The 71,850-nt window shown below is 48.3% G+C and overlaps 2 protein-coding genes across 2 annotated transcripts in view; both read right to left on the bottom strand.

Annotated features, from left to right (window-relative positions):
- Positions 1 to 19,573: 19,573 nt before the first annotated feature.
- On the bottom strand, positions 19,574 to 53,783 carry ple (tyrosine hydroxylase ple). Its single transcript, XM_077637951.1, has 13 exons — positions 53,584 to 53,783; positions 43,839 to 43,952; positions 39,358 to 39,462; positions 38,005 to 38,191; positions 36,667 to 36,755; positions 34,570 to 34,637; positions 34,430 to 34,480; positions 33,875 to 34,020; positions 32,721 to 32,856; positions 31,067 to 31,193; positions 29,788 to 29,883; positions 26,467 to 26,600; positions 19,574 to 24,270 (listed from the first exon to the last, which is right to left on the bottom strand). Exons 1-13 carry the CDS (start codon positions 53,647 to 53,649, stop codon positions 24,108 to 24,110), a joined length of 1,482 nt encoding a protein of 493 aa, XP_077494077.1. The 5' UTR covers positions 53,650 to 53,783; the 3' UTR covers positions 19,574 to 24,107.
- Positions 53,784 to 64,218: 10,435 nt separating this feature from the next.
- Positions 64,219 to 71,850, bottom strand: part of LOC144104772 (protein arginine N-methyltransferase 3-like) — a 28,823-nt gene continuing 21,191 nt past the window's right edge. Inside the window, exons 8-9 of the mRNA XM_077637952.1 lie at positions 69,466 to 69,553; positions 64,219 to 65,438 (exon numbers count right to left, since the gene is read on the bottom strand). Of these exons, the coding sequence (XP_077494078.1) occupies positions 65,332 to 65,438; positions 69,466 to 69,553 (195 nt within the window). The 3' untranslated portion in view covers positions 64,219 to 65,331. The remainder of the gene's footprint in view (positions 65,439 to 69,465; positions 69,554 to 71,850) is intronic.

The following is a 71,850-nucleotide window of genomic DNA, read 5'->3' on the forward strand; positions in this document are numbered from 1 at the left end:
TCTTCTTGGAATGCCCGAAAACCGGCATGAGGCTTAACGGGTCATTTCTTTAACGCCTAATTTCTGCTTACCTGTGGCTGCCTGCGTTGTAACTATGAGCTGAATTAAAGGAAGGCAAACAGACCAAGTTTCTGACAAGAAAGTTTGCTTTTATTCCATCGGCAAATGTGTGAAATTTGATGAAACGACGAAACTGCTGGCGATCGGCGACTCCTTTATCATGGAGTCTAATGGGAGCGCGCTGCGGTTAGGAAACTGCAAGCGTCTGTGACGCCACCTGCCGCCGAATGCTCACTGGCCTGAGTTAGTCACGCGTGCACAAGTGGCTCAACCAAGAACGGCTTTAGGAATTCTTCTTGGAATGCCCGAAAACCGGCATGAGGCTTAACGGGTCATTTCTTTAACGCCTAATTTCTGCTTACCTGAGGCTGCCTCCGTTGTAACTATGAGCTGAATTAAAGGAAGGCAAACAGACCAAGTTTCTGACAAGAAAGTTTGCTTTTATTCCATCGGCAAATGTGTGAAATTTGATGAAACGTCGAAACTGCTGGCGATCGGCGACTCCTTTATCATGGAGTCTAATGGGAGCGCGCTGCAGTTATGAAACTGCAAGCGTCTGTGACGCCACCTGCCGCCGAATGCTCACTGGCCTGAGTTGGTCACGCGTGCACAAGTGGCTCAACCAAGAACGGCTTTAGGAATTCTTCTTGGAATGCCCGAAAACCGGCATGAGGCTTAACGGGTCATTTCTTTAACGCCTAATTTCTGCTTACCTATGGCTGCCTGCGTTGTAACTATGAGCTGAATTAAAGGAAGGCAAACAGACCAAGTTTCTGACAAGAAAGTTTGCTTTTATTCCATCGGCAAATGTGTGAAATTTGATGAAACGTCGAAACTGCTGGCGATCGGCGACTCCTTTATCATGGAGTCTAATGGGAGCGCGCTGCGGTTAGGAAACTGCAAGCGTCTGTGACGCCACCTGCCGCCGAATGCTCACTGGCCTGAGTTAGTCACGCGTGCACAAGTGGCTCAACCAAGAACGGCTTTAGGAATTCTTCTTGGAATGCCCGAAAACCGGCATGAGGCTTAACGGGTCATTTCTTTAACGCCTAATTTCTGCTTACCTGAGGCTGCCTCCGTTGTAACTATGAGCTGAATTAAAGGAAGGCAAACAGACCAAGTTTCTGACAAGAAAGTTTGCTTTTATTCCATCGGCAAATGTGTGAAATTTGATGAAACGTCGAAACTGCTGGCGATCGGCGACTCCTTTATCATGGAGTCTAATGGGAGCGCGCTGCAGTTAGGAAACTGCAAGCGTCTGTGACGCCACCTGCCGCCGAATGCTCACTGGCCTGAGTTAGTCACGCGTGCACAAGTGGCTCAACCAAGAACGGCTTTAGGAATTCTTCTTGGAATACCCGAAAACCGGCATGAGGCTTAACGGGTCATTTCTTTAACGCCTAATTTCTGCTTACCTGAGGCTGCCTGCGTTGTAACTATGAGCTGAATAAAAGGAAGGCAAACTGATGAAATTTCTGACCGGAAAGTTTGCTTTTATTCCATCGGCAAATGTGTGAAATTTGATGAAACGTCGAAACTGCTGGCGATCGTCGACTCCTTTATCATGGAGTCTAATGGGAGCGCGCTGCAGTTAGGAAACTGCAAGCGTCTGTGACGCCACCTGCCGCCGAATGCTCACTGGCCTGAGTTGGTCACGCGTGCACAAGTGGCTCAACCAAGAACGGCTTTAGGAATTCTTCTTGGAATGCCCGAAAACCGGCATGAGGCTTAACGGGTCATTTCTTTAACGCCTAATTTCTGCTTACCTGAGGCTGCCTCCGTTGTAACTATGAGCTGAATTAAAGGAAGGCAAATAGACCAAGTTTCTGACAAGAAAGTTTGCTTTTATTCCATCGGCAAATGTGTGAAATTTGATGAAACGTCGAAACTGCTGGCGATCGGCGACTCATTTTTCATGGAGTCTAATGGGAGCGCGCTGCAGTTAGGAAACGGCAAGCGTCTGTGACGCCACCTGCCGCCGAATGCTCACTGGCCTGAGTTAGTCACATGTGCACAAGTGGCTCAACCAAGAACGGCTTTAGGAATCCTTCTTCGAATGTCCTAAAATCGGCATGAGGCTTAACGGGTCATTTCTTTAGCGCATAATTTCTGCTTACCTGAGGCTGCCTCCGTTGTAACTATGAGCTGAATAAAAGGAAGGCAAACAGACCAAGTTTCTGACAAGAAAGTTTGCTTTTATTCCATCGGCAAATGTGTGAAATTTGATTAAACGACGAAATTCCTGGCGATCGGCGACTCATTTTTCATGGAGTCTAATGGGAGCGCGCTGCAGTTAGGAAACGGCAAGCGTCTGTGACGCCACCTGCCGCCGAATGCTCACTGGCCTGAGTTGGTCACGCGTGCACAAGTGGCTCAACCAAGAACGGCTTTAGGAATTCTTCTTGGAATGCCCGAAAACCGGCATGAGGCTTAACGGGTCATTTTTTTAACGCCTAATTTCTGCTTAGCTGAGGCTTCCTCCGTTGTAACTATGAGCTGAATAAAAGGAAGGCAAACAGACCAAGTTTCTGACAAGAAAGTTTGCTTTTATTCCATCGGCAAATGTGTGAAATTTGATTAAACGACGAAACTCCTGGCGATCGGCGACTCATTTTTCATGGAGTCTAATGGGAGCGCGCTGCAGTTAGGAAACGGCAAGCGTCTGTGACGCCACCTGCCGCCGAATGCTCACTGGCCTGAGTTGGTCACGCGTGCACAAGTGGCTCAACCAAGAACGGCTTTAGGAATTCTTCTTGGAATGCCCGAAAACCGGCATGAGGCTTAACGGGTCATTTTTTTAACGCCTAATTTCTGCTTAGCTGAGGCTGCCTCCGTTGTAACTATGAGCTGAATAAAAGGAAGGCAAACAGACCAAGTTTCTGACAAGAAAGTTTGCTTTTATTCCATCGGCAAATGTGTGAAATTTGATGAAACGACGAAACTGCTGGCGATCGGCGACTCATTTATCATGGAGTCTAATGGGAGCGCGCTGCAGTTAGGAAACTGCAAGCGTCTGTGACGCCACCTGCCGCCGAATGCTCACTGGCCTGAGTTGGTCACGCGTGCACAAGTGGCTCAACCAAGAACGGCTTTAGGAATTCTTCTTGGAATGCCCGAAAACCGGCATGAGGCTTAACGGGTCATTTCTTTAACGCCTAATTTCTGCTTACCTGAGGCTGCCTCCGTTGTAACTATGAGCTGAATTAAAGGAAGGCAAACAGACCAAGTTTCTGACAAGAAAGTTTGCTTTTATTCCATCGGCAAATGTGTGAAATTTGATGAAACGTCGAAACTGCTGGCGATCGGCGACTCCTTTATCATGGAGTCTAATGGGAGCGCGCTGCAGTTATGAAACTGCAAGCGTCTGTGACGCCACCTGCCGCCGAATGCTCACTGGCCTGAGTTGGTCACGCGTGCACAAGTGGCTCAACCAAGAACGGCTTTAGGAATTCTTCTTGGAATGCCCGAAAACCGGCATGAGGCTTAACGGGTCATTTCTTTAACGCCTAATTTCTGCTTACCTGTGGCTGCCTGCGTTGTAACTATGAGCTGAATTAAAGGAAGGCAAACAGACCAAGTTTCTGACAAGAAAGTTTGCTTTTATTCCATCGGCAAATGTGTGAAATTTGATGAAACGACGAAACTGCTGGCGATCGGCGACTCCTTTATCATGGAGTCTAATGGGAGCGCGCTGCGGTTAGGAAACTGCAAGCGTCTGTGACGCCACCTGCCGCCGAATGCTCACTGGCCTGAGTTAGTCACGCGTGCACAAGTGGCTCAACCAAGAACGGCTTTAGGAATTCTTCTTGGAATGCCCGAAAACCGGCATGAGGCTTAACGGGTCATTTCTTTAACGCCTAATTTCTGCTTACCTGAGGCTGCCTCCGTTGTAACTATGAGCTGAATTAAAGGAAGGCAAACAGACCAAGTTTCTGACAAGAAAGTTTGCTTTTATTCCATCGGCAAATGTGTGAAATTTGATGAAACGTCGAAACTGCTGGCGATCGGCGACTCCATTATCATGGAGTCTAATGGGAGCGCGCTGCAGTTAGGAAACTGCAAGCGTCTGTGACGCCACCTGCCACCGAATGCTCACTGGCCTGAGTTGGTCACGCGTGCACAAGTGGCTCAACCAAGAACGGCTTTAGGAATTCTTCTTGGAATGCCCGAAAACCGGCATGAGGCTTAACGGGTCATTTCTTTAACGCCTAATTTCTGCTTACCTGTGGCTGCCTGCGTTGTAACTATGAGCTGAATTAAAGGAAGGCAAACAGACCAAGTTTCTGACAAGAAAGTTTGCTTTTATTCCATCGGCAAATGTGTGAAATTTGATGAAACGACGAAACTGCTGGCGATCGGCGACTCCTTTATCATGGAGTCTAATGGGAGCGCGCTGCGGTTAGGAAACTGCAAGCGTCTGTGACGCCACCTGCCGCCGAATGCTCACTGGCCTGAGTTAGTCACGCGTGCACAAGTGGCTCAACCAAGAACGGCTTTAGGAATTCTTCTTGGAATGCCCGAAAACCGGCATGAGGCTTAACGGGTCATTTCTTTAACGCCTAATTTCTGCTTACCTGAGGCTGCCTCCGTTGTAACTATGAGCTGAATTAAAGGAAGGCAAACAGACCAAGTTTCTGACAAGAAAGTTTGCTTTTATTCCATCGGCAAATGTGTGAAATTTGATGAAACGTCGAAACTGCTGGCGATCGGCGACTCCTTTATCATGGAGTCTAATGGGAGCGCGCTGCAGTTATGAAACTGCAAGCGTCTGTGACGCCACCTGCCGCCGAATGCTCACTGGCCTGAGTTGGTCACGCGTGCACAAGTGGCTCAACCAAGAACGGCTTTAGGAATTCTTCTTGTAATGCCCGAAAACCGGCATGAGGCTTAACGGGTCATTTCTTTAACGCCTAATTTCTGCTTACCTATGGCTGCCTGCGTAGTAACTATGAGCTGAATTAAAGGAAGGCAAACAGACCAAGTTTCTGACAAGAAAGTTTGCTTTTATTCCATCGGCAAATGTGTGAAATTTGATGAAACGTCGAAACTGCTGGCGATCGGCGACTCCTTTATCATGGAGTCTAATGGGAGCGCACTGCGGTTAGGAAACTGCAAGCGTCTGTGACGCCACCTGCCGCCGAATGCTCACTGGCCTGAGTTAGTCACGCGTGCACAAGTGGCTCAACCAAGAACGGCTTTAGGAATTCTTCTTGGAATGCCCGAAAACCGGCATGAGGCTTAACGGGTCATTTCTTTAACGCCTAATTTCTGCTTACCTGAGGCTGCCTCCGTTGTAACTATGAGCTGAATAAAGGAAGGCAAACAGACCAAGTTTCTGACAAGAAAGTTTGCTTTTATTCCATCGGCAAATGTGTGAAATTTGATGAAACGTCGAAACTGCTGGCGATCGGCGACTCCTTTATCATGGAGTCTAATGGGAGCGCGCTGCAGTTAGGAAACTGCAAGCGTCTGTGACGCCACCTGCCGCCGAATGCTCACTGGCCTGAGTTAGTCACGCGTGCACAAGTGGCTCAACCAAGAACGGCTTTAGGAATTCTTCTTGGAATACCCGAAAACCGGCATGAGGCTTAACGGGTCATTTCTTTAACGCCTAATTTCTGCTTACCTGAGGCTGCCTGCGTTGTAACTATGAGCTGAATAAAAGGAAGGCAAACTGATGAAATTTCTGACCGGAAAGTTTGCTTTTATTCCATCGGCAAATGTGTGAAATTTGATGAAACGTCGAAACTGCTGGCGATCGTCGACTCCTTTATCATGGAGTCTAATGGGAGCGCGCTGCAGTTAGGAAACTGCAAGCGTCTGTGACGCCACCTGCCGCCGAATGCTCACTGGCCTGAGTTGGTCACGCGTGCACAAGTGGCTCAACCAAGAACGGCTTTAGGAATTCTTCTTGGAATGCCCGAAAACCGGCATGAGGCTTAACGGGTCATTTCTTTAACGCCTAATTTCTGCTTACCTGAGGCTGCCTCCGTTGTAACTATGAGCTGAATTAAAGGAAGGCAAACAGACCAAGTTTCTGACAAGAAAGTTTGCTTTTATTCCATCGGCAAATGTGTGAAATTTGATGAAACGTCGAAACTGCTGGCGATCGGCGACTCATTTTTCATGGAGTCTAATGGGAGCGCGCTGCAGTTAGGAAACGGCAAGCGTCTGTGACGCCACCTGCCGCCGAATGCTCACTGGCCTGAGTTAGTCACATGTGCACAAGTGGCTCAACCAAGAACGGCTTTAGGAATCCTTCTTCGAATGTCCTAAAATCGGCATGAGGCTTAACGGGTCATTTCTTTAGCGCATAATTTCTGCTTACCTGAGGCTGCCTCCGTTGTAACTATGAGCTGAATAAAAGGAAGGCAAACAGACCAAGTTTCTGACAAGAAAGTTTGCTTTTATTCCATCGGCAAATGTGTGAAATTTGATTAAACGACGAAACTCCTGGCGATCGGCGACTCATTTTTCATGGAGTCTAATGGGAGCGCGCTGCAGTTAGGAAACGGCAAGCGTCTGTGACGCCACCTGCCGCCGAATGCTCACTGGCCTGAGGTTGTCACGCGTGCACAAGTGGCTCAACCAAGAACGGCTTTAGGAATTCTTGGAATGCCCGAAAACCGGCATGAGGCTTAACGGGTCATTTTTTTAACGCCTAATTTCTGCTTAGCTGAGGCTTCCTCCGTTGTAACTATGAGCTGAATAAAAGGAAGGCAAACAGACCAAGTTTCTGACAAGAAAGTTTGCTTTTATTCCATCGGCAAATGTGTGAAATTTGATGAAACGACGAAACTGCTGGCAATCGGCGACTCATTTATCATGGAGTCTAATGGGAGCGCGCTGCAGTTAGGAAACGGCAAGCGTCTGTGACGCCACCTGCCGCCGAATGCTCACTGGCCTGAGTTGGTCACGCGTGCACAAGTGGCTCAACCAAGAACGGCTTTAGGAATTCTTCTTGGAATGCCCGAAAACCGGCATGAGGCTTAACGGGTCATTTTTTTAACGCCTAATTTCTGCTTAGCTGAGGCTTCCTCCGTTGTAACTATGAGCTGAATAAAAGGAAGGCAAACAGACCAAGTTTCTGACAAGAAAGTTTGCTTTTATTCCATCGGCAAATGTGTGAAATTTGATTAAACGACGAAACTCCTGGCGATCGGCGACTCATTTTTCATGGAGTCTAATGGGAGCGCGCTGCAGTTAGGAAACGGCAAGCGTCTGTGACGCCACCTGCCGCCGAATGCTCACTGGCCTGAGTTAGTCACGCGTGCACAAGTGGCTCAACCAAGAACGGCTTTAGGAATTCTTCTTGGAATGCCCGAAAACCGGCATGAGGCTTAACGGGTCATTTTTTTAACGCCTAATTTCTGCTTAGCTGAGGCTGCCTCCGTTGTAACTATGAGCTGAATAAAAGGAAGGCAAACAGACCAAGTTTCTGACAAGAAAGTTTGCTTTTATTCCATCGGCAAATGTGTGAAATTTGATGAAACGACGAAACTGCTGGCGATCGGCGACTCATTTATCATGGAGTCTAATGGGAGCGCGCTGCAGTTAGGAAACTGCAAGCGTCTGTGACGCCACCTGCCGCCGAATGCTCACTGGCCTGAGTTGGTCACGCGTGCACAAGTGGCTCAACCAAGAACGGCTTTAGGAATTCTTCTTGGAATGCCCGAAAACCGGCATGAGGCTTAACGGGTCATTTCTTTAACGCCTAATTTCTGCTTACCTGTGGCTGCCTGCGTTGTAACTATGAGCTGAATTAAAGGAAGGCAAACAGACCAAGTTTCTGACAAGAAAGTTTGCTTTTATTCCATCGGCAAATGTGTGAAATTTGATGAAACGACGAAACTGCTGGCGATCGGCGACTCATTTATCATGGAGTCTAATGGGAGCGCGCTGCAGTTAGGAAACTGCAAGCGTCTGTGACGCCACCTGCCGCCGAATGCTCACTGGCCTGAGTTAGTCACGCGTGCACAAGTGGCTCAACCAAGAACGGCTTTAGGAATTCTTCTTGGAATGCCCGAAAATCGGCATGAGGCTTAACGGGTCATTTCTTTAACGCCTAATTTCTGCTTACCTGAGGCTGCCTGAGTTGTAACTATGAGCTGAATGAAATGAAGCCGAACAGACCAAATTTCTGACAGGAAAGTTTGCTTTTATTCCATCGGCAAATGTGTGAAATTTGATGAAACGAAAACTGCTGGCGATCGGCGACTCATTTCTCATGGAGTCTAATGGGAGCGCGCTGCAGTTAGGAAACGGCAAGCGTCTGTTACGCCACCTGCCGCCGAATGCGCACTGGCCTGAGTTGGTCACGCGTGCACAAGTGGCTCAACCAAGAACGCCTTTAGGAATCCTTCTTCGAATCTCCTAAAATCAGCATGAGGCTTAACGGGTCATTTTTTTAGCGCTTAATTTCTGCTTACCTGAGACTGCCTCCGTTGTAACTATGAGCTGAATAAAAGGAAGGCGGACAGAACAAATTTCTGACAGGAAAGTTTGCTTTTATTCCGTTGGCAAATGTGTGAAATTTGATGAAACGACGAAACTGCTCGCCGGGCAGTTACTACGAAACTGCTCGCCAGCAGTTTCGTCGTTTCACACATTCTATATCTGCCGGCGTGCTAACCTGGAGGCACCTGCAGGCTGGTATAGTCCGAAGTTTTGAATAGCGCAAACACGATCCGACCAGGCGTTCCTTCTTGCACTTCGGAGCGGGCGCGTGTTTTTCGGTGCAATGAAGGACGCACACTGTCCGGTAGCAGAGGATTGGTTGCAATGAGAGCTCGAGGTCTGGCAGTGTGACGATAATTTGTTCTTGGCCAAGAGGGTGATAACGTCTCCCACCACATGACCTATCGCGGGTAATTCAAACTATTGCACTGTAAAAAAAATAAGTGACCGGGCCGGGACTCGAACTGCTTTTCCTTGGGTCGTGTGCCGGGCGCGCTACTAAACGACCACAGTGGAGCTTGAGCTGAGTGCGATAAAAAGAGGCTCTGCTTGAGCTCTTCACACATCAAATTAGGGCATTGAGTAGGCAGCAATGTAATAAGTTAAGATGACCAATTAGATTAAGCAATTAATGTTGCCAATTAACAGGCTGCGCGTGCGAGCTGCGCGGATAGGGAGTAATAGATAGGGAAATGATGGGTGTAGCTGTAAGAGACAGGAAGAGGGCAGAGTGAGTGACCGTTTATTGAAGATGATGGAGGGTGGGCGCATGTGGATAGGCCCTCAGCCCATGGATTCGGAGGCTTACAAACACGGGCTATTGGCATGCCAATCGAAATCAAGAAGATATGGTCTTGGGCAGGCATGTAATGCGAGGCTAAAAAACAGCTGGTAGTTAAACGTAATGGAGAGGATTACAAGAGCAAGGTAGCGTGGTAGTAAGCTGCAGAAAGCGACGCGGGTGGATGAAATCAAGAAGTTTCCGGAGATAAGGTGGCCGCAGCTGGCACAGAACTGGGCTACTTGGAGAGAGATGGCAGAGGCATTTGTCTTCCTGGGGGCCCTAGGGTTTACAGATAACAATGGCCATGCAAATAAATCTGCGGTGGAAATCAACAAAAAGCGATTGGAAGATTGGTGGCTCAAAAGCAGAGAGGTGACATTAGATTAGAAGTGTAGGAAGACGTATTTTAAGAAAATGGCGAGTTTTAATAACTTACAACACAGCAAAACAAAAATAAAGAAGGTGGCAACTGCCATCACCCCGTTTCAAAGAGGACGCTTCTACCTTCCTTCCATCCATCCATCCATCCATCCATCCTTGACGATTATGATATATGCGAGCTACCGAAAGCCGTCTGACGTTAAAGTCACTGGAACCACAGTGGCGTTGCCTTGTGGCGGCGGCAGGATCTACTGCGCGGCTGAGCACGCTACAATTCACCGCAGCGCTGAGATGGCGCGCGAGATGGGGCCTGCGCCACCTATTGGAAGCGGGCACATGCTACCGGTTTACACCTTTAAGGTTATTAAGAGTGCCCAGAATTTTGGCTATCCTGAGGGAGGGAGGCACCTGCGGTCAAGTAAGCGAAATATTATTCCCGATGTCCCAAGACCATTTCGCTGGATTTTCAGCCCCCAAGAACCCCCAAAGAAAGGACCCCTAGAATGGACCCCTAAACTTTTGCGTAATAGGTCCTCGCCTACAGATATTAAGCTGTTCTTTCTTTCATCGCCGCAAAGCTAGCCGCCTCTGCGAGCATACTGTGGCTTTATATCTATTTATGTGACGTTCGTAGGAAAACAACTCTTTGGCATGAGAGGATGAGGAGCGCTAGGCTCAGCAAACGAGAATAGGAAAATCATGGGAAACCCCGCCCCCCCCCCTTTTTTTTTTGGACGAAAGAAAACCAAGGCGCATATCAAACGGAACCATCCCACCCTCTCCTCCTCAAAGCATGACTGATAAATCTACCCCCGAGCTCAGACCATGTTACCCTACGTCTCCGTTACCAGTTTCTGCCTCAGCTGATGACAACTCTTACCTGCGTAGGTTCATTCAAAGGTTCACCTAGTGCTAGCAGATAGTTGTTTTGCACTGTTTACTCACGCAACCTTTCTCGTTCAGCTTCGCATTAAGGATTGTGCGCTGTGTAGAATCAACGAAAGGCGTGCTCAAGCTAACTGCTGGTCAGCAAGGAACATTTAAAATAGGACCAATATTCACCATCCGTATGAAGTTAGGCGCGGAGAAGAAAGTTTTATTGGAAACACGTATTACGGGTCAGTGACATCCTAATCAAAATCAAGAGGAAGAAATGGGCAGGGCATGTAATGCGAAGGCAAGATAACCGCTGGTCCTTATGGGTAACGGAGTGGATTCCATGAAAAGCCAAGCGTTGTAGGGGGCGGCAGAAGGTTAGGTGCGCGGATGAGATTAAGAAGTTTGCGGGGATAGGGTGGATGACGCTGGCAAAAGAGAGGGTTAATTCGAGAGACATGGGAGAGGGCTTTGCCCTGCAGCGGCCGTAGTCAGAATGATGACGATGATGATGATGATGATTACGGGCGATGTGAAAAGCGCCCCAGAGGGAGACTTTATTCAGGATGGAAGTTAGATTGAAACGGCGCATGTCATTTTAGCTTTGATGGTGTCCTCGGTAGTGGAAGCGCCTCTAGACTTGCGGGACCTGTGGTGCGCGCAACAAACAGTCACAAGTGTCTCTCGCGACGCCTCGCACAGATAGCGAGGTCAAAATTCGCCACACGTTCGTGGGGAGTGCGGTGTCATTCGCTCAGGCTCCATACTTGTTCGGTTTCCAGCAGGGCTTGTGGCCCGTCCAGCTCCGGCATGATACGGTCTTGCGTAGCACGGAGAGCCGTTGGCGGCCACGGGCACTGGGGAAGAGAAACAGTAAGAGCTATGTGCCCGAGCACGCAGGTCGCGGCGAAAGACGCGAATAAAAGCATATATACGCAATGCTGTCAGCCACGAGAATCATGACGAAATAAACATAGGTTATTTGACAGCTTTCAAAAATGGTTATGCGCAGAGATGACTCATGAATCGAGGCGCTCGCACCCAGCCTTGCGCGTCTGATCTCCTTCCTTCGATTCATTTTGCGCCCTCGTTCTGAAAATGAAAATTGGTTGCTGGGGGAAGGAAATAGCGCAGTAACTGTCTCTCACATCTCGGCGGACGCTCGAACCGCGCCGTAAGGGAAGGGATAGAGGGAGTGAAAGCAGAAAGGAAGAAAGAGATGCCGTAGTGGAGGGCTCCGGAAAATTTTCGACCACCTGGGGATCTTTAACGTGCACTGACGCCGCACAGCACACGGGCGCCTTCTCGTTTCGCCTCCATCGAAACCCGGCCGCCGCGCTCGGGTTCCAACCCGGGTCCTCATCCTGAGAAGACGATTCCTGGCGATGAGAGCGGTCGGACTGGGGGGCCGCAGCCATTTCTTTCCTGGTGGCGCATTCTAGAAACGTTTTACACTGTCCGTTAACCTACTGTTTTCGCCGAGCGAGAGGCTTGCTTTCAATGCGAAAGCATTATATGGTTAATAGCCAACGTAACCCGGCGTCGGCGTTGCCCATTAATAGTGGTCCCAAAAATTGCAGATGACGCCAGCGTGGTATCAAAGAAAAACATAATTTCTTCGGAGGTGAGGGGAACTGAACCAAGAACTTTCAGACTGCGAGGCGAGCACTCAGCCCATAGACCACAAAACCGCCCTGCTTCTCGGCGAACACAGGTGAACCTAGTACGTGCGTTGCCTGCATGCTAATAAGTGTGTCAATAGAAATGAAACAAAACAATGTGAAGAAAAAAGGGGAATAAGAACCAATTCTTTCACATTAAATGCACGTTACTAGTCTTACGTGTCATCCGCAATTTCATTGCGCGACTGTAATGCACAATTCCGCTCCATTTCTGGTAATAGTTGTCTGTGACTCTACGATAACCAGTGGCGTAGCCAGAAATTTTGTTTGGGGGGGGGGGGGGGGGTGGGGGGGGGGGGGCTCATGTTACAGCGCGGCCTCTTCACAGAATTTGTGGAATGATCAAACGCAACAATAATAACTGCATTGTCACTGCCATTGACAATGCCACTGTGTATTAGATAACGCTACGCACTGCTGTCTGGACAAGTGAAATATGTACTTTTTTAAATAAACGAATGCATTGGTATGTCTTAAAAATCGTGGCAGACATGATTGCAAAACATAAATCTGAGCACGGGACAAGACACATGAGAGAAGGAAACAGGAGGAGCTCGTCCTGTTTGCTTCTCTCATGTGTCTTGTCCCCTGCTCAGTTTTATGTCTTGTATAATCATGTCATACCAACTATCCCCTTATCGTTCACTCGTAGCAGACATAACTGATATCAATGCTTCCATGTTTTTGCGTATTAAGTAAAGAATATATCACACGAAGTCTCCAACTGTATCGGTCTGGAAGCAGCAAAGCAGTGCATGCCGCTGGTATGCAAAACGTAAAGGCCAAGAAATTAGCAAGTAGAGGATAAATATTTGAATGAATGTTTGTCGTTCAAGAACATTTACATTTTTGCACATATGCAACGGGCACTCCAGGTGCATGGCAGGTGCTACGAAATCCAACTAGAGTTAGCAATGTTTGCGCCGAAATGTTTTTTCTAGTCTGAAAAAAAACACTGTAGGTGTCCAGAATGACTTCCGGCGCCGGTGGTTGTTTTGGTCAGCGGTGCGTGACAGTTCGAAAAAATTTCGGGGGGGGGGGGGGGGCTGAAGCCCCATAAGCCCTTCCCCTCCCCCCTCCCCTGGCTACGCCCCTGACGAGAACACTTCACTTTAGACATCTTACGGTCTATGTTAAAGGCCGCGGAATATTCTTTTATTTTTCCTCACATGTCTTGATACTCCTTTGTTGCGCAATGACTTACACAAGGATCATCGAAATTTAAGAATGGCATGCATTGATTTCATTCCTACAGCTGAGCGAGGCCACGTTTCGGTGGGAGTCTTAGCTTCTGAAGTGACACTCTGCTGTCACTCCGTTCGTACTTAGGTACTAGTGGGCTCACTGGAGGGCAGCACAGTCACACGCACTCGGTTGTCGTCAGATTTTGCTGTCATGAGATTTCCGGCCGCCATCTTGAAATCTCAGACGGACAGGGAACGCTCGAATGCGAGTTGTAAAAGGCGGACGATGTGCTGCTCAATTCTCTAATTCTCTCAATCAGCTTGCACGTCATCCAGCCACCTCATCCAGCCATCTAGATAGTTCATCTGCGATGCAGACCCATACCTATGTTGGAACAAAGGCGGCATATATTGAGTCGGTCTGCAATAAAAGAACTAGTTGAAGTCAGTGGTCGTCCTATCTTTCTCAGTCAACTTGGCACTCGTGTGCCAAAAACCCAAGCAATTTTCCCAATTTAGAGGACTTTCAAATCCCCATAAAAAAATCACATTACCCTGAAACCTCTCACTTGTTCATCGCGTGCCCAGGGCAGAAAGAGTGCAGGAAGATGTAAATCTTCACAGCACAAACTTTAACGGGCGGCGGAAAAGACAGCCTCAGTTCGCTGACCAACGTTTGTCTTCGTTTGGCCCCGACCGAAAATAGGTCCCCTTCTTGAAACATCGGTCAGCTCACTGTTCTCTCTTCTCCCCTTGTTCAAGTTCGCGTTCTTTGCTGCAGGTTACAATCAAACAAAACGGCTTAAAGAACAGCGCAAAGGAGACAAGTGGCTTATCCCCCTGCACCTCCCTTACGCAAGTAGGAAGAAGTTATCTGACATGCGAGGAAACGGCCCCACTGTATCACACACTACATGGGCCTCTCAAAGAAATATGGAGATACCCGACATACATAAGCCCAATCTGGAGTAGTGGGAGGCGATCTTGTCCAGCTCTGAGCACAGGAACCAGCTGAGACTGGCGGATCGGACCAAGATGGCAGCAGCCGCTGCAGGGGTCAGCTGGTCCGAGGGCTCTACCCGTCAGTCTGCTGGAAGTTAATTAACTTGAATCAATCCAAAATCGTTCTGAAAGATTTATACTCACGTCATGCCAGTGTTTCACAAGTTAAAAGAACACTTAATGTTCCAGATCTTTCCATACGACGTCGAATTTCTCGCCTGTGCACTTTATTCCCGTCAGTCTCCTGGAAGTTAATTCATGAGCAAATAAAAGTTTTTCACTCGCCCGCTCTCAACGACCGATGACATTACCTGAAAGCATTCTAAGGTTCGCGATAACCCTACAGTAAAACGCTCAGCATACGACACCTCATGTACTCGCTCCATGCAACACACAAAAACAGGTTCTGACATGTCAAATAATTTACCACGTTCACGCTTGTTTGCACTAACTAGTTACCTGACGGAGCCTGTGGCCTTATGCAAAAAAAAATTCAGGCTGTTTCGTATTCATCTCTCCGTGTTGTAAAAAAGTGTCCTACGCAAACCACTGGTCTATTTCTGCTCAAGCACAGACCACAGGGTAGCTTATGGTAGTCTACGTTTGTCGATAACTAATTTAACACCAGAACTTGTCTGGAGTGCCCGGAAATCGGAGAAAAATTGGAGTCGTCTGCGCGCAGAATTTCCGTCGAGGCGAGAGGGATAGCCGATTTGAGAGGCTGTGCCATGTGGCGAACCGCGAGGAAACCAATGTCCCTGCTAGCGGCTGAGGTATGTCTCGCAGTACCCCAGATGGCGCAGCCTGTCAAATCTGCTGCTCCGCTCGCCTACATGAAAATTCTCCGCGCAGACGACGCACCTTTTCGCCGATTCCGGACAACTCAGGCAATTTCTTGAAAAACGCAGACTATCATAAGCTACCCTATGGCTTCTGCTTGAGTTTGAGCAGGATAATATTTTACAACCGAGACAGATAAAGACAGCATACCATGTACATAGAATTCTTGGTCAGATCCCTTGCCCACTTTCCACTTATGGCCCAGTTGGTAAATGGTTAACACGGTACAGAAACCTCTCGAATCAAACCGTTGGATCAAGAGGTACTACAGTCATCGTGCCTCGTGCGCTCTTCGCTTTGTGAAGCGCAACTGTCATCATCCCTGAGAAAGATTCAATACGCGTTCGGCGACAGCTCATGCGCGCGCTACTGTTCCCATGTGTTTTTCGTTGGCGATGACTTCTATCTTTCTTTTCAGACGATTGAAATTTCCGCCGTGTACTTCTCTGCCTTCGTGTTTTCTAGCTGAAACCAAAACTGAAAACACGCTGCATTTTTTTTACATTTTTTCTTTTGTTGAGTAGCGGGACGTACGTTTTTCAATGGCGCTCAGTTTTACCTTTCGTGGCACTATTCCCCCATTTTAACTGATTTCTTTTTCTGGCAGGAACTCGGCAGTTTCGGAATTTTCTTTGACTTCTATCATACAAATATCCTCCTCTTGAATTACCTGGCGCCATCTCTCGTCATGAATTCCATCTGAAAATCAACTTCATGTACTCTAAGCCAACTTCGAGAACCGTCCTGAGGACTCTAATCGAAACACAAGGGCTTACCTTGCAAAGCGGAGCCACAATACGAGACACGACGAAGAGTACAGTTCTCCAATTTTTAATTATATTACAGGAGCGTCGATCCAACCAGAACCAGACGGTCGTCCAGCGCCCCGCGCAGGACCGTTGTGGAGAACGCTCACACACAGCTTGCCAGTTGCAACGTCGTCTGCTCAGCTGTTCTGGTGAAGTAATACAACCCCACTGCTCGTCTGCTCACGTCTGCGACTGGTAAGCTGTCTGTGCGCATGCGCGTACTCCACAACGGTCCTGCATGGGGCGCTGAACACCGCACTGGTTCTGGGCCTGGCCAACGCTGTCGTGATAGTATTTAAAAATGGAGAGCTGTACATTTGATAGAATGAAAGCTTTGAGCTTGTATTAGTCTCCTTCCGCCTTACGGCACTGTTTGCGAAGTATTAATTCGCACTAGCACGCTCAACTTGCAGTTGTTACTCGTGCAACTGTTACTCAAGAAACCCGCCCCAAGGACGAGTGGAAACTTACCTGCAGGTCCCAGCTGGTACGGTATGTCACCAATTCTGGCGCCGGTTTTGATTTTGAGGGTCACGGTCCACCTTGTGGAACTTCATCCGGACCTTCCAAAGTCCACCACCGCTCACTCGTGACGTCGGTCACACTGGCGTCCGTCCTCACAGCCACTCGCACATCTTCGACGGTGGCGAACCCACTGCAGCCGTTGCACCTTGAGCCGCAGGTCCTTCTCGTTGGAGGTCCGTGAGGCTACACGGACAGTTCTAAACTTTCACTTCAGTGGCAACCAGGAGCTTCATACTCGCACCAGCACTCTTAAATTTGACCGTCCCCAAGCGATGAACCTGGCATGACTCCCAAAGCGACAACTTCCGAGAGCACACCGAGATGAACCCGAGTATCGGAGAATCCGCTGAAGCATTCTGCCTTTCAGCTCAGCATGCGCAGAGATTGCGTTAAAAGCAACTAATCGCGCTGATCAAGCTATGGCGTGCTGACAGTCTTTGTCAAAAGTAACCAGGCTGCATGGTTTGCTTCTCATTCGAATAGTGGAACCCTTGCGGCTTCCTTAAGATCAAAAAGTTCTCACAAGGTGGTGACAACGGTTCTTCTTACGATACAGAGGTTTAGAGCATGAGGGCTGGCATAATAGCTTCAATATACGACTGAGAAGCAAACCGTGCAGCCTGGTTACTTTTGGCAAAGACTGTATGTCGTAACCTTTCCTTAGGCCCCCGTTCCATAAGACTTCTTGCTTACAAAGCATTTACACGTTCAAAACTTGAGCTTGCATGTGCCGCGTATGATCCCTGCTATGCTAAGCTAATCACCACGCTCAAATCTGTTAGTAACCGCGCTGCCAGATTCATTTTCTCCGATAGTTCTTATCAAAGTGGCGTTTCGAGACTAAAATCTCATCTCCATCTTCCTACAATGGCCTGTTTTCGCGCAATCGCCGTCTTTCCTTGTGTCGTACATTTAATCGCACTATGAACCACAGAGCTCCGCTGTCGCACGTGCTCATCGGACTTCCCGCAATAGTCACCCTAATGTCGTCTACCCCGAGCAAACTCGCACCGAAACGTATCGCTTTTTTTTTCTCAGAACAGCCAGTGATAAGGATGACCTTGCTTCCGAAGTGACAACCACACCATCAATCCCGTTTACTACAAATCCACCTTCGAAAACCATTTGTATTCATGCTAATATTCTTTTAGTCAGCCCACCCCTTACGTAACGTCTCTTGAAGATCTGTGAGGGAAAAAAAATAGCTGGGGTTTAACTACTGCTGAACCTGGTTAGAGAGCGAAAGCTGTGTTGTACCGGGCAAGTAGACGCGGCTTGGCGTCTGTAACGTTGAGTGCGTTCCGCACACTGGATAGGCAGCACGCCCACCCTGGCAGGTGGCAGTTAATTTAATGGTTCATCGAGAGGTTGCTCACCCAATGAACGCTGCAGCCTATTTTACAGCCCTCTACCGGCGAATCAAAACGTCAAGTGGTGCGACACCATGGTGGACCACATATGGTAAGGCCTGTAGCCACATTTGACCTCTGGCTCATTTGAAGGTCAACTGGCAAAGCATGGCGAAATGGGCTTTGCCCAGCGTAATGAAGCTTTCGCGTCAAAAACAAATTAATCCTTCCTGCCGGCAGATGGGCAGACTGCTTATGATAAGCTCGTTTACTCTATCAATAGCGACGAGTAAAGGGGCATGATTAAAAAGTCTGCGCTCTACGGTTCTGCAATCTAATCTGAAGAACCCTAACGACCGGTCTTACTTTTTTTCTGCTATTTGTGGAAAACCGCTTAAAACACGTGTTGCCGACGGCAAATAAATAAAAAATCATTACCTCGATTCGACTTCAAACCGCACTAACACGCCGCCTCTAGCTTTCCTTAGCGAACGAAATACTTGCGTACCTAATTACGGAATCGTTTTTTTTTCTTCTGTACTGACTTAGCTACGGACACCCAGCGACTCGACCGCTTTGAGAAAATACCTTAAAAACGTACGACGACGCGGCAAAGGTGAAAGAAAAAAAATCTCAGCTGGGAAACGCCTCTTCAGCCAATTCGACCACGAGCATTATTCTTTTCTCGTTACTGCATGTAAATGCAATGCCTGTCAAACGCCTTAAATACGCGAGTATAATTCCGCGATGCCACGCCAGCATTGGCCACAAGCCTATGCTGGCCACATAGGACGCGATACTTGTTCCAGTGCTCGTTGCTGGAACGGGCGTATGCTCCTCCCCCAAAGTGAGCCTTTCTGTAATTTAAACAAATAAATAAATTTACAGGTAAGTGCATACTCATCGCGCATTTAGTGGCCCATTTCCTCCCTTAAAAGGATTCTGAAATTAAAATTAAAGTTGGCCTGTGTCGACATAGCATCAGGTTCTAATGACAAAGAGCTTGGCTGCATACTTTAACCAAAAACGTTGCTTTTATGAGCTAGAAAAGCTCAAAAAACGGAATGCAGGTGCCGCCATCATCAACCTATTTGCAATCAGATTGTGGTGACGTCAAGATAAATCAGCTCGAATCCCTGAGGCTAAGATACGCTACCATTCATTTTAAACGGTGATCACTGCGCCCATTTCGGTCATTGCGTCACACGTTTAAATTTAGTGGTGCAAGTAAAAAAACTACGTTTAAGCGCAATTTCCTAAGTAATAACTGCGCCCTCTACCGCTGAACAAACAACATACTCCTTAAGATGCATATGATCAATTTAAGCTAAAAACGAAAGTTAAGTGGAGTTGTCCTCCCACTTTGAGGCTCGTCTACGCAGCTCCCCTCCCAAATGTGAGCGAACATGTGGCAGACTTGTGCGTTCGTGACAGGAACTTGTTCAGCATTCCTTTCTTTTCCATTTCTGCCTAATGTTGCCAAGCAGCAGAGTCATAACTGGTGCTCCCATAGCGGTTATAGCGGTTATAGAGTCACACTCCGTTCATGCGCTTGTCTTCCGCCCTCTCTGCGACTGTGGCGCCCCAGCTGGGCGCCGACATTGATACAGTGAGCTGCTAAATGATGATAAAGAACAAACTTTATTGCGCATACTGAGGGTTGAATATCTAGCATACATACACGTTGCTCAAAGGCATCGGGGCAACAAATAGAACAAGCCGGCAGAGATGAGATCAGCTGAGCATAACCACCCGTCCTCCACATTTAGGAATACAATTCTGAGGTGACTTACAGCACTGCATTAAAAGTGACGAATGTTACGATATTCAGACACAAACACGAGAGCCGTTCTGTACACTCAGGTGCTATGGCGTAGCTTGCGCCTAGGCCAGGCAAGAGCCGCTTATTTGTTCGTAACATGGTCTCTGCTAAGAGGCTAACACAAACATATATATACTTAAAGTTTCTAGTTCCCCTTCTATCTGCGTTAATGCGCAGCTAATTTCCGATATCACATGCGACCTGAACCGTTGCAGGGAAGTAGGAAGAACTGAATCACCGTTTATCGAGGCTTCACCGGGAGCTTAGGAGAACACGGCTGCTTCTTATTCATGAGTCTATGACGTACCAGTGACGTTGCGCTATGATCTGCCAAGAGGGGATAAAAATTTCTGACACCAGCGCCCCAGGCGGAGCGTCACAGAATCCATGCAACGAGCAAGCGTGTTTCGTCACGCCGACGTTTGCTCCGCGACGTGACGCGTTAAGTCGTCAGTCTGCATAATATTCTCGTGATCCATATACACTATTAATGCACTGGCGAAAGTATTTATGCATACATAAATATTAAGTCGCACAGACAACTATACTTAAAATATAAGTGTCAGTAGGTTCTCCTATCATTCACTGCGACTTTCACTATAATTCGGCACTGTTAAAAGACGACGATCTGCTTTGAAGGTTTGCGCGCACTAATCAGCAAACCTACAACTTTTTTCTTTTTCATCAACTTTCACAAAACACTGCGTGTCTGTATGGCACACAGAACAACTATTTACAAGCCTGAAATTAATGCCGCAGGACTCTGTTAAAACTCGAGTGAAAGGTACTGAGCACCAGTCCTGGCTCAGCCAGTACGATGTCAACAATGGTGATAACCGTTTTTACCCTGTACGCATGCACGCACGCACTATAGATATATAACTCATGTGCATAGCAAGTCGACAACGACCAAAATGTCACTGTTAATGCAGGAGTCACTAGCAGGTGTAGTTTTTTTCAGACTCTAATGACAATAACGGACTGCACCGCACTTTTTTTACGGTGACCCGTTTAATTTCTCGAGTAATCTTAATAATGTCATTAATTGATTATACAATTAACATTCCATATCCTATGGAGCAGAAGGAGCTGAGGGCTCCGGAGCGATTTCGACTACCTGAGGCTCCTTGGAGTGCACCGGAAACTCAGTACAAGTGCACGTTTGCATTTCGCGTCCGTGGAAATACCCCGCTTTGCTCGGGAATCGAACCCTCGACCTCGTACTCAGCATAACAGTGCCGTGGCCACTTAGCCACAGCGACTAGTGCCGTCCTTCATGTACTGGCAGTTGGGAACACACTTAGAGCCAATTTAAAATCACATCACGGGCAAAAGCTAAGAATAGCGGTGATAAGTTGCAGGAACGACGCGCTGTGGCATTAGCAGAAAGAGGATGCATGCGCAGTGAGGCTCGTCTGTTGAACAAAAATGAACATCTTCCATGAGCAAGGAAGTAGGCTCACGCTTGGTAACAAGACTACACCCAGTACAATCACGGTTGCCAAATAGCAACGTCTTTCTGACGGCGCTGATTGGCTATTACAAGCGCAACGCGGAAAATACTGCTGAGCGATGCTTCCACAAAGGGGTACCGGGACCCGCGTATCATATCTACCATTTTTCCGCTTTTGCAGGAGGGCACGCACGCTTACATCGATGTGTCAGTTTGTCCGCGGAAATTACGTACGGTGCGCCGGTTTTTGTGTGCCACCATTTCAACTGCGACAAAAATATATATATTTGTTTAAATCATTGTGTCATCTAATCAACTGATTTGAATCAAATTAAAATAGGTCATTTAATTAAGCCAATTGAACCGGAGTGAATTTCATTGAATTAAAAAACACGCCTCCTACAATGCATGCTAGGGTATGCAAATCGTAGTCGCCTAGGTTGTGCCGTTAAAGGTATGCCTGCTCCAGACTTCCTCTAGCATGTGGAAAACCTCTTTTCCCCTCCGTTTCGACGCGGCCGACCATTTTCATCATCGTGCGTCAGGACAGCACCGGCTGGGTGATGAGGAAAGTCTCCCTCATGGGGGAAGCGGAAACAGCGACGGGAGCGCCACCTCGAAGGCTACGCGGAACTCCGCAGAACCGGTGAGACTCTTCTGGATCCAGCCAGCGTCACGAGCGGTTGCATGCAGCCGCACGCTCTCGTCACCTTCCGCGGCTGGCGCACGGAGGATCCGTCGTGCCTTGCCGCTGGACTTCTGGTTCCAGGCAGCGAAGCGAGCGCAGCAAACGCGCGCTCTCGGCACCTTCGCCAGGAAATGCTCGGGGATGGCGTTGCCCCAAGAATGCGGCGCGCACGGGAAAACCCGGCGTCCATTGTCGGCACATACAAACGTTCGCCGCCGATACCTCCGAAGTCGCTCCCCTGCCCTTGCCTGTAAGTCGGAAGCCCTTCTTACGTAGCCTTCTACTTCCGAGGAATGCCTCGTTGATGTTTTGTTGCTAGCCGGCCCACTCTGTGTAATATTTCCTAGTGTAATAAATAGTAACGCTTTCTCGTCCCTCCCTTTGTTCCCCTCGAGCACGAATCCCTCCGCGGTGAGCCAGCGGAGAGGCTGCATCCGCGGAATGGGAAGTTCGCTGCCGAAGGCGGTCCCCCACATTTCCACAAGCACAGCAAAGAAAGCACTGAAGCTTTTTTTTTTCGTTTTTGCTTCCAACAGCCGCCAAGATAATGCAATGAAAAATATAATTTCACTGAATGACTGGACTTAGGAGAGCAGCAAGTTGGGCTAGTTGGTTGATATGCATACTGTCCTCGTTTTTCCGCGACCACTTCTTCAGCATGAATGACTGGACGCTTAGCAGCGACACTTGTTCTCATCGGCTGCCAGCTCCCGTGTCTCGATTCTGAGGTTTGCAAACTTGGTACGGATGTGAACTTTGCGTCGTCCCTCTTCAGCCCTTGGTGTTTGAAGAAGAAGAATGCCTCAAAAGCCAGAATCTAGATCCTCTTACCGACGTCGTTTTTCGCAGCCAAAATCAGAAAGCCCTATTATTCCCCCTAAGTTTGCTTTGTTCCTTCACATGGCCTTTCACAGGCAAAGCACGCTTTATAGAGATTAGTAGGTTGTTTCTCATTTTCACTAAGATATTGGTAAACTGATTGATATCCTTGCGGGCGGATCACAGAGTGCAAACAGGAGTAGCAGCAGAGCATTCCTATCAGTGTACTAAACAGCCTGTATTAATTTGAAAACAGACTGAGCAATTAAGATGACCAAGAGTTATGACGAGACAACAGACGGTGGAATGGCGGGAATTTCCCCGAATTATAGAAATGATGGGATAACGAGCAGTTCTAGAACAAAAAATAATAATAAATACGAAGTTGATACCTTGCTGTCTGTGCCGCTTTAATAGCCGTTCATGAAACAGTGCTCTGAGCACCTTTAGATATCTTGTTGGAATGAAATTCAAAACAGAGCAACCCTTTGCACAATGCCACATTCAGCAGGTTAGAACTTCGAAGATCAGCTGCAAGAAAGTTGCTTCGCTCAGACAACGTGTGCAATACGGTGCGCCTTGATGTCACCTCGGACTGCTGCGGCTGCGTCACGGTGCAAAATGGCCGGTGTGCATTCTTTAGGCGTCGATACTGCTTGGTGCGGCGAAGCCAGATGGATGGATAAGGCTGCACCCTTTAAATCAGGCGGCGGATCAAGCCACCTAGCCATGACTCGTAAAATTTTGCTCTTGTCTTGATTTTAGCCACCAATCAGATAACCTTCGCTTGGCTACTTCTACCTGCTTAAAATCTGCTCTTCACTGTCCTTAAATCCCAATGCTTTGGATAAATCAGCCCCGCTGCTTTCCACTGCACGGTGAAGCCATTTACAGAAGAATTTAGGTATCAAGTGCCCTGAGCCGCTTGGCTGACTGCAGCGACACCTATCGGCTGGGAGGGCAATAGGTTTATCATGAGACTAGCAGTTCCAATTAGTTACGATAAGCCAGACAGGAAATCAAGAAGGTAGCGTTTGTTTCGATCAATTCCGGTGTATAGCTTTGTCAATAAAGACCGTAGGGTCATCTAGCTTGTTTTGCACTTAACTTGCTTCCGCTGAGGAAGTATCCGCTTTGTCAACAGATGGCGCTGCGAGCGTATGCCTATAGAGATTGCACGCCTGTGTGATTTATCTGGCTGTTGGAACCGCGCGGTGCCCTCGCCTAAAGGGTGCACATTCATTCTACGGCGCGGCCAAAATGTAGCCCTGCTCTCTTTGAAACGCGCAGTTCATTAGCTTCCAGTCGACGCGACTCTTCGGTCCGTGCGCCGTCTGGCGAAGCGGAGGGGGCGATCCCTCCTTCCTGCCGCTGACTCACTGCATCTTGCCCAGTGCGCTGGTGAGCGCCTGGATCTCGGCGCGCAGCGAGTCCACGACGCCGAGCAGCTTCCTGGGAGAGTCGAGCACGAGCACACACTGGCGGTGCGCGTCGTAGCTCACCTCGAAGGGCCGGAAGTTGGAGCGGGCCACGTACTGCCTGCGAAGAGGCGCCACACGTCGACAAGTTGGCCGGTATCGAAACCTTTTTTTCTTTTTTTTTTCAAAAGGCCGCTCTGCGAATGCGCGCCCCTTCTCCTCCAGTTCCATCGGTTGAAAACAAAAACCGCCATCTAGTACTACGCATGCGCAGTTCATGTTAGTGACAGGCGCTTGCGACAGATGGCAGCAGCTGTCAGGCACACGCCACTTCGCAGGCGCGGCTGGCTCCTCGTGGGACCAGATCGCGCCTGCGTCTCCCCGTGTTTCTTTTCAACCAGTAGCAGACGAATTTTCGCCACTCCAAAGATGGCGCCACATCTTGTGAAAAAAGGCGTTCAAAAATACAAAGACACCACTTTCAGTGAAAACTGAGCCGTTATGGGCTAGTAAACTTTTTTTTTAATGAAAGGCAGAAGGACTGCACTGCAAAGGTGGAGGCTTTAGACACACGCCGGCTTTTTCATCTAAAAGGAGACTACTTCTAGCTAACGCTGTAAAAAAAAATAGCGCCTTCATCCAATTAATATGCACTGCACCAGAGGCGATGGCAAGAACACCCGAGCACCCTTCGCCGCAACTGCTGAAAGTATTTGCTGATTACGTTTCATTACAGGTAAACACCCTTTACTATAGTAAAACATTCCTGCGTACCAATTGGTTCATGTCCAGGAAAGGTAGCACTGAGCAAACAGGACGACAACAAAAATTTGAGGGGACACTTAAGTCCCGCCTTAAGGTTATGACGGTATACAGACTTAAATGATTAATGTCGGTATATGCAGATTGGTCACTCTCAAATTTACATCCACAGATCCTCCGAAGGGTTCACACCACTCCTGGTGCAGTGGTGCAGCGATTAAGTGAAGCGCCAATGCCTTGCGATGTCAGGTGTTGCCGCCTACGGGGTTTGTGCGATCCACGTTACTGTTCTCGAGCAACTTCTCACGATCAATCATTAACTGCCACCTGCCACGGCTGTCAATTTGCTTACAAGCCGGTGGGCAGGTTGCGATCGCCCGGCAAGGTCACGTGACCTAGGTGGTCCACTTAGTTTGATTCATCCTTCTGCCATAGTGCTCTCTTCGCCGGACCTTTTCTTGTCTTCGGCCACATGCTTCCAGCGTACAAGAATCCTTGAGTTTAGGTTTGCCCGTACCTCAGTCTCGAGCTTGTGCTCGAACGTGAGCTGCAACGAGAGCCGAGTAAGGACACGTTCCTAGAGCGTGAACTTGGCATTATACCGAGGCGTCCGGAGGCAAAGTTACCAGTCGTGATTAGTGGCGCATACTGTAAGAAAATAGCGACTGTGCTAAAGCCCAATAAAAACCGTCAGCTTTGCGGTTTGGGAGCCCACACGAATAATTCACGCTGAGCTAACTTAGTACGAAATATTTGTTTGGTATGGTTTATGAGAGTTTAACGTCCCAAAGCGACTCAGGCTATGAGAGACGCCGTAGTGAAGGGCTCCGGAAATTTCGACCACCTGGGGTTCTTTAACGTGCACTGACATCGCACAGTACACGGGCCTCTAGAATTTCGCCTCCATCGAAATTCGATCGCCGCGGCCGGGATCGAACCCGCGTCTTTTGGGCCAGCAGCCGAGTGCCGTAACCACTCTGCCACCGCGGCGGCTCGAAATATTTGTGATCGGTTACAAACAGGGATATGAAACTGTCCGTTGCGAGAGACGCCCAAAGAACGTGTCTCACTAGTAAAAATATTCATTTTTGAACTTTGGCGTCTTTCAGGGCCTTGGCTGACTGAAAGCGGGCTGTTCTGCTTGAAGAAGGAATGTCGCTTTACAGTGCGTGGCTGGTTCGATAAGTTGCTGTGTGACCGCTGCTATCATTGTCATCTAATTCACGTACTTTTTTTCATGCCAGTAACAAGGCGTTTTTCAAACAAAATTTTGCAGCTGCTGAAAGGTGCCCCAAGGAAATTAGAGAAGTTTGACCTATACTTACAAAAAAAATTGCAAACATATTTCATCTGAGCTTACGCTAAACGTCCAGAGACGGGACTTCCGACCGGAAGTACACCATATGATTGTGACGCCTAAGTAGAAGAGATAGTCGCTTCAAGAGGAGTACATATCCTCAAAGAAGACAGGACCCTTCTGGAGACATCGGGACCCAACAGTGGCAGTCCTCCCGGTTTCTTACATGGGGGAAAAGCTCAAAAAAAAGGGCCGCACCTGAGTTTCTCCCGGGCGTCTTGAAAGCTCTCGGCCAGAAAGTAGGTGTCCTGGTAGTCGAGGTCCTGGTACTTCTGCACCGCCGTCCTCTCCGGATCGAGGGGAAGTATGGCCGGCTTGCCCGACAGGGCGTGCTGCGAGGGCCGGAGAAAATTCGTCTTTGGGGAAAGGAAATGGCGCAGTATCTGTCTCACATCTCGGCGGACACCTCAACTGCGCCCGCCGTAAAGGAAGGGATAAAGGAGGGAGTGAGAGAAGGAAAGAAGAAAGAGGGGCCGTAGTGGAGGGCTCCGGAATAATTTCGACCACCTGGAGATCTTTAACGTGCACTGACATCGCACAGCACACGGGCACCTTTTGCGTTTCGCCTCCCTCGAAACGCGGCCGCCGCGGTCGGGTTCGAACCCAGGTGCTCAGGATCAGTAGACGAGCGCCTTAACCACTGAGCCATCGCGGCGGAAAACGGATATTTTTAAGCTAGAAAATTTCACAAAATAAAATACATGTGTCGCCATCACAGGCCGATTCCGCAAATGAACTGCGTGCGTCGGCACTCTCGCGGATCTCAGAGGCTAGGCTGTATCACCGTTCACTCAAAAACGACGATGGTGGTGGTGGTGGTGATAGTGGTTTTTATTAAAATAATAGCAAAAAGGAAGGAAAAGATTTTTGCTAGCCCCGGCATCTGCCATCGATACTGGAGCACCTGAGCTGGGGCAGCGGAAATGAAGGATAGCAGGCAGAATGGAGAAATGAAGTCACGGGGTGCTTTCCGGTCATGACGTCGCAAGTCTGAGTGGCGGGAAAATTGTTTAATGCAATTTTTTCAGAACCAAGTGCGCACCTTTTGCTTCCAGACAAACTTCGGCATACCCGGAGAGATGCAAAGAATTGATTTGCAATGAAGAAAAAAAGAAATTGATAGAACTGCCCTCCTCAGTGCCCCTTTTAAGCTTGCCGTTAATAGGCGCTGTGTATTAATCCCATGTTCTATAGCTGCGCTGTAAAGCAACGTACTGCCTTCGTACTGTGCATAGAAAGGGTTGAGTACTGTGAGCCGCTATTTTGCGGGAAAAAAAATAATGGTCAAACGGGTAGATGTCCGCCTTAATTAATTGGTGCGCGAACACCACAACGATCAGCAAGAACTGCTGTGAGAAGCTATCATGCTGCCCACAGTAAGCAATACATGCCCTGTACACCCGGGTTTTCAGACGGGCTCGTCGCTGGTAAGCATAAGGATAAATCAACCAGGGTGATTATCGATGCATTCAAAATCGATAAAAGCGGCGAAAATTACACAAGAAGCCACTCGGTGTCTGTGACAGGAAAAGAGATAAAGCTCTGGCTGAATGCACACCGTGGCGGTGACCACGAACTGATTACGTTTAATGCGAAGGCATTCGATGGCTAGCCTATCGACATGAAAACCGGGCGTCGCCAAAATAGTGGCGGCGTTACAAAACTCGCGAATGGTGGAAACGGTGTGACGTCATCAAAGACGGGAAAAATACAAAACGGTAATTAGTAATTGTCGGCGCTAGCACTTGCAACTGCACCGGCTACAAAGGAATATAACGGAATTGGAATGTAATTGGAATATAACTGGAATATAATTAAAAACAGTGTTGCAGTGCTTTCGCGTTACTAGCGTGAAAGTGCCTTACGCGCTTCTGGCAATTTTTTCTGTCAGCTTTTCGCCTTGTTGCCTTCATTTTCTTATTGCGGCATAGTTCGCACTTTCTAAACACGAATACGCCTATGTGGGAGTAAAAAAGAGAGTAAGCTGTCCTCTAGCCTATTCCCTTTAACAAAAGGGAGTGCGCTAGAGGAAAACTTACTCCCTTTTTTACTCCTTTCTGCTTAGAGTGTAGTTTTCCAGCCGAGCCAAGTGCAATAAACGTTCAATCGTTAGTATCGCCGTGTCCTACCAGGATTGCGCGCCCTTTGTAAGCTTAGTCTCAAGAAGTTCCTCTCTTGCCCTGCAATGGGGCACAAAGGAAAGGAGAATAAAAGCAGACAGGAAGAAGATGAGAGGGCAGAGAACAGGAAGAACAAAGCGCTCTCCTTCCTCGCTGTTTGTGTACTCCGGTCTATCACGTCCTTGGGATCTCCCAATTGAACCCAACGGACACGTGGAGAGATAAATCAAATACCGCGAGGCTGAAATGTAGCGCCGCCTAGCGTAGAACGTGTAATAAGAACTAAAAAGACAGGCTGGTGTACACTCCCTCCCCCCGCCCATTCTCCACTCTTTTGCATTCTCTTCGGCCCAACACCCAGACGCTCGTGACTTGACCGGTCTTTCTGAGAGACAAACAAGACGGCTGCGCTTCATGTGCTTGGTTGGCATAGACGTGGCACGCGCCTGTTTGCTCAATCACTCCGCACGATGCGACGGCCCCCTCCTCGTCGGTTCAGTGCGACGACACAATTCGCAGACACGCACTTGCGTTCAAGGCAAGGCAAGAAGTCGAAGGTTTGACGAAATATCGTCTGTTCTGGCAGTACGTTTAAGCCACGACAGACAAAAAAGGACCCTCGTTCAAAGGTAAGGATCAAAAAATGTTTGACGCCAGACGGCGAGCGAAGACACGCCGTCGCTTGCATACAGAAGCTGTGTTCACTCGCCGACTAAAGTCCAGCATTGTTTTTCACCGACCGTTGTTCGGCGCTCTTCGATCGGCAATCAAGATCTGTGCTACTTGGCCATGCTATAAGTGTGATAATATTAGGAGTGCCGTGTATGCGAAAATTGGCCGGCTGCGGCGGCGTCTCTGTGCAGCCTCCACCTACCAAACGCGACAGGTGATGTTCAGGGACCTTTCCCTCTTTTCACCTGTCTCATCTCCACTTGTAGGGAAGTGAATGAAGAGGCCGGACTAAGAGTGACTCAGCAAAAACGAATAAAAGAAAGAATGAATAGAAATGGAATAAGAATGTAATACAGATCGAATCAGAAGTGGAATAGAATCTAAAACGAAGTAGACTGGTGAGTGAAAGCCAATGTAATCTGATTTCGAACAGACTGGAGAGTGAAAGCAAAATGCTATGACATTTCCTGCGTAAGAATCTAAGTGATCACCCCTTCTCTCCCTATTTGCCATGCCTGCAATGTCCGTAAGTCACAACTTGACGCGCGCGTCTGCGATGCACCTCATCGTTCTTCACGCGTGACTGCTATCCCGCGAATTTGGCGGCTTCGCCACTCAGCGCAAGTAAGCGAGTTCGATCCCATAGTGTCAACGTTAAAGGATATCCCTAATGGCCGAGAGTTATCGAAAGCCCCCCGCTAGGACCCAAGAGCCGTTGTGGACGTACCTTAATCTCTCCGACTGAGGAGAGCAGGCCAGCGCCGTATGCCCGGATCTCGCCTCCCTGCTTGCACAGCCCGAACTCCACGGTGAACCAGTAGAGCTGCACGGAGAATGCCCGGTGCGGGCCACTCGAACGGAGACAGGACGCACGCTGGACTGCACTTCCTACCGTTTTTTTTTTGCTCGCGAACACACTATGGTTAAAAACAATGATGTCCCAACAAGGTGATACCGAGAAAGCAGATCGGTGCTTCAACGCCATAATGTCTGACCACAGCAAAGTGAAAGCCCTGAACTTCTAGAATTTGCCATTTGAGAGTTTCTCCAGTGCAGACATGCACAAAGTAAACAAGGGGTGCGGGGGGGGGGGGGGGGGGGGGACTCAGGGTGCTTCCCAACGTTTCGGCAAGACTTGTCTTCGTCTGGGTAAATAGTTCATCGCTGGCGAGGTTTAAATAGGGCCTTAACTGCGATGAGGAACGCCTGGTGAGAGGGAGGTGGACATGAAGCGGGAAGGGTGTCACGATGGGGAGGATCAATCTTGTCCGGATGGCGGCTTAAGAGGATTCAACAGTTGACAGCACCTTCCTCCTCGGAGCGAAGACCCTATTTAAATATCGTCATCGTCGTCGTCGTCATCAGCCTTACTACACCCACTGCAGGGCAAAGGCCTCTCCCATGTCTCTCCAATTAACCCTACCCTTTGCCAGCTGCATGCACCCTTTGCCTGCAAACTTCTTAATCTCATCCGCCCACCTAACCTTCAGCCGCCCCCTGCTACGCTTACGTTCTCTTGGAATCCACTCCGTTACCCTTAAGGACCAGCGGTTATCTTGCCTTCGCATTACATGCCCTGCCCAAGCCCCTATCTTCCTCTTGGATTTCTACTAGGATGTCATTAACACACGTTTGTTCCCTCACCCACCCTGCCCTCTTACTGTCCCTTGGCGTTACAGCTACCACTTTCCTGTCCACAGCTCGCTGCGTTGTCCTTAACTTAAGCTGGACCCTTTTCGTTAGACTCCACGTTTCTGCCCTGTAGGTGAATACCGGTAAGATACAGCTGTTGTACACTTTCCTCTTGAGGGAAATTGATAAACTGCCACTCATGATCTGCGAGAATTTGCCATTTAAACATAGCCAATCATTAACTCTTTGCCCAGACGAAGACCTTGTCGAAACGATGGCAAGCACCCTGTGGCTTTCCCTTCCATTGTTCACTTTGGATGTGTTGCCAGTGGAGCTCAACGAGGGGCCCCGACGCGTCTGTCGACAGCGCCTACCGTGGCCAGCTTCTCGATGTCCTCGTCTGCGATGCCGAGGGAGGCGAGGCCGATGTCCTGCGAGAACTGGGCGAACACCGGGTCGGCGAACATGGGCACGTGGCCCAGCAGCTCGTGAATGCAGTCCCTGCGCACAACGGACACGGGATGGCGCTAGATTACGTGGCATTAACTCGACGGGGAACAGGGTGGAGGTATATTGTGGCATTTAAAAGTAAATAAGGAAAAAAAGTGCCTCAACCCGTACCACTCACGTATAACAGGCCCAAAGCCGATCGTATTAAGAACTGAATACGTCCCTGAGGTCAACCGGGCTTTCGCACGCAAGATGGTGGAAAATAAAATAAAATGGGAAAAGCTACTACAGGGACCTAAAGCCGGGAGAGCGGGCCTGGGGAAACTGCCCTGCTCTCCGTTGGGGAGTAGTGGGTAGGAATATGGTTCTCCGGAAGGGGTGTTGGTTACCATGCTTGGGTTACAGCAAAGACAAAGCAGTGTCGAAGCAAAGACAAAAAGTTTCCTTTCTACAGGTCAAGCACAGGATTCATTCCTACTCAAACGTATTACGTGAACGCATAGTGCTCTTAATTCCATCATTCAACTAGTCATCAACCTCAGAGAACCAGAAAAGGTTGCTTACTTTATTAATCAGCTCTTGTGCTTTCAAATATTTCCCTGCAAAATATTTTTCATAATCAGGAGGTTGACGCCCGTGTCTTGGCCGATCCCACAGAGCGGGTGCATATAATTTCTCCCTTAAGGACAGAAACCGCAACAGTAGCGACTTTTCTGTTTCTCCTGTGCTGTTCTGTTTTAAGTGCACCAATCCATATCGCTTTCAGAAAGAGAAAAAAACGTTATCTCGACTGCGAATGTTCAGACGTTCGAGCTTTATTTTGAGACATTTTATAATTCTTTGCTTCCGCTGCATGACTTGTGTGCGTTACTTTCCATTTGTGGCCGCCAGTTGGACACTTATTCCGGCTGGCCAGCTAATAAAGATGTCCGTTGTGAGTCAGCGCTGTGTTGTGTCCCTGCGTGTGTCCTTCCTATATGTCCCGTTCGTCGCGCTGTAGTCATGCAATATGGAAGGTTTAAGCAGCCCACACTCTAAGTAGAAAGGAGTAAAAAAGGGTGTAACCTGTCTTCTACGCACTCCCTTTCATAAAAGGGAGCATGCTAGAGGACAGGTTTGCCATACAGGCTCATTCGTGTTTAGAGAGCAAGAATCGGCTTTCCTGTGTTCAGTGCGGAGTTAAAAGGTGAGCCTACACAGTCTACAGATAGTCCATGGTCTACAGGCAGTCCATATACCTCTTATAGACTCTATTGCCTTCCTATAGATTTTTCTTTTTATCTATTCACAGTCTACAGACTGTCTATAACCAATAGTCTACTAGAAGTGTATGGCCATAAATCTATACATTGTCTATAGACTTTCTATAGGATTTGTGTTGCCTACAGAGTTTCTCTAGGGTTTGTCTATAGAGAGTCTATAGACTTTATAGACAGAAGTCTATGGACAGTCTATAGAGTGCCTAACGAAATTTTTGTAAGGGATGCTATCCTGTTCCCTTATTCGCCCCGTCTTCCGAGCCGTTTCCCATCAAACCGTAAGGCGGGGTGCGGGTGAGGAAGTACGCCTCGTACTCACGGTTCGGGCGAGTGGTGCGGCGCCGAGCCGTGGCGCACGTACTGCGTGCACTGGAACACGCGGAACGCCAGCGAGGCCAGGAAGTCGCGGGCTGTCAGCAGGCCCGAGGCCGGGCGCAGGGTGAAGCCGCTGCGACCTGCGCCAATTGGGCACGGCCGCCGCCCTGTCACACGGGGGTGACACCAGCGGTAGGGTGCCTCGGAAGCGACCGGACATCCAGGCACCCGACTTAGCAGTAAACTCATGAAATCAAAAGTCTGACGAAATCTCGTCTGGTCGGGTAGAAGATTCATGACTGAAGAAAAAGGAACGCCGACCAAAAGGTTGCTGTTTAAAACGAAGACGTTTCGGCTTCCATACGGAAGCCTTGATCAAGGCTTCCGTATGGAAGCCGAAACGTCTTCGTTTTAAACAACAACCTTTTGGTCGGCGTTCTTTTTTCTTCAGTCATGAGCAGTAAACTCAGTGGCCGCTTAGCCATTTTGTGGATAATTGCGTTGCCGCGACCATTAGTCCCTCAAAAGGCCAATCCATACTCTCTTATAGAGATTGAATGGAAAGGGACACCGGCCGTTAGTCTTCTGACAGACTAACCGCTCGTCGCGAGAACTAAATGATGCCTTTGGTCCATTTTATCTATCCTTGGCTCGGAGTGTACCGCTTGTCGAAACTCATCAACCTTATAGGCCTTTGTATCAGGCGAGAAGAACCGGGTGCGGGAAAGACCTTCGCACATTGCAGACAGATGAATCCCCCTCATATTGGGGAGTGCCCCAGTCTGTGATCTCTAACAAGGATCCCCCTTTCTTAGACGAGGAATCTAATTCTCTATCGCGTGTGGAAGGCAAGATGGTGGCACGCTACATAAAACGCTCTCTACAAGAGGGTGGTAACGAAAAACTAATTACGAGCGCAAACCGTCAGCTTCGAGACTCGTGCGGTTGGCTAGAGAACAGCCCGCTTGCGGAAACCGTCGCCAACTGCTCCAAACTTGCACCGAAATAGCGAGCACACTTAGTTGTCAGCAAGTATAGGAACCATTCAGTAAGAACCCACTGCGCGCTGCATTCAGCGTTACTCCTAGCAGGTCCGCGCCAGCAGCTGTAAGTTCAAAGGTCGTTGCGATCGGGGAAGGAAGAGGGCGCTGCACTTGCGTTTGAGGAAGTTTGAGACGTCGTCCAGCTGCGGGATGGCGTCCGGTCCGTACTGCAGCTCCCTCTCGAGCCGCGCCAGCGCTTCGCCGAACTCCTGGCAGGCATGCGTCGACACCAGCTCGCGCATACCCCGGTACACCACGCCCCTGCGGCGCAATCACTTCACTAAAACTCTACCAGCTTCGACTCTAGTCCTGAGTGGTGTGTTCAATTTTTTTTTTAAAGACTCAGCTCAAGTTTTTGAGTGTCGCAGTTACAAGCAAGTATTCTCGCAGTTGTTTTACGTACAGCTGGCAGGATAATGAGGCGCATGCCATCTAAAAGCATTCTGGGCTTGCGATCCATATGTATCAGCAGGCGCGAACACAAACAGGAAGATGCAGATGCAGCACTCTGTCCTGTCTGCATCTTCTTCCTGCTTGTGTTCGCGCTGCCTATACATATGGATCGCAACCAACTAGCCCCGCAGATGGTATGCTTGAATGTGGCTACCCATCTAGGCCCGCAATACACTGTTGTTATTTTTTACGCTCATGCTTGTAGGCAGCCACTCACCAGGTGTGCACCTCTTCGGCCGTGTACTCGATTCTCGGGATGGGCTGACCCCTGCGCAGGTCGGAGAGCGGCTCGCACACACGCATACTTCGTGGACATGCACCGCTGCAGAGACCAGTTCCCACAACAGCGGTACTCACTGCTTGTAGTCGAAGGCGATCTGGGCGATCTCCTTGCGCCGCTGCCGGTAGACGGGGTCCGAGAAGCCCTGCAGCCACGGAGGAGGAGGAGATCACGAAGAAACAAGCGCGGTCAGTGTCCCACTCTGGGTGGACACGTGAGAGGGAAGGTTTTACGAGCATGAAATACTCCACCTTGGGGGATTCCCCTAAACATTTGACCAACACTGTTCCCACTTCGAGTTATTGATCAATTCGTTCTCGCCCTACCATAAGCTTGCCGTCCCGGTTAGCTCAGTTTGTAGAGCGACTGCTCCGGTGAAGCGGTGGTCCCGAGTTCGAACCCCTTACCAGGAAGAATTTTTCTTTAATTACAAAGTTTCTGTGGAAGCTGTATAGCTTTCCTCTGTAGCAGTATAGCTGCCCTTGGGTGGATTACAATGAGTGATTACCTCCCTGTAATAGCGGAGAGATTTGAGGCCGAAAGTGTATGGAAACCTGGGAAAGCCTGTGGACCAGCCTTCACAAGGACGAAGACATATGGACGACTACAGCGCGGTCGGAACACGGACAAGAAGGATCGACACAAACACAGGCGCTGACTGTCCCAGTTCCTACCGCGCTGTAGTCGTCAATATGTGTAACCAACAAGCCAGCCACTACATATTAACACGAAGACATGCTGCCAAAAAGGCTGAACCACTTACTAATAATAAAGTATTACGGCCATTAACGTGAAATTCACAGCTGCTGTCAGACAGTCAAAAGCGTAATCGAGCCTAGTTTGTGTATCCGTGCGGCAGAGCGTCTTCAGGCACAGAAATAAACAAGTCTAGTCATCGAAAGATAGCACGACGTTTGCGTCACTTGCTAAGCAGTTAAAAGCCAACATTACAAGAGCGGCCCTCATCGGCAGCGCCGTTTCCAACGCTTGTGAACTCCTCCTAATTCCCACTGCGCTGCAAACAGATAATGAGACGTATAAGTGCCTAGACGCAGCGTTCCTTTGCAAATGAGCGATGCGTGTCTCGAGCAGCACTTTGCGGCTGTTTCATTACAAGTATGCTCACTATACTTTGCCTAACTGATTTCTCTTAGATTTTCATTTACCTTAGTATCATATTGTGTTGCCCGTAATATTGCGTTTGTTACCGTTTCCGCTTCACCGGAGCAGTCGCTATACCAAATGAGCTAACCGGGTAGGCTAGTATATGCTAGGGCGAGAGCGAATTGATACACCTTGTAGTGGTTATTTCATTATTTAATCTTTTTCTGTCACGTCATGTACGTTTTTATTGCATGCCCAACAATTATGGGCAAAAAAGATTTTGGAACGGGATACAGTACTTTTTTTTTGCTACAAACGCTCTTCCTATTGTCAAAAGCGTTCCCCATTGTTTTTTTTTTTTATGGCAGCCTTAACTGCTCGATGCGAGCGATGGAAAAACATTAAAAGAAAGATTTCGCTAGACATCGGAAGAACGAACCATTACCTTCAATACTTCTATAAGAGCGCCGCACAATTTCGCAATACTCAAAATTTTTGTCCGAGAATGTTGGACACATGGTACCCTGCAAAACGCGAAAATCGCATTGCAGCATTCCTAAATAAGCGAGCGCGTAATGATAAATACTTTAAATGATGTGTAGGGCCTCGGGGACGCACTGTTACGTCAAGTTCTATTGGACACCAACGGCATTTAGAAAAAATTCGCAGTGGCTTCACTTGGCTGACCCTGGAATTCAGCGAAAAGCAAGCACGCTTGCTAAGCGTCTGAGGCTGGTCCATGGCAGCTCCGCTGCACGCTCGCGACAGCCGTTCTATATATACCTACACGGCCACGTGGCTATCATCACACGGTCTTACGACATCCCCATCGGATGTCATCACGTGGCTTCACATCACCCTATAGGGTGTTCTTAAGGTCAACCAAAGGTCACTTAATGTCAAAGGTACACTAAAGGTCATGGGTTAAGGTCAGAGTTCAAGGGTTCGACACCATAACTGTACCACATATGGTCATACATGGCTAACGCGGTTGGCTGAAGGTCGTTCGAGGTCACGTAGCGTAGTGAAGCTTTTCGCTTCAAAACTGAAAACGCAAACGCCTCCCTCACCGGGTGGTCGCTGTCCAAGTCCGGCTCAAACTTGGTCAACACGTGTGTGCAGAAGTCCAGGTCCGTGATGTGCAGCGGGAACCAGATGTCTGCGTGGCGCGCGAGGTATATACGCCTTCATTAAGCCCGCCAACGTCGACCCCAACCGAAAGTAAACTGTTCCTTATTTGTCTGTTTTCTCGTTTGTTCATTTATTTGTTTCTTCACTCATTTCGTCACCATCAGCATGACCACACATACTGCAGGGCAAAGTCCTCTCCCATATCTCTCCAATTAACCTTGTCCTTTGCCAGCTGCGGCCACCATATCCCGCAAACTTCTTAATCTCATCCGGCCAACTAATTTTCTGCCGCCCGCTGCTACGCCTGCCTTCTCTTGGAATCCACTCTGTTACTTCTAAGGACTGGCGGTTATCTTGCCTTCGCATTACATGCCCTGCTCAAGCCCATTTCTTCCTCTTGATTTGGATGCCACTCATTTACACACCAAACACTTCAGTGTGACAACATTCCAGAGGAGAGATTGCATTTTGGGGGCATTTGACTGCCGGCTTTGTCAAACGCGGCAGATTAACGATTGCACCAAAGAAGCAATGAAGACACTTCCCGTCGTTGTTGGCAAGTCGGTATATTCGCAGCAAACGTTGTGAGAACTTCGACATGGTAGTCGCTACGAAGATTTGTGCAAAAGCGCCGTTTCCTATCTGTCTATCTTGCAGACAGAATCCAAGTGGACAGGTTGGTCTCCTCGAAAGCAAGTACCCAGTGTTACGCGCGATAATGACGATCACCGGCTTCTATGCAGGGAAGAAAAAAATAAAAATTGGCATTGGCTTAACTTGGCTGACCCTGGAATTCAGCGGAAAGCAAGCTAAGATTGCTAAGCGTCTGAGGCTCGTCCATGGCAGCTCCGCTACACGCTCGCGACGAACGTTCTATATGCACACACACGATCACGTGGCTATGACGTGGTATCACATGGGTCTTACGTCACCCCATCCGTTGTCACCACGTGGCTTCACATCACCCCATCGGATGTTCTTAAGGTCAAATGTCAACCCAAAGGTCACCCAGTGTCAAAGGTCAGAGGTCAAAGGTCACTTAAAGGTCAAGGGTTCGCCACCATAACTGTACCACATATGGTCATACACGGCTAACGTGGTTGGGGCTGAAGGTCGTTCAAGGTCTTTGTGCTGCCTACGCGACGACTGCTTTACCTAGCGTAGCGAAGCTTTTCGCTTCAAAACGGGGCTAAGGCACTTCGAAATCAGGTGGTGGCGGATATGTTGATAATGATGACGATTAGGAGAAGGAGAGGTTAAGTGCGCATGCGTCATACCTCCGGCGAGCGCGGACCCCACGTCCTTGACGACGCGCATGTCCCCGAGGCCGCCCAGAGTCAGGGTCTTGCCCAGCCGCAGGAGGGCGTCGCGGGCCAGTCCCCGGAGCGAGGCGAACGCCTCCAGGGGAGCCTCGGCCGTCCTGCCCGTGCGGGTCTCCAGGTGCGACACGCGGCCTCCACAGGACTGCGGACAATATACCAACCCCGCCTCGGGAAGTCACACCCGCTGGTGGTCGCTAGAGAATAACTAAATTTTTTCAAGCATCGATTGTTGGGAAAGTTAGTGAGGTAAAGTAGCGCGAAAAAAGGAAGTACACAGGTGTTGAGAAGGCGATCGCTTCTTTTTTTGTTGTTGCCGTAGGACCCCCAGAATCACGTCGAGGCAATGGATGCACTCGAGAAGCAATTCTGACAGCAACCTGCACAGCCTTCAACTTCAAATCACCTACTATTTCATTGCACTTATGTAGGTACACTCAGTGCACTGAGCGGTCCAAGGCTTCCATGCCAGACCGAATCGGTTAGGTAAGTTCTGAGACTCCCTACACATCATCGAAGAGACAAAACAGTTCCCACAGTGTGCCCACGGAAGGGCGGGTGCTCTGTTTTAGAGCGCGGCTCTTAGGGTTCCGTTCCTGCGCTCCGCGTCGTAGTTGTAGCTTAACACGCCACGTGACAGGTGGCGTGTTAGCAGCTAGTAGGAGAGAGAAACGCCACTTTCCACGCGATTGCGGAGGAATGGATGATCAGAAGGTGGCGTCCTATGGAAGATCCTCCTTATATAAGCACTATACTCTTCTGAAGAGCTGCGCTCAAATTTCGCATTACCACTACCACAATCGCCTATCGATTTTTTTTATTTCTCCAAATAACTTGTTATTTTTCATTCCATACGATCGCTCGGTGCCGACTACCTCCCACACTGTATACGACACTATTTGTGGCGTCCTCGACAGGACAAAACAAAAAACTGCCCACTTATGCAGAAGTAAACACATACAATTTCACCCATTCATCTTGAGTAAGAGTAGTGCAGCGCAAAAAACAGGGACTGAAGGGGAAGACACAAACAACAGAACTGGCGCTGATGAACCACCGACTAGCCCACACCAAGATTTTGATCACCCATTCGGTTTGCTTTTCGTGTTGTGGCATCCAATATTTTCAGGTGGAAACCGCTTTTTTTCTGACACTACGCGCCTTAAGTGTAGAAATCAGCAAACATTCAGCCATCGGTTTTGCAGAAGTACTTGCGCCACCCGCACACTAGCGGAAGAAGGTTCGCTTAGAGCTAGTTTTCCGTGGCACTTTCGAAGTGGGGAATAACAGCCAGCATTGGGTCCAACGTACCTCGACCTCCTTGAGGATGGCTGCCAAACCTTGGACGCCCTTCTTGAGGCCGAACACCACGCTGATGGTGGCGTCTTCGCAGCCGACACCAACCACGGACAGCATCTGCACGCGCACTCGGCCCGACCGGACATGGCTCGTGAAAACCCGAGACACGAGCGCTAGTCTCCTGCGTCTTTTCCCTATTTCCCATTTCTCCCGTCTAGTCTTCAAACAAGCACAGAAAATCAGGACAAACTCTTCTAGTTTCAAAGGCTGCCACCGTGTGCTGCGGGGCGCTGTGCACTCTAAATCACCGCGGGGAATTTCGAATGTGCGGTACGTGCCATTGATATTTATGGCCGTCGAAAATAGTTGTGAGTTTAGGAAGCATTTTATAGGTAAGATTTTGTAGCAAGGAGGAAGAGTCGGCCATCATAATCATCATGCCCGCACAGAACCTCTCGAGACTTTCTAGTTATCTTAAATCTACACGTTTGAGATATCCCTATTCAGTTACGTCGTGTTCACTAGTCGGGCCAATCGATGGCTCCAGTTGCAGAAAATTCAGGAAAGTTGGGTTTGAGATGGTGGTGGCACTGGTGGAAAACATTTATTGCCAAGCAATACAGGACCCCTCTGTATTGCTTGGCAATAAATGTTTTCCATCACCACCATCTCAAACCCAACTTTCCTGGATATTCAGCAACTGGCGCCATCTATTGGCCCCACTAGCGAACACGGCGTAACTGAATAGGGATATCTCAAACGTGCATTTTTTAGGTAACTGGAGAGTCCCGAGAGGTTGAGAACCGAGTATTTAAAAATATGCCATTCCCGCTGGCAGGCCTTGCCGGTAATTACGATCTGAGGCGCCATCTGTTAACGAGTACGTCTACGAAAAGGTTGTTCCGAACGTAAGCAGAAAAAGAAATCAACACTAACTTGCGCCGTCCCGAAATTACAGGTTATGCAAATCGTTAAATTATGTGACGCAAGAGTTTCATTGCCGCATATTCACCAGCAGTTGGCATTTCCCAACAGATCGGCTCCAACGGTTCTTACGCCAGGCTACCCGACGACCCCAGTTCTCACGGCATTACCATTCGATGTGGAAGCGCAGTTAATGAGTAAACGACTGTCGACCTGAAATAATTTTACTTTTTTTCACTCTTTCTACGTGTTAGTTACCAATTAGACTAAAGAGAACCGAAAGAACATTTCTACAGTATGCTGCCCAATTAAGCCAAGGTGCAAGTCAATACTGCTCACGAAGACTACAGGAACAGTTACAACAAGCCAAGAGGCAGCGCGGCAAAGCAGCGCACTACACAGTCCTCGTTCAAACAGCGCACACAATACGGCTCACAACGCGACAAAACAGCACGCGTCAAAACAGCACACCACAACACGATCCACGTCAAAACAGCACAGCGACGAAACAGCACAGCAGCAAAACAGCGCACGATACAACAACGCGTGTCACAAACCCACAACGGCAAAACAGAACGGCCAAGATACGTCATCACGACACAGCACTGCAATGACACAAGACTATGCATTGGGGGCCGCCTTCATTATACTCGTGTCAGTGTTAGCACGAAAATTGATGAGGTGTTAAATGAAGGAATTATGTTGAAATGCAGCGTATACATTGCGATTGAGGACTTTTCTGAGTTCACGATGAGCTCATGATGGCGGGTAATTTACGAGCTATTTTTTTTATGATCTCGTTCTACAACAGTTGTCAGTTTTTCTTTTGTGGTTCTAGCTCCGTAAGAGTCACTTTGTGTTACTATTTTCCTTTTGCATCAAGCATTCTTAAAGGACCTCGAGCTAACTGGAATAAATGTGTTGGCGCTTAATTCAGTGCTTACAGAGGTCTTTTGATGAAAACAAAAAAGCTCTTTCATTCCAGTTGCAGTTGCTGCCAGTAATTAATAGCACCAGTAATCTCAAAAGTGATTGATAGCCGAAGTAAGAACAGTAATATCAGTGGTAACCAGAAGGCGAGAACACGGTCGCTGCCTACGTCAAAGGAATGTTGACAACCAGAGAACTTGGCGGCACAAATAAATACAATGAACGGTTGTCTGCCTCAATGCGATGAAAGAACCTGTGTGAGTTGTGATGTCTCCGCTTGTCAACACCATTTTTATGAAGTTTTTGATATTTTTACTTTTCAGCGACCATGACACCTGACCATACGATAAAATTCGACTACGAGAGTATGAGGGGCGATGGAAGTGGTAGTAGGAATAGTCCTGGTCACCCTTTGGAGCGTTGTGTGCTAAAATGTACTGTAGTTGTAGTCCGAGTACGGCTGTGTCGTCAAAGGCCCAGACAAGAATCCGTCTATCACATAGAAAGGCACTATGCCGCCAGTGAACAGCAACGCTCCGCACAATATGAAATGGTAAAGCAGCTTTGGGTGCTATTTTGATGTATCTCAAATAAAAATCAAAATATTCCCCCTCCCTGCTGCTTAAAATTTTTACTCCTCACGCTTGTAATATAGCAGGAAGGAAAACATTTAGCATGTTGGTAAAGATAAGGTTTGTTTCGAAAACTGAAGAAGACTCCCAAACTGTGTCTAGAGATCCGACATGGCTGTTTTGTGGGGTAAAACTTTCAGATAAGTTCAGGAAATATTAATGCCCCTTCATCGCAGTAGCGTGATGCAGGAGGGTGATCAGAAAGCGCGGGCGCTCACGAATCGATTGAGTCACATTATCCTGATAACGTTTTTGACGAACGAAACAGGCAGGCAGGCTTCCATATTAGCCAAAATGCTCTGTGAAAAGCGCGTGTAGACAAAGTCTTGTGCCATTAAAATTTTTCTGCTGTTTCGCAGCAGTCATATGTGAGCACAAACGCCGTCTACTGGGTAGTCCACAAATGTGCAGGCGTCTGAGCAGTAGGTTGTCAGTACTGTAACTAAGAGCTCTCGGTCTGTTTAGTTTTCTAAAGCCTGTTCACGCCATTCACAAGAAAGAGTCTCGAGAAATTAAACTGTATTATACGTCTTCAATTTAGCGCCGAGTCCGTGCTGTTTTGCTGTTATGCTGCATCGCCGCCGTTGCGCTGGAAGCAACTGCACGCCAGGGTACCGAGAGACACGGTGTCACCATGTCAGTGCTGAGGCTAGACTCGCCCATAGCTTCGCTCTGAGAACTCGTAGGAAACGTTTACCACAGCCCAGAAGGCGTGAAGACATGGAGAGAGAGAGTGGGTATGACTTCATGGCACTGAAGGACAAACATTGGCGCATTACCCGAGCCTTGCCTACGTCTAAATAAGGACAAGTGTTGCGTTTAGCACTTCTAGAATACTTTCACTCACCAGAGGAAGCATGCCTGACAGCTGCCGTCCCACTACGACACAAAACGCTAAAAGTCAGCTGTGTTCAAACGAAGTCACGAATTTCAGGATGGCGTACCAAAGCACAAAGGCTGATACAAACACCGACGACAAAACGTCTAAGGCAGCCTGAAATGAACATTTTGTTCTGAAAAAGTTACCGGAGTCGTTAAACATTACGCGTTCGGAGGCTTCCCTCGTCGACTTCGCGAGCTGACGAGGCTAAAACGGCTGGCACAGTAATTACAAACAAGCCGCCAATGCTGAAGCCTAAACTTAATTTATGCGTCTGTCCTCGAAGCGGAGACAAGATGGAGCAGGCTCTCGACAGCAGCTCGAAGAATATCCAAACCCGAAGAGCAAGGGAAATGACGCAGTCCACAGGGAAGCGACGTTGTGGAACCGTTTTCATCCAATCTCACCAACGTATTCTCCCACGACGGCGATTCACAAAGAAGAAAGAGTCCGTGGTAACTTCGCCGTCTCTGCGGAACTAACAAAAACAGTCGTAACCACCTTGAAGCAACGTGCAGGCGACATACGCCTTTAATGCGTGAAACTCCCTAGACGCTTTGAAGTCCTCAGTGAAATCGATTGAAAATCGATTGTAAATGGATCAATCTCTTCGACGAGCGTCCCAAAACGTTTTGAGCAATCTCTCTGCTAATGAGCAAGCAAATAGCCACAGGCTGGCGGTAGGAATAACGAGTACTTTATCTCACATTATGCGCAAGGTATTCGAGGGTTCACGATAGATCTCCGAGGACAGTGAACGAGAGGTATCAAACGAGAGCCCTGGCGACACGTCAGCTTCCCTTATAGAGCCTGTCCCTGGCCGGCTCCCCCCCAAAAAAAAAAAAAAAAGAAAAGAAACGATGGAAGAATTCTGGCCTCGGAGGGCAACCAAGGGGGACGCCGGGAAAATGCGCGTTAATAGATGGACGTCGTGGAACGTAGGCCCTACAACGCACAGCGCTAGAAGTGAAAAAAAAAGGCGGCGGAATTATACCGCGCGTCGCAAGAAGTCAAAGCACTTCTTTCATTGAGTGTACAGCTTAAAACCAAACTGCTTCCTCCTCCTTATCTCGTTCTGCGGCCCCGCTGACGTCAGCAGAATGACGTCAAGAGGTCGCGGTACTCACATCCTCCAGAATGGCATCCTCGTCCTGGGAGCGCAGCTTTTGGGCCTCGCGGCGCTTCTGAGTCTCGAACTTGGCATCGTCCAGCAGCGAGCGACGCCGAGATGGGTAGCCGTGCTGCGACGGACGTCAGCGCAAAGGGAACACGGTCAACCATGATCACGTGGGTAGGCACGCCTACCCAGACTCACCTTCTTTCAACTCACTATTCCGAAAGACGCAGACGCTGCGGTTGAGCGCTTATGCTCTCTCGGGGATTAAACATTCGCGCAAGAAATGAGACCTCGTTACGGCAAATCTTTAACAGAGCTTTGCCGCTTTGGCCGCGATTAACGTGAACAAACCAAGAAGCCTAAGAGTTTGAAAATAAAAAAAAAACCGTAAGAGGAATGCGATGAAGGCACTGACGGTGGTGTTACACACTCACTCGCATAAATAGTGAACCGGAAGCCTAATGAGTACAGCCTTGTATCTGAAGTCTCAAAAGTTTTTGTTTGCCTACACTGTAAACAATCAGTCTAGTCAAGTTGTGGGTCGTGTTCCAGCCCAGTGGTCTTTCCTTTTATATCTTTCTGCCTTCAAGGTTTAGAGAAAAGTGAAGAACTTTAGGTGATGGTATGCTACCAGTTATCCGTTTCGGCTGTTCAACTCAGAGTTAATTCCGGCCACTTCGACCGCATTTCGATAGAGGCGAAATGAAAAAACGTCCTTGTGTTCCGCGATTTCAGAGCGCGTTAAAAAACCCTAGAGAGAGAGAGGGTTTATTAATAAGAAAGGCAGAGAGGTTGGCCTGAAAAATAAATATCTGGCCTGCTACTCTGCTCTGGGGGACGGGAAGAGGAGATAAAAGAAGGAGCCGGGCCCTAAGCCTAGCCATAGCCTATGTACAGCCTCTAGACGTAAATCATCTTCGCCCACCGAAACCAAAAAAACGAAGTCTACCTGCTCCTGTGCAAAAAAAAAATAGACAAAGCACGATCACCTTCATTGTTTGGATTGAATGATTTATGCCTCGGTTTACGAACACAATGAACACTTTACTACTTCCAGCCCTGTTCACTCCTCGCTGTAGTGACGCACGCCTACTACATGTAACGCACCTTGGTTGATTGCTTTCGTTTCTTAAACCACCACACGTCGTCCGATCGCGGTCTTAACGCGAACACACGCGTGCTGGAATGAATTCATTTAAGCGAGTAACAATGTGAGCAATGGTGAGAACAGCGAGGGATTAGAGCCCGGCCAAGATGAAAGTTAAAAATCATGCCTAGAGGCCCTATTGCTCCGTAGAAGGAGGGCCATGTCTTTTCAGAGGCGCGTCAAAAGGTCGCTGCGAGGAAGAGCTCCCAAATGTCGACTTTGGCGCCGACGTAGCGGGGGCCGCACTTTGCGGCGGCCTCCCAGGAAGGCTGGCTCACGGGAGCGGAGCGTAATTCGAGACCCCGGAAGCGAGCACAAAAGGGATCCCCACGGCGGGTGGGTCTTTGTTCCCGCGCCTCAGCTCATTGTGGCACCGGGGCTAAGGAGCCCAGATTTCACGCTTCCCCGCAGCGACGAAGAAGACGTGCGCCACTTGTTGCCGTCTACTCGCCGAAATTGAGGCCACGTGGAAGAAGAAACGTCCACTGCACCCTGTCCGCGAAGTGATAAGAGCTACAGAGGCAGACCCCGCCGAAGATTAATGTAAAGAAAAAAGGCCGCAAAGGATATAGATAGCGAATTTAGATAGAAGTATAAAAAGGAAGTAAAAAGCAAAAAATGAAGGAATATGAAGCTGTGTTCGAGCTGGTAAAAAAAAAATATTGATGCCGCCACCATCTGGAAGATGAGGTAACGAGCGTTAGCTGTTTGTTTGGTTTACTAGAACTGATATGAACGAGATTAAAATGAGGTACACCAATTATTGGCCGACATATTGGATTTATAAGTGACGTCATCTATCAATCACCAATTGGATATATCAGTGACGTCACCAATAAATCACCAATTGGGTTGCTATTGATTTCCTATGGCGGCCGCCATCTTGGGTTTATCGGTGACGTCATCAATTGGCGACCATCTTGAATGTATCAGTGACGTCAGCAATCACCAATTCGATACACTAATGGCGTCACCAATCAATCACCAATTGGGCTGCTATATCGATTTACTATGGGGGCCGTAATCTTGAATTCCTCGGACTTAAAAAATTTCACGCCGAAGGGAGGTGGTAGCAGACCCCAAGAAATGAGAAACGTTATAAGAGCTCACGCTTTTAAATATAAAACTCACAGGACGGCGGTTGTCACTCTGTAACGAGAGATTCAGCGAACGCTCTATGCGGTGGTGAATATAGTATTTTATTCATAAATATTTCATAAGTATTTGTATTCATAAGTAACAGATACGACACTTAGACTCTAACCTCTTATTTCAGTATAAACCAATTAGCCCGGAAAATCATGCTGCAAGTAATAACCTCATACGAGCGTAAAGTAAGAAATGTGCTGGCAGGTGCAGTGTTTCAATTTTTTGGAGCACAGAGAAGGGTTATACATTCTTGCTATGGAACGGAGTTTGAGCCCGTTGGCTTGGCATGAAAAGAAACAAAGAGCCCGAATGGTTCTAGGAAACCACACTGCTCTTCGCTTTCAAATCTTCCACGCACAGTCGCACAAAAAGTTGGCTTTCTTACACTTACAATCTCTATGTGGCAGACCACGCTTTACAGGAACACCGCACGCTCGAAGTATCTAGGTAGGCTATCTGTGGTGGTGGTGGTAGTGTTTTTTTTTTTTAATAATAGTAAAAAGGAAGGAAAAGATTTTTGCTAGCCCCGGCATCTGCCATCGATACTAAAGCACCTGAGCTGGGGCAGCAAGTCGCACATTTAAGATCATTTCCATGTTTATGCCGACTGTATTGCTGACACATACTGCTGCTCTGACTACCCAGGCCAAAAATCCTTCTCCAACTCTTCGTACAAGGTACAACTTGATTTGCCATATAAATGGACGGCGTACCTGTACCCACATGATTGATACAGGACCGCAGGTGTCAGTGATTGGTTCCAACCTTCACCGTCGCTCGCGAAAAGCGCTCATGCTTGCACCCTGAGTAGTTGTACACGTGGCCGATGTAGGGACAGCTGCCTTGGCTGAAACGTCTACATAGCCTGCCACCATACTTCAGTTGCACTTGCTGTCTTCGACCAGTACCCACATGACCTGAGGCACTGCGGAGAACAAATAGCTTCACGCCAATCACACCATGGCGTTTTTTTTTTTTTTTTGTCCGAAGTGCAGTTAACATAACAAGATCTGCTACACTTCGTTGGCGGGTAACCACTGCAGTCAAAATAGGAAGTGACTTAGGCGCGTATTTTTATTATTACGTTCTGGCTATACTAATTTCACATCTTGCATTTGAACTAGAATGGATGGTGAGGCTGGCTCCTTGTTTTAACCCTAGTGTGGCATAGAGTTAAAATTGCGATATCCACTTACCCAAAGCATGTCAACAAGAAGTAGCCTGTCTAATGTCAAGCCAACCGAGCTCCACTTGCAGGCGTTGGTTGTCCAACTGCACTGACGGGAACCCGAGCTGGCGGATGTCTTCCGAATCGGGAAGCAATGAGACGTTTGCGCTCATCGACCTTCTTATAACTGCACGCTGGGGAATTGCTTTCTATCGACTGTTCCTCTAGATGACTGCGCTGTGATTGTTTTTTTTATTGGTACATTCAAGGCCACAATCAAGTGCACACTGCGCTCGTCAACGTAAGTACATGTTTTAATTTCACGAAATGATCACTCATCTCGCGTCTCGCTGCAACCGTCTTTCCCGTTGGATTTAACCGCAGGAATGCGTACTCCGAGCAAGTGTGGAACGTGAAGCGTCCAGTCCCATCGAAGAGAATTTCGGAAACACCTTCAAAAGCTTCCTTTCGTCTTTTCGTCATTCTCGGTGCCACGCTGATTCGCGTAAAGTGCTACGCAGGCGCTCCAGTGTTCAGGCACATCCTTCCTAATGCTCGGCGCTGGGGGAAACGACTCCTCCATCCCGCCTACCTCTCGCTCTGGGCAGCAAAATTCACAGCCCCGAAACTTTCCGGCCGCCATTTGCTTGAGCAACCCCGGCCCGTAGGCAGATCGACCCAACGGGTTGACCGTGGAGGAGAGAGCGTGGGTGCAAGTGGCTCCACTGCCAGCGACAGCGGACCGGTGGCGCCGTTCATCTTACTCGGAAGTGGCCCTCCTTCCGGTTACGCTCCGCTGCACACCCCGCGATCCGGCTCTGTTGGTCACTCTTTTCTTTCTCTCCTCTTCCGTCGCTTTCTCACTTCTTTCTTCGTTTTTTCTCTTTTAGTCGGCCTCCTCCTGCCCTGCGTCAGCGCAGCTAGCTTTCTAGCCGGACGTGCCCCGGTCGCGGCGGATACGCCCGTGGTGGCGGAGAGGGAGTGGGGGACGCAGGAGAGAGAGAGGGGGGATAGAAGCGGCCACGCGCAACAGGCTGCCCTTCGGTCGGCCGCTCCATCATCGCCCGAGACGCGACGCGTAGAGCGACCTCTCGCAACGAGAGGTCGTCGCGGCCAAGTGGCCGGCGTCGATGCCGATCCGGTCCGTGGCTTGATTTGCCCCGGCACCTGCCTTCCTGGAAAAGCGAGAGCGAAGCTTACGACACCGTTTTGCGCCTATAACTGAGCCGGCTTGATTCAGAGCAACCTTTACTTGCATTCTTTGCCAGATCGACACTCTGATCGTCCCCAGACTGGCGGTTACCCACGACCATGAAGCGCTGGATGGATGAATGAATGGAAGGTAGGAGCGTCCCCCTTTTAAACGGGGCAGTGGTAGTTGCCACCATGCTCAGCCTTTTTTTCCTTTATTTTTGTTTAAATGTGTTGTAAGTTATTAAAATTCGTCATTTTCTTTAAACACGTCTCCCTACACTTTTAACCTTATGTCACCTCTCTGCTTCTGAGCCATCAATCTTCCAATCGCTTTTTGTTCATTTCCACCGCAGATTTATTTACATGACTATTGTTATCTCTAAACCCTAGGGCCTCACGAAGAGTGACTGTGCCTGCATCGACATCGGGATGGATACCATCACATTTTAGTATTAGGTGTCCTATTGTTTCTACAGATTTACCACACGCAGCACATGTGTGATCTTCTTCGTTAAATTTCTTTTTATAGCTGCGCGTTTTAAGAACTAGCACACTAACGCCCTCTACAGACGCGAATGACGTTACCGCGGAAACCACACCCAACGGGGAGTCATACTCCTCTGCTGTGCCACTAGGTGAGTCCGTAGCACTGTGGTGAAGCTGACTTAACGTTTCCAAAATGAGCCTGTTCAACAGAGAGTCACATAATCCTAGTGCCCGATGCGTACCGTTACACAGTTGCCCTGCACTGACAATTGTTAAATAGGCGAATCGAAGCTAATAAGCCTTATCTTCCAAGCTAAATCGATTTGACACCTAATCGGAGTAAACGGAGCCATAGAGAGAAGTCCGCAGCCGACATAGGGGTTTTGCCGATACTTCATTTATTAAAAAAGAAACGCGAAATCTGAAGAAATGGCAACCTTTTATTAAACATAATTAAAAAAAATTTTGCGCCAAGACACCACACACAAGAAAGAAGACACCAAGGGCGCAGAGCCCGTGAGTGTCCGTGGTGTGTTCTCTCTTATGTGTGTTGTCTTGGCGCAAAAATCTTTATGTTATGTCTGACCACCAACTAGCCCAGCAGTTAACTCTTTTATTAAACGTTCGCAGAAAGATATAAATACAAACCTAAAGACTCCCACCAATCCTGGGAAACGTTGTATCGGGTAAAAGATGAGCGGCACGTATCCCCCCTTAGAGTGCCGTTGCGTGCCGTCTGATTTAGCGTCGTAAGATAAAATAAACGAGACATGGAAAAACAAAACACTTATTTGTCCTGCAAATAAAAGGCATCTTATTAAGGGCCAATTCTGGATTCCACATGAATATGCCGGCCTTCTCTTGATGATTGTTTGAAACATGACGGTGGTAGAAGAAAGAGTTCTTAACCCTTCCGATTTTTTCTTCCCTTTTGTGTCGTTGTTCTCCGCAATGACCCCCCCCCCCCCCCCCCCCCAAGCAGGCCAAGCCGGAACTGCGGGGCAGCGTCAGCAGAGATTAATCACTCAGCGACTCGAGCCAGAAGCCCAGACATGTGCGAGCGAATATCCCTGCTTTTCGTTCTCCCCCTGCATGCATATGACGAATGTCAGCACTCGCCTTAGCGCGGTATTTAAATAATGTATTACGCTGCACGAGCGTTTGTATCGAATGCATTGTAATACGTTGGCCATTCGCAATACTGCTTGTGTAGTATTCGGCGCGCTAATTACTTCCTTCACAATGCTACCGTCACATAACCTCGCAAGGTACACCACGATAATCTCTACTTCTTATAAATGTAATGGAGGAAACTGAGGATAAACTGCTCGATGAGGCAATCTGACAGCCGTTGAAAATTACATCAACATTCACTGAGTGCCACAGCAACTCAGTGAAACATGCAGTAGTGATTGTATAAAATTCCCAGGTTGAAAATACGAAAAAAAAGTATGTGAAATTGTACTCGCAATATATGCGCCACGAGTATAAGTGTTGGCAGACATGACAGAAAAACTTCGCTTTACGCAGATGTTTCTCGAAGTTCTTTATAGCGCTACAAAAAAAAAAAAACAAGGACACACGAAGAAGTACACATGACGGGCTCTGACTCCAACTAACTTTAGTGAGGCTTCCACAACCTGCATTCATACGCAACGAAGGACCAGAGCGCATGCGGGTCAAATATTTCTGGTAGATTAGGGAGCGCAGACTGCATGCTGTCGTCTGTTTAATAATCTGTATTCGCTGTCTCGCAAGGAAACTGATGTGGTGCTGACGCACGTGTCACCCCTTTGATAAAAAAAATGCTTCGGCCAATTCGCGTGCTAATCTATCCTTACTTCTGCTTATAATTTTGATACGTTCAAGTCGTGGCTCATAGTTTTGGATGTCCTAAATTTTCTTGCTTACGGAACTTTGGTGCAGAATGAGCATTTTTATGGAATAATAAATCGCTTCTAAAACATAACCCGCCCGTTCCATTTATTTATTTCGTTGCACCACCTCTCCGGTTGGCTGCTGCGACAACCAATTACAATGGAGCCCACTGACTGGCGTCACAGAGCGCTCGTTGATTGGTACGACGTCACCAAAAACTCGATGGCGCTGTCGTACAGTCTAAATCAATATGAATGTGATCGTCTTCGTTAGGGTCTAAAAAGGCCAGCATTTTTTTTCTGGGCGCGATGGCGCAAGATAGAGGAACCAAGCGGCTAGCTGAGTTCACATATTTCGTTCAGGCTTCTCGCACGAATGAAGTGCGTTGGAACACTTTAATCCGGATAGGTTAAGCCTAAAGCGATCACCTTCAAACCTCGTCAGACGCCCAGCGAGAGTATGACGTCACCACCAACTTTCTGTTAGGAACTAAGAGCAGTAAAAAGACTCCGACGGAGTCAACCCCGCGGAAAACATCCATAACAGAGCTACGGCTGCAACAAACGGGAGTGTGGATATTTGCTGTATGGATAAATTCGAGTTAATGCGCTGCGCTTTGCGGCCTCGATACTTATCATGGCAAGCACAAAGCAACGGAAGAACCGAATCAAGGTCTAAACAAACAAAAAAGGCACAAGGACAAGAAGAGGTGCAGCTTTTCACCACCGAAAGCGCACACCACAAACACAATGACAGGACTTGAGCTCATGCAGCGCGGATGACGCCCGGAAATATGGCCTTTTTTTACCCCCCCCCCCCCCCCCAATTCCATTATTATCAATGTGCAGACTGCAGCAGCTTGCGACTCGAAATGACGTCAATTTTAAACTAAGTGCCACTCGAAAATCATCCTGTCCCGTTCGGTCCAAGATGAAATCCATTTAGCCATCTCTGACTGCCTCCGACAATTACATCAGCAGTCCAGAGCCAAATCCCTATTTTCCCACCAAAGACTTTTGGTGCATCCTTGTACAAACGTGCTAGTCACCCCACACGAAGTGCGTAGGCCGCTTTACGCGTGACAGGGAAAATGTCACCCAGCTGTCGTCACGTCTAAAGGGCGTGACAGCGCTAGGAGAACGAGCGGTGACATATTGCCACAAGTGTTAAGTGTGCTGAGCACTTATTAAGACCACAGCAACCAACCTGCGCTGCACTCTGCTCCTTAAACCGACGCTTCAGCAGCTTTCAAGCTTCGAAGCTGCATAGCCGAAGTTCGTGGTGAGGATGATCGCTAGACAAGTTTTCGGGACAGTAACATTACCTGACAAAAATTTTAAAAGGCGACAATTGGGCCCCAGCCTCTGAGACCAAGTTTTTTTTTTTTTTTCACGCATTACTAAATGTGGTTACATTTCAATCTCTCCGTCAAAAAACATAGCTGCGCCCAAACAGCTACGTTGTGGCCATCGTTTCTTCACAAGCACAGAAAGTTTTCATTACAGATACGCTGTAGCAACGGGACAGCACTCGCAAGCGGCAGACCGAGGTTAACACTTTCTGATGACTAAGCCGAAACTTGACCGATGTTACTCCAAGGACCTTAGCTGTTATTGTCCCTATATTGCATACAATGAGGGCCGATCAACGTTGTGCACCGTTTCAAGCGAAAAATCCATCACGGACTGGCCGCTTATTTTCTGCCTTGGAAGAAACGTAATTCGCACGTCCCATACACTGCAAAAGGAAATGCTACTTGGTTATTACAAAGATTCTTAAAAAGAAAGCTAGGCTTACTCTGTCGCTTTCATAGCTTCGTTGTAAAGCGCTTTGTTAGGAACTGTCGTAAACGTAAGAATCATCCCGAACAGGCGATCTTTCCAATTCATCATCGTCGTCATCGGTTACGTTTGTCCCACAGAAGAACCAAGGCATCTTCCATTGGTCTCCAGGTGTCGCTGATTCGTGCCAACTGACATGAACACTAATCAAAAGCAAGCTTCCTAGTATCAGCACTACTTCCGTCAGCCTCGGCTATGACGTACGATACAGCAGTCACTGTACAAATTGGGGAGGTGGCGGAGAGGTGTGACTAGTTAATATGCAAGCCATAAGGCTAACGAAAAGGGTTCAGCTCAAGTTAAGGACGACACAGCGAGCCACGGAAAGAAAAATGTTAGGTGTAACGTTGAGACCGGAAGCGGGCAGAGTGGGTGAGGAAACAAACGCGGGTTAATGACATCCTACTCCAAATGAAGAGGAAGAAATGGGCTTGGGCAGGGCACGTAATGCGAAGGCAAGATACCTGCTGGTCCCTAAGGCTAACGGAGTGGATTCCAATAGAAAGTAAGTGTGGCAGGGGGTGGCAGAAAGTTAGGTGGGAGGATGAGATTAAGAAGTTTGCAGGCATAGGATGGGCGCAGCTGGCAAAGGAGAGGGTTAATTAGAGAGACATGGGAGAGGTCTTTGCCCTGCAGTGGGTGTAGTCAGGCTGCTTCTGCTGATGATGAAGGCTCCCTAAACGTCATCACCTCACCCACTCGCTTCCGAGGTCGTCAGTGACAGTTGCTTTTTCTTCGGGCCATGTTCATGACCAGACGAATTTCCGTCCAACCCTGGACTACGTCCTGCACTATGTCTCCGTTTAATTAGTTCGTACTCTCGACTTCCTTCAGCGCTTGATTCGATGAGGGGGAAGCGGTAACAACTAATCTCCCGTCGCCCCATGTTTACCTCGACACTGTAGCTCTTGATGGCGAACCGGGCCCGGCTGGCGGCGGCGAACGTCGGCACGGCCATTGCGGCTCAGGCGATACAGCAACAGGTAGTCGCGGACCGCGCCAGGCCACGCGCTTTTATGGGCCGACGAGCGAAGGGAGCCGTCTCTCCCCATGGGCCGATCGTTGCGTCACGCGCGCCGCCCGTCCAATCAGAGCTCGCGCTTCCCCAAGCAGCAGCGCAGGAGGACGCACTCCCGCGCAGAGGCCACTTGCAAGGCAAGTGCCCCCAGCACGCGCCCGACCTCGTCCCTACACGCCTGTCGTCGCGCCCCTCTCCCTAAACCCTGCCCCGGCAAAAGGGGACACTGTTGTGAAACCTAGATCCGGAATGGGCGCCTACGTGTGGGAAGGCGGGGAGATTAAAAAGTTTAGGTTCGGCCTGACCACAGTTATTCGGCGGGAGTTTCCCAAGAGTCTAAAAAAATATCGGCGCCTCAGTGATAAAGACAGCTTCTTAAATTCAAACATAGGACGTCATCAAATCGCGTTTGTTCCCCGACCCGAGCAGTTCTTGCCGACCGGCGTTACACACATCGATTTACTTTCCGGCGCTAGCCGTGCAGTCTTATGTTCCATTTCTAATTTTTAGCCGCCGCAGTGGCTCAGTGGTTATGGCGCTCGGCTGCTGGCCCGAAAGGCGCGGGTTCGATCCCGGGCGCGGCGGTTTAATTTCGATGGAGGCGAAATTCAAGAGGCAGGTGTACTGTGCGACGTCAGTGGACGTTGGAGAACCCCACGTGGCCGAAATTTCCGGAGCCCTTCACTACGGCGTCCCTCATAGCCTAAGTCGCTTTGGGACGTTATTACCGCACTGTGCGCGTGTGTGAGCCTGTGTTCTATGAAACTGAGCCGCAGATAAGCATTAAAAGAGGTTTAAAACCATCAGCTAATTGAAAATTCCACACCAGAAAAAGTACAAAACATCCGCTAGTCTTCATATGGTGCCTTCAGTTTTGTGCGCAAACTACACTTCAATATGCATTTTCGGGCAGAAATCGGGTTTAACTTTACTTCTCAGTTCGAGGTGCAAGAATAAAGCGGTGACGGCTTTTACTGACAATGCCCCTAGTCCGGGGCAGTAGAATCAAGTGAAATAGCCTTTCATTCGATCTGAAGACCGCATATCAGCCCGTTCTTACTCCGCTGCTACACCTGTAGCCCTGGTCTTCCGTTACTATACTTGACCTTATAATCATGTAAGGTGCGGCCAAATTATTACGGAGCAAGCTTCGGCAGTTGAAATTTTCTCACGCGTTCAGTAGAGAATATGCGATAGTTTCTTCGGTTCACGCACAAGAGCGCCAGAGGCCTGTGCTATGCCATATGTATGAATACTACCTAATTTTCGTCAGGTAAGGCGTGAAAAGAGTTTGATCGCCGAATTGGATTGGAAAACGTTTATTGTCAGGACTGAACCCTAGTGGGCACTGTACTAGATGGCTCTCGGCGACCTTGTGAGCCCACTCAGTGGCCCGGACTTGCGTCAACGGGTCTGAGCTGGCCAGTATAGCTTCCCACCGCTCTAGAGAAAGGACTGGTAGTAGGTCCGCCGGTGGCGGCCTTTTTGCAGCTCCATAGAATGTGACCGTATCCGACTATCGCACCGCATTGTTTGCAAGTCGGATTGTACTGCATTGGATGCATGTGTGCTAGTCTCGACGATCTAAAGAAGGCTGGCGTCTGGAGCCGACGCCACGTTACCTCCTGGCTTTTGTCGAGCTTCTTGTCTGGTGGCGGATACATCCTCTTTTCCAGTTTAAACTGATTGGTGTAGTCGTGAAAGGATACGAATGCAGCTCTCGTGAAACTTGGGGACTCAACCCGGCTCACTGCTCGGCTGACATAACCTCGAGCTATACTGTCAGCCAACTCGTTTCCCCTGTTCCCCGAGTGTGCGGGCACCCATATTAATTCCACCTCTCTTTAACTTGTTTTTTTTTAATTATTGCCGGGACTACACAATCTCCATTACTATTGACGAAATCGGCGCACTCGGGCCTGGGAAAAATTCCTCGCGGACTCTCCAACCAAAGTGGAGGCAGACGAGTCGCAAAGAGGCGACGAGGCAGCAAGGTGCGCCGGCGGCGACAGCATCAAATCGTAGTGTGTATAACTTCGGTTTGCAGGACGGAGCGGGCTGCTCCCTTCCTCCCTACCCCGAAGCTCAAGCTGGAGAGGTTAAACGAAAGGCAAGTGGCAGAGATCTCCAGCTTCCGACATTTTGCGAGGGAGGACGAGTCCACTAGTCCTCTTCACCTGCTGAGAGACGGGTTGAAATTCGGAGCCAGAGTACTCTGGTTCAAACCCGCGGCCGCGGACGCATTTCGATGGAGGCGAAACGCAAAGGTGCCCGTGTGCTGTGAGTGCACGTTAAAGATCCCCAGGTGGTCGAAATTATTCCGGAGCCCTCCACTACGGCACCTCTTTCTTCCTTTGTTCTCTCAGTCCCTCCTTTATGCCTTCCCTTGACGTCTCGGCTCGGGTGTGAACAGAGATAAGTGAAGTTACACCGTCCTCAGCCGACGGCCTCTCTTCCTGATCGGGCTTAGGCTTCGGACGAGCCTGAGAGTGGGTAGGGAGACCACCATCTGCCGGAAATAAATTTTTTCTGAACTGAACTGAAACAAATTTTCGTTTAGGTTTTAGGTTTATGGGGGTGTAACGTCCCAAAGCGACTCAGGCTATGAGAGACGCGGTAGTCAAGGGCTCCGGGAATTTTGACCACCTGGGGTTCTTTAACGTGCACTGACATCCCAGTCAGTACACGGGCTTCTAGAATTTCGCCTTCATCGAAATTCGACCGCCGCGGCCGGGATCGAGCCCACGTCTTTCGGGCCAGCAGCCGAGCGCCATAACCACTCAGCCACCGCGGCGGCAAAACAAATTTTCATTTTTTCGGAGCACCCGCCGAACGCAAGACTTGCCGCAGTGGTGAAATCTCTGACAGAAGTGTTCGACGACTCAGTATTTACCCCCTGCCATCGACCGAGCTGCGCCTCCTGCCGTGGGCGGTACCCCAAGTGTCCACAACTGTCCACCTGATTGGTCGCCTTTCACAGAAATTTATTCCCTAACCAGGGATCGGGAGAATACGAAGTGTAACGTGCTGATGGTGTGTTACCGAGGTACTCCTGTCTCGACTATAAAAATGTAAAATTGGTTTCCTCTGTAACCGTCCAGCTCTCTCGTGTCCGACACCATTGTGTCGAGCCGGAACCTGCGGGCCTCAACTAGTCAGACAACACAAGGGATTCGCCAGGCTTCAGATTTCGGCAGAATAATCTTGAACTGAGAATCAACATTTCACGATTTTTTTTTTTTACAGCAGACCCGAAGCAGAGGAAGCGTGTTCGTTGACCTAATGAAATTATCGAAGTTGGACTTGCTCTTGTCATGCGAGGAGATGTCAGTAGAAGCGCACAGCAAAGTAACAAAAAAGAGCTGTCCAAAACCATTCCTTAAAACGTCTAGAATAATGACCAGCTTGTAGATTAGTGGAAATTGGTGCAGGGTGACACTGTTGCCATGTGAGGTTCAAGCGTCCGGGAAATGATGGGGACAACACACACGTAAGGTGCACTAACAGCTGACAGTTTAATTCTTGTTGCACAGATCAATTACTGCAGACAAGCAACAAACATGAAAAAGTACGGCGAGTTGGGCGTGTTGGTACATGGTTTTCTGGAAAAGCAGCGCTGAACAGACGAGGACAGAGACGAGGCGACAAGGACGGGCACAAGAGTGCACGCGCAGTACCATCACCGTTCATGAGCTGAACCCGAGATGTGCCAACTCCTTTGCCGACAGCAATACTTAACGACTAATGACGCATGATTCGCCGCGCTTTCTGATTTCCATAGCCTCAAGTATTTCTCTTATTTGGTTTTCCGGTCTTGCCAATACGCGTCTTGCTGAAGTCAGGTTTGCATCCACGTTTTTTGCAGTGAATACTTATTTGCCCAGAAAACTGACTGTCCATCTTATATTGGTGCTCATATAAGACGGTGAGGTGGCTTAAGTTATAGCAAGACTTAGTACAAAGGACGCAGCCGATAACGATAAAGTCAAAGCCAGCCTAAGCCGAAGCGCTCCACCAGCGCTATAGAAGCACAAGCAAAAACGACAGCGGGGGCTGTCCGAACTTTGCGTATGGCCCTTAAGTCAAACCTGCTAGAGTGGCTTAGAAAAGCAGGGGCCTATGAAATCCGAGATAAAATTGCCTAGTGTTTTTCTGCCTTCAGCAATTTTACGGAAGCAACCCCCCAGCGGTAAAACTGTGTGTTCAAGACAGGAAAAGGGTGACACAGTTGAAAAAGTCACCGAGCAGGCAGAAGTGTATTGCTACAACAGCCTGTGCACAGAAGGTTGACAACTGGTTTATGGGTGTTTAACGTCCCAAAGCGACTCAGGCTATGAGGGACGCAGAAGGTTGACAACTGATGAGAGTGCGTCACCCCCTCGAAACGCGATGCGGGCTCATGTGCCTAGCAGAAAGAACCTGCATGCTAGAAGTTCTGAGCAAGCAGAGGCACCAAAGACAGCGCCAGAAAACACTGAAGAACAGTCAAGGAGAGAGGGAGCAAAGCCGGCAAAAGATAGTCGAGGCTAGTGGGCCGTTTCGCTGCTAGAACTGCAACACTGTCGGGCGCTTTGCAATCAACTGTACCAAGCGGCGGCTGGCGTTCTTGGAAGTCGATGACAAGAATCAAGAGGTCCTTACGCCATAGTTGCACAAACTGCAGGTCAACGGGGAGCCTTGCAAAGTGCTTCATGATAGCGCCGCGATGATGGACGCTGTCTATCATCCGTCCCATATGTCACAGCGGGCGATTTCGCGAGGGAAGTCGCATAGATAAAATGTGCGGTGGAAGAACACAGTGTATGCCTATCAATGGCACAGGGGCTCGGGTGAGGATTTGCGCGGGCCGTTTGGAGAACCGATCACTCAGCCGTTGTTTTGAAGGCCCGTACCCCTTCTCTAATCGATCAGATCAACTGCTGCGCGAGAGGGGCCAGCAACTCGGGAAAGGGTGGGGTACAAGCTTCGAGCACCAGCTGACATCTCAATTTAGTGAGATTCCCGAACCTAAAGTGGCCAGAGATGCACAATCCAACCTACCGTTGGAAACAATGAGGAGGAGGAAGAAACAACTGGGTATCAGTGGCAGACGGTATTCATTCCTTCATCTCTATTGGCAAGGATGGCCTGAGGCGGGAAGTGGGAGGTTTAGGTGAGGTGAGGTGGAGTCGTATTTGGCCACAGTGTTTCGAGAGCTACAGATGGCGACACCTCCCCATTTCATTCATTGGCTAACGGCGCAGTTCGCCGAGCGCAAACTCGAATAAGAGTCGGTCACCGGAGTCTGTTGGCTGGTTGCTCGCTCCTGTTCTCCTATTACAGGCGGGGATTGAACGTCAGACAGATACCCAAGCAGATGAGTGAAGACTACAATCAATAAGTCAGTAATGAAGCGGAGAATGCAGGAGGGTCAGTGTTATCTCCAGCTTCGCGTAATTTTGATCATCTCCTGTAGGTGGACAGGAAGTCCCTAATAAAACAACAAAAACAGGACGCACTTTGGAAAGATCGTGCCTTATGGCCAAAGAGGGCATTGCTAGACGCAATATAGCGACGCATGAGAAAGAGGCTTACTGTACAGACACTACCAGGACATAGAAGGCAAAACACTTGATCAGTTGGTCGTGCCTGAAAGATACAGAACGGGCATTCTGAATCTCTGACCCAGGAATGATTGATCAGGATATACTGAAATCAATAGACAAAGGAGCGGTTTATTACTGGCCAGGATATTTCAAAGCCACAGAACACTACGCGAAATCATGCGATCCGTGCCAGCGTGTGAACAAGCCAGGAGGCATGCAAGGAGCTCCGCTAAAAATTGTACCATTCATCTCGGAACCTTTCTGCCGGCTTGTCATAGACATAGTAGTCCCTTTGCCGAAGAATAAGTCAGGCTATAAGTACCTATCTACTATGATATGTGCCGCCACAGAAGTTCTCGAAGCAGTTCTGCTGAAAGAATTTAGGTCCGCAGAAATGGTTGGCGCTCTTTTTGTGTGTTCACTGGGATGGTCCTGTAGAGGTTTTGCAGAAACCTTCAAAAACGAATTATGCGCTAACGGTTCCATGCAGAGGGAAGCAGGTGAAGATTTATCACTGCAATGTGATGAAACCATATGCTGAACGCAGCAGGGTCGTCAATATGATATGCTAAACAAAACTGAATAGCGAGATGCAAGATTAGAATGCAGGTGCTAGCGCCAACGTGGAAAAAAATCTTTGCTGTTTCCGTAAATGCATAATTTCTGTTTGGGCCAGACTGGCGCGCTAGAGCAGTTGAGCGAATTCACCGACCGATTTCCCAGCTGCCCAGGAAAGACACACCTGACCTGAAGCCTCGTGTCTTAGGGATGCTGATCTGGCTGGCATCAACTACGATATTCCAACAAAATATACTCAATTGCCAGTTGACTTGCAAAGTGCAAACTGTCACGCCAGATGAGACTCTCTTATTGTCACCATACGTGACCACTCACAATACCTTAGACCCTTTCCTACAGTCGGTCACGTCAGTCCTGCTGTCATATAAGGTGACATAAAGGCTACTCAACAGAGTGGCATCAGCACTGTAGTCAACTGCTTGCTACTCCATCATCAAAGTATTTAATTATACAGTAGCCAAGGCATCAAGCTATCACAGGCACCTGGCCAATAATGAAGCATCTTTATCAGTGGTGTACTAATTGGTGCACAGCACTTCAGGTGTAAGTTGATAACATGAAGCAATGTGGGAATCTTCATGATCCGAATGTGTATGTAATGCAGAATGTCAGCACTGTGGGTAGAGAAAAGGAAATGCTTGGCCTACAAGGTGTGGTTCCGTCAGGTGTGCACACAGAATGCAGAAAAGCTATTGATGATGATGATGATGATACTGGCTGTCCCTTTGTATCGGGAGATCAACGGTACTAAAAACCGGATCAAGCCAAGAAGGTAAAAAAATGCCTCTGACCAGTGTTTCCACCTCTACTGCCAAGCATTCTGCCAGAATGAGTTCCAAAATCTGCTAAAAATCTAAATATTTTTGGAAAGTACCAAAATATCCACTAATATGCAATGCGATCCTCGATGTAAAAATACTTACAGTGCGCCTCCTGATTGGTTTACAAATGCAAGCAAATGTAACAATTCCGTATCAGAACCATGATCAAAACAGGGTAAGCAAAAATGGAACCAGAATACACAGTAGTATTTGAAGCGGCGTTTGAAGCGGCATCTGCTTGTGAGCATATCATAACGAGCCACGAGCATGAAGTCAAGGAAAAGGAGGCATATTTTGCTACGCAACTATGGTTAGTCACACTATTTTCTATTTTTTGAGCAATGTTCATAGGAAGCATCCAGTGCAGCTCGTACCTCATGTACTGCGCCTGCCTTCTCAGCAAGCACTTCTGCCTGTAATTTTGTTTAAAGTGCGAGTAAATAAAAACAAACAAAAATAGGCTGTAATTCTATTCTGCTCAAATGCACAGTGCACAATAAACTGTATAAAATGCATTTAATAGCATGCCATTTTCATAGGTTTATTGTAAATAAATATTAGGAGAAAGCAACAAGGGTTACAGAGGAAATCAATCATACTGCTTGAGTATTTATGAGTAAAACATGAGGGGTGCAAATATGTTTGGACTAGTCACGACCAGCCAAAAGCAACTCTATGCAAGCATTGAAGCATAGCCATGGAGAAACTATAGTGTCAAAGTACAAATGACTCAGCATCTTCATCGGAATCCTTATCTGCTCGGTAAGGTGGGCGACGTGCAGTACTTCCTGAAGTTGATGGCTCACTCTGTCCGCTGTAACTGGTATCAGTTCCAATAAGTCAGGTAACTTTTTCTGGAAGTTGGTAGTCAAAACAGCCTTTATCGCGCCTCTTCAGCCCAGGTCTGATTACCATAATGGCGCTGACTGTAGCTGGCACGCGCCCAGCTGTTTCGCAGCTTCGTCTTGAGCAAGTTCATCTGGCGGAATGATCTTTCAACTTCCACACTTGAGTACGGTAGGGCCAGCATTGAGGTAGCAAAGTATGCTAGTTCTCTGAAGGTGTTGTCACCAGAATAGTCTATTTTTACTTCGCACCAGATGTTCCGAGTTGTTGAGATATTCGTCCACGTGAGAGTCATGATGCTCTTCCATTGGCTGCCTGTCGTATCCATTTTGCCTTGAGGAACACCTACTGACTCCATCAGTGGGATTAGAGGAGGCCAGTGCACCCAAGGCCTTTTCCACTGACAACTGCCCCACATTTTTCAACATTCCAATGTTATTGGGAAGCCTCTGGCGCATCTGCTCGATGAGGTAAACCAGGAACTTGATGCATCGCTTTCTTAACATGCCCTTGTCTTCCAAATTAAAGCCAGCTTTTTTCATTCATTGCATGTGCTTTTAGAACAAGTAGCCCAAGTACGATTTTGAGTCTAGGCAGTCTTCTACTTTGGCCTTGATTGAGTCGATGTTTATTGTTGGAAGCACCACATTTTTGATAAGGGCAGAAAAAAAGTCTTACAAGGTCGTCTAGCAGCTTTGTCTGGTCTGCATTCTTAGGCGCAAAAGTATTGGCTTCAGGAATAACAAATAAGCTTTGTTCACGTCGTCACAGTACATAAATTGAAGCACTTTAGTGCCACAGCATTTTTCCGTCAACCGAACTATTTGGAAGTGCACCTTCAGTTCCTCTCACTGGTCCAGCACTCATTCCACTGCTGTCACGACTGAATGCCACCTTGTCAAACAAGCTTGCACGATCTTCGAAGGTGCTTCTCCACTATTCAGAAGACAAAAGTTTCTTGTACGCTTGCTGCCGTGATGAGGACCTAGTGAGCCAATTGTAAGTTTTATTCACAAGGTAATCTAAACTGCTTAGGAGTCCTCCTCCGGCAGCGGCTGATGCCGCCAGCTGGAGCGAATGGCAAATGCACCGAGACAAAACCCAAAATGGGGAATATCAGCCTTGAGCTGTTGACAGGCACCGTTGTTTGCACCTGTCGTAACGCTCGCATTGTATGCTCTGGTACTTGCTGCGACTGTCCAGTGCACATTTTATGCTGTCAACAATGCCGTGTGCATCGCATGTTTCTAGCACGTACAGGGACAGAAATGTTACTACAGTTGACTACGTTACTTCACTGTGGTAAATGACATTAACAAATACTTTGTTACTGATATATCAGTTGATTCGTCAACAATGATGTTGAATTCGCTGTTACAGTCAGGTACCAGGTCTTCTTTAAAGTGTGGATACAGAACATTTTCAAGTACTGTGGTGCCTTTCCTATTCTTCATTCAGCACTATTTGGCAGCCACACTGCCTGGGAGTGATTTATTGAATTCTGCCATACGGTCTGCAGTGATAATGCTGCTATGCTCAGCTATGAACAACACTGCCCTACCCTCTGCTGTGCTTGCTGCATCGGTTTCAGTTCTATTTAGGAAGGCAATCTGCTTTTGCGGTGGGCCAAATATCCTAGCAGCATTCTGGAGCTCTTTTGCATCTTTGTGCGCCTTCAGGTCGTCGTACTTGTATCCGAGTTGGCACCGGCAGAACTTACATTCAGCAACCTTCAATCCGTTGGGTATTGTCTTGCAGAGGAGCGAACTGCTCAGGTCTGGGTCTTTAAGTCACTCACCTCAAAACTTTTGAGGGCACTTCACTTTTCGCGCTTTTGGCATGATAATCTCCCAAGAACGTGCACACCGAGGAATCAAACTAACTGTGGGATAAATTATTTCCAGGCGAAGTGCCGGAGACAATGCCAATATGCCAAGCAGACTGCTTTATTCTGCTCATAACAAAAGCAAGGAGAGGGAGGAAGCACCACGAGAGAGAGCGTCGGAAGCGCAGAGCGACTGTTTCTTTGACGATGCCAGCGCAGACGTAACCCGCGCCTTTACGGAGTGGTGAGGCGAAGCATCTCAAGTGACCAAGGCACCGACGTGCCAGCATGTCGCCTTTCACCGCGCCTGCATGGAGTCATGCATGGGATCATTTGACACCCAATAGCAGTCAGGCACGAAGAGGCACCAGCTATGAATCTTTCCACGGGCTCTTCCTCAAGGCTGATTGTATAACGGCCCATGCCAACTGGCCTGCAACATGGACAACAAGCCGGCTGCCAGCTTTAAGTTCGACCTACACTTCCCTTCCCCACACATAAGCCTCGAGCAATTTCTTTTTACTAAAGGCCAATGACAGAATTGCACATAACGTTAAGATCCAATAAAAATACACTAAAACAATGAGACCCATCAATTAATGATTGAAAATCCGCTAAAAAGTTCACCAGCCGCTACATGTGCATTTTCTCCGCAAAGAGGCACTGAAAATTGCAAAATTTAGTGAAACTGCTACAATGGCAACACTGGCTCCGACTAGAGCAGGAGCAGAGCAGTATTACTGTTACCTATGATGCATAACTTAACTACGATATGCAAACCATGCTGTTTTAAGCTGCACACCACTGCAGAGGCGGTGCACACAGAGAAGTATCAAGCACAGCAAACTGAATGTGCTGCTTAGAAGACATGCCAGTTGCAAAAGCATAACCATTTTATTTAAAAATGACATGTCCATTTCCAAACGCTGACCGTAGCAATTAATCAAAGCCCTTGCGGAATTGTAAAGGAACTATTGAGATTGTTTGACTGTAAGAACATGCACTAGCAGTACTTCCAGTCTGCGATAGTGGACGTTGTGTTCAGGCTTGCTCCATGATGGTGTGTTCTTGATAATGGGCGAGTGAAGAAAAATATGAGGTTGAAGGGAATTCAAATGGAATAGCGACTAAAGTGGCAAAAAAGTAATATTAAAATAGCAAAAATCCCCCATACAAGTGCTAAACAAATTGGCGGCGGTTTAGCTCTGGATAAACCTGGAGTGGCGCGATAGCTACAGCTGGCAGAGTGGAACTTGCTCAGTTGAATTGCAAAATCAGTCTTTCGCTGCTCAGTCTCTTTGGGCGTTCCTGCTTCATCTTCGTCCCACTTGACGCGGCGCATGCGCACAGCTGTTGCAGCTCGGTTTCGCCGGCGTGCTGCGCCGCCGGCAGCAGCAGCAGCTGTTCCTCATCACGTGACCGGCCATGGCGCCGCACCGCCGACAGCTGCTCCGCATCACGTGATCAACCACATGACAGCGTGGCGGCGCCGCCATGCTGAAGGCTCGAAATGCTACCGTAATGTAGCTATCACTACAAAAAATTAACCAAAGGGAGTTTAAAGATGCTGCCAATTCATTTCCAGTAGACTCACAGTAAGGCAAATGATAAACAGTATGAGACCATTTAAATGGTTTTTCATATGACAGAACGTAAAAAAAGAATGCTTCAGACGAACTGTTTCATGCTTGCTTATGTTAAAATAAACTTTCGCAGTGACGGCGAATCCCAGCGACCCCGCGCAATGGCACTCGCAAGGCGTACACGCAGTACAGTCAAGGAAAGAAAAAATGCTTCTACAAGGACACCCTTGGTCTTGATGTGCAAGCCTTTCCCAGACCTCGTCCTTGCTTCCAGTACTGTTAACTTCAAGATGCAAAACCGAAAAAGCACTAGCTGCAGTCCTGTCAAACAATGTTTGTCCCATCTGAAGATGGCATGATGAGATGAGGTGGTTGAAGTGCCCTCAATGTAGCACATACTGCTGGTGCAGTGCACCCAGCGTTATGGTGACCAGAAGCTCCCGCCGACCCTGGCGTTGACACTTCAATCTTCCACCCAGTGTTGTTGCACCTGCATACACAGTGACAACATGGTACAGTCAGTGTTACGTCCCCACTTCTGAGGCGGTACACTAGGGTCTGCTTTCTAGAAGTGTCCACTAAGTGGACGTGCCCAAATCAGCATGGCTTGCAGTGAGCATGTTGCTTTTGCTCTAGAAAAAGGCAAATGCTGGTGCTGTCATCAAGGATCGCATCAGCTGCATGGAAGCTCCTATTGCTTTTACATCAAACACAGCCACCTTCTTTGCTTTCAAATGTTTCAGTATGCGTGGTAAACATTCATAGCGCACATTTTATAACATCTACTTCTGCACTTTGAGTGTTCATGCAATGGCAAGTGCAGTTCCAACTGTGGTGACGTAACAAGAAAGATGGGTCAGCTGTCATCACATAGCTGTCACCTCTCCATTTTGGGGCTCCATACCAAAGAGGACACTTCCAGAATACAGGCACAGGGACCAAGATTTGCATCCAGAGAACAATGCATCCATTAGGCATCCCCACATCAGCAGCGAAGACACCGTGTTTTCTTGGTTGAGGTGGCTGTACTGTGTGTAATGAACATGGGCCAGATAGGGTAAGCCGTGTAAGGACCCAGCAGAAGGCTAATAACCATTCCTCAGTCCTGCAGCCACTACGAAGTGCTGAACTCATGAGCAGCAATGAATGGGGCAGACATTTAGGCTATGGTGACAGGGCAGCATGCCAATGCATCAATGTTGCTGTGCAACATGGAAGTGGCATCCCTTGTCACACTTCACCAGGACATGACAGCTACTACTCTAGTGTCCTCGCATAAGGCACACAGGCTGTAAGATGTAAACATCTAATGTATTGGGAAAAAGGTCAGCTCTTTTCCTACCGTGAGAAAAATAACCCCATTTTGTGGGTTTTCGTCAAAATATTCTGGTCCAAGAACCATGAACTAAAGCGGCTGTTCGGGCTTGTTGGTCAGTTACCATGGTTAAAGAGTGCAGCGCGAAAAAACAAGGACAAACGATGAAGTGCACAGGACTGGCGCTGACTACCAACACATTTATTAAGAGAAAAGAGCTGCTTTTTAAATGCCATCCAGAACCCACGTGACCAAAAAATCTGCAAAAAAAGGCAAACTAAAGAGAAAATTAAATAGTTTTCTATCTTCAAGGCAGATGCCCATCATGTTCATGAACGGCACAGAAGCGTGTAAAATTGGCATACATATCTATTAGAATGCCAGCGATGGTCAATGGGCATGGTAGGGAAAGACTTAATGTGGCAAGCATGCACCAATCACAGGCAGCAGAACACTAAAGCTCTGAACAGTACAGGTGAAAGGCGGCTTTGTGTTGCCTCACAGCGGCTGTATAGATGTCTGCAACATAATATTACTGGTATCTTGCCTTACTGCTGTACTTTAGCAATGTCTGTAATTCTGTGCGTGCACTGCGACTACAGTGAGCATGTTGTGAGGCAGCTCACAGCAAGTGTCATCATGGCTATCAGCAACAGGCTGTCACATAATCACCAGTTGAAAAACCCACCAGGAAGGAAGCAGCCAAAGAGAACTAAACAAAAAGCACGAACAATGGACTTCACACATAAAAAAATACAGCGCATAATCATTGGCAAGCAGCACAAACGAGAACACAAAGAAACGAAACACAGAGAATAAGCATTCTAAGGTTTTTGTCTCAATCTGTGTTCGGCAATTATCAGTTTAAAGCAATTCACCAAACTTGCAGATGCTTTTCAGCCTGTGTAATGTCGACATCCTTACACTTTCATTTTAAGTGTAGGTTACTTATTACTATGCATTTTTAGGTATTGTTACATGAAAAAGAATACTACAACACTCTGGTCACATGCTAGGATACACTCATTTTTATGCCACCATTCAAAAGACTCCATTCATGCAACTTAAGGCAAAGTCAACAGATATGAGTATGCACCACTGATACCGTGAGATGTACCATCAACAACGAATGAAACGCAAACATGAAAACTAATGTGCCAAAAAAAAAAATGAACATATCAGCTCCTTGAGAAAAAATACAGGCCAGGTTGATTAACACTTCAAATGTACAGTCTTTGCACCTCCAAAATCAAATTACCCTCACCTGGTATTGCGCTTCACCCACCCGTCTAATAGCTTGTTATTTTGCTGCTCGTGGTCCAGTTGTCTTGTTTGCATTTCATTTGTTGCTGATAGTACAGGGTTGCCCAATGTGAAATAGGTAACGTCTGTACTCGAATCTAGGCCAGCCAAGATTCTAAGCCAACACCTAGAAGCTGAAGGCCAAATAAAAAAATTACAGGACTGCACTTGTCTGCTGCAGAACCATAGGCTGCAGACGAGCAGAAATATTGTCTGTTTAATTTAATTTAATTTGTTTCCCTTTTACTTTTGTTTCTTTAAAGCCTTCTCACGTATTTACATCATTTTTCATCGAATCAGTCACACAAAACCTGCTTCAAACGAAGTATTTATTTTCACAAATTCAATTTAATCAATTAACTAATCACAATTCATCAACCAAACTTCTCCCATTTCAAGATGTACTCACGCACTACCTAACACAATCAAACTCTTGCACACTTATCTCCATTGAACGACACAAGCAATCGTGCGGGCAAAATTTATGAACACTTTTTGCTAACACCACATAACCATAATGCTTTCGCATTAAAAACGTTCCTCAAATGTAAGCTAGCAGAAAAAACAATTAGGAATGTCAACAAGGACAGCACACAACAGGGACAGTACACAACAGGCACTTATTTCCACGAACCTGCTCCCATTCACTCGTCCTCGTCATCGCTGACCTCCTTATCGCTGTCCTCTTCATACAGTGCACAATCTTCTGTGCCATCAAGTGCATTGGAAATGCTGCACTTTCAGAACAAGTGCACAACCAAGGTTTCCGAGATGTCATCCCAGGCTGCAGCGATCCAGCTAGGTGCAACTCCTAGCAATCGCGCGCTTGATGCAGCCTGTTGAGTTAGCTGGCACATTTCACTAATCCTGTGGAATGCCTCACTCTCTTGCCAGCTCCCTCGCTTTGGCCTGTAGCACTTCTATGGTCAAAGAAGTGCCGCTGACCTTCGCGATTTCACAAACTCTGCCAGTGCTGATTCCACTTCGGGATGGCAGCTCTTCTTCAGGCCCATGAAGGCCCTCGTCATTGCGGCGCAAGCAACAAGTTCATCACCCGCCGTGGTGGTTCAGTGGTTAGGGCGCTCGGCTAGTGAGCCGGAGTACCCGGGTTCGAACCAGACCGCGGCAGCCGCGTTTCGATGGAGGCGAAACGCAAAACGTGCCCATGTGCTGTGCGATGTCAGTGCACGTTAAAGATCCCCAAGTGATCAGAATTATTCTGGAGCCTTCCACTACGGCAACCTTCTTCCTTTCTTCTCTCACTCCCTCCTTTATCCCTTCCCTTACTGCGGGCACGGTTGAGGTGTACACCGAGATGAGAGACAGTACTGCACCATTTCCTTTCCCCAACAACCAAATTCCATCAGCCTGCCCACTCTAACGGCGAAAATTCTTTTCGTCCCAACTGGCTTGCAGGTTTGAAGACTGCTCTGCAGTGAGCACTTTTAACTTGAAGGCGGCGCTATAATAACACCATCTGCTTGGCGCAATGATGTCTAAAATCTAAACTGACCTAGGAGTTTCATATCTGTTGTTTTAAAAACACTCTCAGCCTAGATTTGAATAAATACAGTATGACTGCATGGCCGCCTTAACCCAAGGCTAAAGAAAACAGCAACATGACTCTCAATGCTATGTGATATGCCACTTGTAAATGCCACCGGTAAGCAGCGTAATTTCACCCCTCAGCACCTTTAGACTGTTTATCGAGAGTTTCAGGCTCAAAACCAGCCCAGTGGCTTGCATATTTTTTTGACAGAGGCTGGACATCTAATGCCCAGACTGAAATGCTCTTCCACTGTACCACCGCTATGACTCGCATAAACCGCCAATTTCCGCTGAGGGCACTAGCAGCACATCAGGACCTTGTGATGACTGCCTCACAAAGACCAAAGCTCACCTTCAGCCAGCACCAGTGGCTTCTCCAGCAAAAACACAGTCTGCTTCCAGTGTGTTGGTTCTGCATCCACAGCTGTGCTAAGGACAACCTGTGAAAGAGGAACAGAGGTTGACTGAGACTGAGTAAGAAAGACTGGTCTCTCTCGCACCACTGAAAAAAATAAATAAATTGCCACCTGTGCGGAGTACTTTCTAGAACCAATATATGGCTATAAACAACTCAGCAATGAACACAGCCAATTTGCAAGTCAACCCAGGAGAAGACATACACATAAAGACACACTCAGCATGAAAAGGGAGCCTGATGCATGTATATGGATACGAGCACTTGTGGATAAGTCCAATCAATGCTTTAGGTCAAGGATGGCTTTGCCACATCTTAGGCTTACGCACCATGGGTGAACAGGCTTTACAAGCTCCTAGCGATTTGTGCTTGATGCGGCCTGTTGGAATTAGCTCGCATGTTTCAACGGTCCCACAGAATGCCTCTTGCCAGCTCTCCCGCTTTGGCCTGTAGCACTTCTGTTGTCACTAGATGTGCCGCTGACCTCTGCAATTTCATGAACTACGCCAGTGCCGATTCCACTTCTGGATGGCAGCCTTTCTTCGGGCCCGTGAAGGCCCTCCTCGTTGCGGTGCAAGCAAAAAGTTCACCACGTTGCCCCCTCTAACGGCGTACATTCTTTTCGTCCACGCCGACGTCCCAACTGGCTTGCAGGTTTGAAGACTGCTCTCCAGCGAGCACAACTTTTTGCTTGAAGGTGGCAATATAATGACATCTGCTTAGTGCCATGATGTTGGTGAAAAACCACGTGTGAAAAACTGGCACTGTCGCAGAAAGTGCCCAGGCCACCTCACTATGGACCCTAGAAATATTTGCTAATCTCCTGTCTAGCGCCCGCTGCAGGGTCGTCTCCGTAATACGCAGTCAGAGTGTGGGAAACCCAGTGACTGCACACGGCTGGGCTAGTCAATTGCTGGGCCGTGTGCAGTGACTGCACACGGCTGGGTCGATCAATTTGTTTCATTTGCCATTAGGACCGGATGAATTTAATTCTCAGAATGCCAACCACAAACGCGCAGTAACGCCTAGCTCGCGATAACAAGTCTAGATGTAACTGCTTTGGGTTCTGCCCGCGCGGTGGGGCGTTATAATTGCTCATTCTAGCACCCATTCGATAATTCGAACTTTGCTTATTTCGAATTAACAAGCTTTTACTGTACTCGCGGCACACCACAGGGGGCAGTCCTCTTCCCCCTCCTCTTTAACATTGCTATGATGCACCTGCCTGGCCAACTGAAGGAGGCTGAAGGTATACAGCATTCGCTGTATGCCGACGACACTACCATCTGAGCCACTCGGGGCAGCCTCGGGTACATCGAGGAACGCCTTCAAAGGGCAGCACACGTGGTCGAAACGTATGCCGCACGTTGCGGCCTACAATGTGCCCCTCAGAAATCAGAGTGTGTTCGTATCCGGCCCTCACCGAGAGATAACGCGCGAATAGTCCTCTCCCTATCAAACGGCCGCACTGCAGAGGCCCAAGAGATCACGGTTCTAGTTCCATAGTCACCACCAGCTTCGTGTGGACACAACACTGGCCAAACTCCATAAAGTAGGAATACAAAGGGGCCGTATGGTATGCCGTGTTTCCAATGGGCGAGGTGGGCTCCGCAGTAAAGATGCCCTGCGACTGGCGCACGCTTTTGTAGTCAGTCGCATTCTTTACTCGGCACCATACCTCTGCCTACACAAACACGAACAAGCCAAACTCAAAGCCATTATTCGAAAAATCGTTAAGCGGTTTCTGTGCCTGCGGTTACTACATCCAACAGCTGCCTTGAGGCCTTGGGTATGACCAACTTCTTTCAAGAACTGAAAGAGGCACACCTCCTTAATCAGTACACGTGCCTCATGCAAACATCATCTGGCCAGGCCCTTCTGGCCCGTTTACATATACAACACTCGCCTAAGAAACAAGAGAGGGTCCCGGTACCCGAGCTATGGCGCTACCACCACCCTAGTACGCCCTCTCCCTTCTAAGATTGACACTCATACTCATGACGGTCGCCGTACAGCCCAAACACGGGCTCTGGCACACAAGTACGACTTAAACATGGAGTCTTCTATGTGGATATTGCGGCCCTGCCACCGGGGGTGGTTCACAGCCGCAATTAGGCACAAAGACAGGCAGGTGGACGATGTAAGTATTAGGGCAGCTGGCCCTTCTGACGCAGAGGAGGTGGCTATTGCATGGGCCATCTCCAATCCTGCTTCTTAACACATCATCACCTACTCCCGCGGAGCGTGTCGAAGCTATGAAGGCGGTCGCATAGCACCCCTAGCAGCATATTTCTTGCGTTTGTGCATTCGCAATAAAGAACC

The sequence above is a fragment of the Amblyomma americanum genome, chromosome 9 (genome assembly GCF_052857255.1).
Source record: "Amblyomma americanum isolate KBUSLIRL-KWMA chromosome 9, ASM5285725v1, whole genome shotgun sequence".
Classification (NCBI taxonomy): Eukaryota; Metazoa; Arthropoda; class Arachnida; order Ixodida; family Ixodidae; genus Amblyomma; species Amblyomma americanum.

Bases quoted from the DNA above. Each gene is read 5' to 3' on its own strand.
- ple (XM_077637951.1), bottom strand. From the start codon at position 53,649: ATGGCCGTGCCGACGTTCGCCGCCGCCAGCCGGGCCCGGTTCGCCATC. The intron at 29,884-31,066 runs GTAGGCGCTGTC...TTCTCCGTGCAG, and splicing joins ACATCGAGAAGCTGGCCACG to CTCTACTGGTTCACCGTGGA. The intron at 26,601-29,787 runs GTACGTCCACAA...CGGCCCTCGCAG, and splicing joins CCTCAGTCGGAGAGATTAAG to CACGCCCTGTCGGGCAAGCC.